Source organism: Nomascus leucogenys, chromosome 15 (assembly GCF_006542625.1).
Source record: "Nomascus leucogenys isolate Asia chromosome 15, Asia_NLE_v1, whole genome shotgun sequence".
Taxonomy (NCBI): domain Eukaryota; kingdom Metazoa; phylum Chordata; class Mammalia; order Primates; family Hylobatidae; genus Nomascus; species Nomascus leucogenys.
The window spans coordinates 16671555-16742198 of NC_044395.1; the positions used below are offsets into that span (position 1 = coordinate 16671555).

The following is a 70644-nucleotide window of genomic DNA, read 5'->3' on the forward strand; positions in this document are numbered from 1 at the left end:
AACTGTTGATGGGAATGTAAAATGGTGCAGTCTCTATGGAAAGCAATATATTAATTCCTCAAAAGTTTCAAAGTAGAATTACCATATGATCCAGCAATTCCACTTCTGGGAATATACTCAAGAGAATTGAAAGCAGGGCCTCAAAGAGATACTTGTACACCCATGTTCATAGCAGCATTATTCACAACAGCCAAAAGATAGAAGTAACCCGAGTGTATAGACAAAATGTGGTATAAACAATAGGATATTATTTAGTCTAAAAAGGGAGGAAATTCTGACACATGCTACAACATGGGTGAAACTTGAAGACACAATGCGAAGTGAAATAAAACAAGTACAAAAAGACCAATACTGCATGACTTAACTTAAATGAGGTACCCAGAGTAATCCAGTTCACAGAGACTGAAAGCACAATGGGGGTTGACAGAGATTGGGAGGAGAGGGAAATGGAGAGTTGTTTGATGGGTACTGAGTTTCTGTTCTGGAGATGGATGGTGGTGATGACTGCACAACAGTGTGAATGTACGTAACACCACTGAACTATACACTTAAAAATGGTTAAGATAGCAACTTGTGTTATGTGCATTTGACCACAGTTAAACATGATTTTAAAATGTGGAACTAGTATTCATTTTTTATTTAAATATTTTATAAATTATCATATTGGAGGCCCTATAGTGTGGTAGTTTACAGCATGAACTCTGTATTCCAAGTGCTCATGTTCAACTTCCAGTCTATAACCTCAGGCAAGGAGCTTAACCCCTTTGTGCCTTAGTTATTTTAATCCATAGAGTGAAGATGAGAATAATACCTATCTCATAGATTTCTGTGAGTATTAAATGATTCAGTACATGATGAAGCACTTACAATAGTGTCTGGCACATACTAATACTCTGTAAATATTGCTTATTATTATAAGTCTCTAATATTCTGACATCTGAAGCCTTTGGGGTTCTAAATTAGCTGTTTTTTTATGCTGCCCACTTAAGGTGTTTTTTATTTTTCAACATCTCTGATCTTTGATTGTGAGCTCATATTTGGAGGATCTTTGGGAATCCCGAGGCTCTAAATTTGGCATATTTTCCTCCAGACCGTCTGCAGTTTGAGACCACCTTTACTGCCATCGTTTATCTCTGCTTCATGTAGGAGCCCTGGTTCAGCTCCTTTGTCTGCAGCGTGGCCAGGTTTAGCTCTGCTGCCAGCCTTCATATAGGTTTCGACCCAAGATTTTAGTGTATTGCTCCCAGATCATCACCTTAGTTTCCTCTCACAGTTCTGATGGTTTTGTTTTATTTTGTTTTGTTTTCTGCATTTCTATTTTCTTGGTTTTTGGCATTTGAGGAATTCTGTTGTTTCCTAAGAACCTAGTACAGTATGAATAAGTATATTTCATCTAGGATCTGACTTAACTATAGCAAGAGAGTCCTCAGAAAACCCAAGCTTTCATACAGCTACCAAAAACGTCCATGGGGCTTAATTCTTTGACCATTTTGAGTGCAGGGACTTATTCATGCTTACATCTTCACAACCCAGCTTGGGGACTGCCTCATACCTGGCAGCTGATCCTTTTTGTTTTTTAAATGTAAGAAGCCACACTGAGGGTTCTCCAGGTGGAAAAAGTTAGGACACAGGACCAGCATTTCTTTCCAGCCACTTGGGGATCCCTGATCGAATGTCACCCTTGACTGCCTAACTCATCTCCTTCCCAAGTCATAGGTTATCCCTGGCCCCTGGCTGATTATCACAGGCAGGGAGGGAGGGAAAGAAGCAAAGGGAGAAGGCCCTGTGTGGGAACCAAACTTGTTCACCCTGGCTTCTCTAATCTGCAGCTCACTCTTGCTGCCACTCAGCAGATCTAGTCTCCCTAACTCTTTTTTCCCCTGCCTCTACTTTGAGACTCAATTGCTTCCCCAGGACTTTTTTTTCTCCCCAAGCCAAAGAATGGAAGTTCAATGGTCCCAGCTCAGTTCTTACCAAGCATTCCAGCTAGCCTATGCCCGAGATGTTACACAGCTCTTTAATAATAGTGGCCATAGCTATAATAACAATAACAACAGGAGGTAACAGTAGTCATACCAACAGTAGGACAGTGCATTTTGTATTACAACTGGTTTCTTGCTCCAGTAGGCTTGGGGATGAGTGAAGACGGACAGGGCTGGCACAGACCCTTTCCTCCTCCTCTCTAGCCCACAGTGATCTGGGCTTTCACAAGACAGCCTGCTTCCATTCAGTAGCATGGGAAAGTTCCTTCTTGGCTTAGCAATACTCCTGAGACCTTGGCCTGCAGGCTGGGCTTGTTCAGTGGGCTGCGTCTCTCCCTGGGATGCTGGGAGCACCAAGCGTGGCTGAGCCAGGGCTGCTGACTTCCTCTGGGCGCCTCTGGGCTACGAGGGTCTCTTACAGGAATTGAGGCCCTTTGCTGCTCCAAGAAATGCTGAGGCTGTGGGCAGAGGGGTGTACCCAAGGGGGCTCTTGCTCTGTGTCTGAATTTGGGGGATCCCCAGGTGGGCAGGGCAGGAAGGAAGCGAGTCCCAGCACTGCAAAGGGGCAGCAGCATTACAGCTCAGCCTAGAATAAGAGAGACCAATGAAGAGAAAGCCAGATTATCTGAAACTGGACAAAGTGGTGACATGTGTAACATGAGTCTTCCTTTTCTGAAGCACTTTGCTTCTCTCCCTACCCTGCAGAGGGCCAGGAGGTCTCGTGAGCCTTTCCACTCTCTTCCTTATCAGAATCTTCTCTCTAGAAAGGATATGATAGTCTCATTCTGTCAGAAATGGTGTGTTCTATTCCCTAAGGTATTTGCATTTATCAGAAATCTCTGGCCTAAGGGATTTCAGCCTTAATAGTGCAATCTCAGGCTGTCCCTTGCTTGGAGGGAAAGTTATTTGGGATGTAAAGAGTTGTCAGAGCCATTTAAATCAAACCTAAGGATGGATTGGCACCTCCCAGGTAGAGGACTGGAGGGAAGGCACAGTGGGTAGGGCAAAGGTGCCTTACCTTCCAGACATTGTAGATCCAGTTGAGATAGGCTGAGACCTTGGTGTACACTCCTGGGGTGCTCGGGCCCCCGCAGCCATAGCCCCAGCTAACGATGCCCACCACCTGCCACTGGTCAGATTGGTACATCAGGGGCCCACCACTGTCACCCTGTGAGAGACCAGAACAGAGACTGCTGGGGAGGGCAGGTGAGGTGGGGGGCTTCTCCTTCTCTGCTCCCTGAACTGGCCTATCTGTTCCCCTGCACTCCCTGCTGCTCTCCGATGTTCCACCCTCACCCTCTTTGCTCATTAGCACCCTGGAATGCTCTTCTCTTCTGGGGCAGAAGGGCTTGTCTGTGGGCAAGTAACTTGCAAGCGTGCTGTTATCCTTCTCTCAGAGATTCACAACTCACATTAGCAAATTAAAGGCTCTGAGTGATGCCGTAAAAAAGCCTGGTTATTGGCCAGGAGCAGTGGCTCACACCTGTAATCCCAGCACCTTGGGAGGCTGAGGCGGGTGAATCACTTGAGGTCAGGAGTTCGAGACCAGCCTGGCCAACATGGTGAAACCCCGTCTCTACTAAAAATACAAAAATTAGCTGGGCATAATGGCAGGCACCTGTAATCCCAGCTACTCAGGATGCTGAGGTGGAGAATCACTCAAACCCAGAGGCGGAGGCTGCAGTGAGCCGAGATCAAACCACTGCACTCCAGCCTGGGCAACAGAGTGAAACTCAGTCTCAAAAAACAAAACAAAAAAAAGCCTGGTTATCATTGTTTAACCTAGTCGTTCCAAAATTTATGTAATCACTTATAGAGTGCCTATTTTGTGCCAGGTAGTGTTCTAAGCAATTGGGATCCAACTGATGAAAAAAACAAAGATCCCTGCCCTCAGAAAGCTTAGGATCAAATAGGGTGAGAGACGGTGAACAAGCAAATAGCAAAACAAGAAAATGCCAGACAGTGAAAAGTGCACTTATCTGGGAGTCCTTATCAGCTATTTTAGCCCCTGGGACTTCCTCCCTCTGAACCCAAAACTATAGCCTAAATGCCTATTTAATGCCCCCCTTTCCTCCAACCACTGTGAGCTCCCTGAGGGATCTCCAAAGACTACCATGTTCATGGCACAAAAGCGATGACTAAGAGATGCCTCTTAAATGAAGGAATTTAATGACTGGAAATGGAGGTGAGAGTAGGGTAGGGGTTTTAATGAAAATGGTTCAGGCCAAGCCTGATGGCTCATGCCTATAATCCCAGCATTTTGGAAGGCTGAGGTGGGAGAATCCCTTGAACCCAGGAGTTTGAGACCAGACTGGGCAACATAGTGACCCTGTCTCTATTAAAAAACATAAAAGAAAAAAGAAAAAAAGAAAATGGTTCAGAAGATCCTTTGGAAGTATGGGGGAGGAAGAAGGTCTACAGGGATTGCTAAACAGTCCTGATGGCCAATGAGGCTGGGGTGAGGGGCACACACAGGTGCGCTTCTGGCATCCTGCAGGTGGTAGTTCCTTCCTAGTGTAGTTCAGCAGCTTGGGGACAGTCACAGAGAAAATAGACCTGGGATTCCTGACCTCAAGGGGCTAATCATTCTGTAGCTAGTGAGAAGGGTGGGTGGGGAGGATGAGTAATGTCATCTTTGTTGTTGTTGTTTTTAGATGGAGTCTCGCTGGGTCACCCAGGCTGGATGCAATCTCTGCTCACTGCAACCTCTGCCTCCTGGGTTCAAACAATTCTTCTGCCTCAGCCTCCCAAGTAGCTGGGATTACAGGTGCGCCACGATACCCGTCTAATTTTTGTATTCTTTTTAGCAGAGATGTGGTTTCACCATGTTGGCCAGGCTGGTCTTCAATTCCTGACCTCAAACCACCTGCCCGCCTCAGCCTCCCAAAGTGCTGGGATTACAAGCGTGAGCCACCACGCCCAGCCAGTAACATCATCTTTGAATGTAAAAGAGACATTTGAAATCTCTCTGCTTGTCTGCATCCATCCATCCACCCACTCATCTATTGGTACACTTTTATCTGACTGTATCCTTTCTTTCCCTCCTTCTCTTCCTCCCATCATCACACATTGAGTGCCCATGATATGCAAGGCTTCCTGTGGGGCATGCAGCCTCTGGGTTTTCTCATCTCTCTAGGACCTAAACCCTATTCTTAGAACTCCCCGTGATTCTTGGAGGCCCCACCTGGCAGGTGTCCACACCCCCTTCCGGGATGCCTGCACACATCATCTTCTCGGTGACTTCCCCCTGGTACGCATCGTCTGCATTGCACCGTGTGCTGTCAATGACCTGGACTGACGCCTGCAGCAGTATGTCAGACATCTTCCCTGGGAGGGCAAAAACACTCACATTCCCATCCTTGCCTTCTATCCCCCAGTCCCGGATTGCCAAACCACTTTGCTTTCTGCCTGGTGCCTTGGTGCTTGTTCCTCCAGGATGGGTTTCTCTGAAGGGTGGTCCTCCTTCCCATTACTTCTGGAAGGTGCTCCCTCATACAAGGGCATCTCCTGCCCTGTGGTCCTGCACCCAGGACTTACCTCCACTCTGCTTCGTAAAGCCCCATCCAATGATCCAGAGTGGGGTGGCTGGAGTGAGCTCCTCATCAAAGAAGGGCAGACAGATGGGCCTGACTGTGCCTGCCAGGAGCACAGAGGGAGAAGGAGATCTTTTATTCATCATAAGTGTTAATTTTCTGTAAATTATGATGCTTTATGATTATGGGGATCTTGCTGGTCTGGGAGATACTGGGTTAGCTAATTCCTGCAGATAGTAAACAACTTGGCTCTGGGCATGCCTTTAATAGGCAAACCAGCCAACCCAAAGCCCATATCCCCAACCACTTTCTTTATCTTACTCTCAGACACCAAGCCAATATTATTCCTGCCCTAAATCACTCCAGGGACAGATACTAGACAACCAGAGGCTGACATCTATAGCCTAGAGAATTGTCCACACTATCCAATCCCAAGCATGCTCAATCTTGCCTACCCTACCTTGGCCAGACCTGCCCATGGAAGCCACAGGTGGCTCTGGGCCATGCCTTCCCCTCACTCCTGCCTCCTGGTGGACCCAGCTGCTTCCCCAGGCGTCCCTGTGTTGGGGGGTGGGGTATGTCCCTTTCTCTCAGGAATTATAAATAATAAACTCTTCTTTCAAAGATAGTTGTGTCTGTATCTGTCACCTTACCATACCTGATTAAAACAATTCCCAGGCACAAATCTTGAAACACACACCAGGGTTCACGAGAGCCTGGCAGTTAAGATCTCTGAAAGGGGTCACACTGGGGCCTCTAGAACACTTGTTCTATGGGATGCTAGTAGAAGTGGCATGAAAAAAGGATTCTGCAGTCAAATAAATTTAGAAAAGGTAGGTTAAACGCAATAAAACAGATTATTTTAAAAACTTCTCCTACCTTTAATAAACTAACATGTTCCAAGAAGGGAGCTGTAGTATGAAAATGTTTCCCAAACTTATTTGACAATGGGATCCTCTCTTCTCCAAGGGGCCAGTGTCCTGTGGACCCCACAGTTGGGAATGCTGAACCAAATATATTTCAATATAAGCACAAGGCATTCAACAGAGCTGTTCAAAGACTCTGTGGGCTGCCTCACAGGTAATGGGTTCCCTGCCCCTGGAGGAGAGCAAACAGGGGCACAGTGACTCCTTGGCAGGGATACTGAGCAGGCTCTTGGGTATTGGTCAGTGGTGGGGAATGAGCTCGATAATCTTTTTAAAAGATCTCCCAAAACTCCAACATTGGATGAAACTCCAGTGTTCACTTGAGGGACTCCACATAGAGAAGACAGGCCTTGGAAGAATCTCCGGTAGGGAATGGAGTGGAGGTGTTAGCTGACAGCCTGAGGAGGCCTCATGGCATCAGTGATGTTAGGCTGATGTATTAGTTAGAGACAAATGGGCAAGCTGAGGTCTTGAGAGGAGACATTATGTGCCAAGGGCAGTCAGTGAGCTAATAGCAGAGCGGGCATGAAAACTGATGTAAGAGGCTTGAGTGGCCTTGGGCCCTGCTTCTCACCTGAGAAAGTGAGTGGGAACTGCAGCTTCATGAGGGCAATGTCATTGTCTTTGGGGTACATGGGGTTGAATTCAATGATGATGATCTTGGCCACAGCCAGGGATGGGAAGCTGCCCAGTTTGTCTGAGCCGGCCCGCACCTTCCAGTTGAACACATCAGTATGTTTCCTGGGGGCAGAGACAGCTGGGTTCAGGCCTGATCCAAGCCTGAGGAGGCTTTGCCAAAGGCTGTGTCCCCAGGGCCCTGGGGATCAGGGTGCTGGATGTGACTGCCTTGGGAGGAAAGATGATGGTGAGGCAGGGATGGTGGAGAAGGGTCAGTCTTTTGGCACTTACAAGAAGCCAAATTCAAAAGGGGGATTTGACCCTTTTTCCTCAGTGAAACCTGCCCAACGAAACCTCAAGGAGGTCTGGGGAAGGGGCTCCTCTAATGCCTGAGTTCTGGGGTCCTGGTGCTCTCTCCTCCAACCTTTCTCATTGTGTTACTCATGCTGTCAGTTACATTATGTGCTTTCTTTTTCCCAGTGCCAGGCACAGCTTAGTGTACAGGGATGTTTTTCCAGGAAAGAATTTATAGCTCTCACCAGAATCTCAAAAAAAAAAAAAAAAAAAAAAAAAAAGTGGTTAAAAAACGCTGGCCTAGATCGTGAGTGCCTTGAAGGCAGCGGTGGGGTCTAATGCACTTGGGCGCATCATCTGGTGCTTGGTACCTGGTGCTCACTAGATATTGAATGCATGAATAAATAAAAGCAAAGGGGGCGCCAGACGCGGTAGCTCATGCCTGTAATGCCAGCAGTTTGGGAGGCTCAGGCGGGCAGATCACTTGAGGTGAGGAGTTCGAGATCAGCCTGGCCAACATGGTGAAACCCTGTCTCTACTAAAAATACAAAAATTAGCCGGGCACGGTGGCACATGCTTATAGTCCCAGCTACTTGGGAAACTGAGGCAGGAGACTTGCTTGAACCCGGGAGGCGGAGGTTGCAGTGAGCCAAGATCATGCCACTGCACTCCAGCCTGGGTGACAGAGCAAGACTCTGTCTCAAAAAAAAAAAAAAAGTGAAGGGGGCCTGGGAGTAGCCCTTCCCTGATGTAAGGCCAGGCCTCTCTGTGGACTGAAAAGGAATCTATGCTCTTTAATTTTTTTAAAGTTTCCAGACATAATGAGGACGTGGCTGTGACTCTAGACTCTGGAACAGCTTCCTGGAAACAAGCAAAAAGAGAGTGAGTTCTTGGAAGTTGAGGCAGGTGGGAAGAGCTTTTGTGGCTTGAACGATATGGGGGTGGGGTGAGGACTCTGGGTATCTGCTAGTGTCCCACTGGGAAGAGGCCATGCTTGGTGACCAGCACCCTCTGCTCAGACACCCAAAATACTAACAAAGAGCATCACGGCCATTGTCTCATTGGGGCCGCCACACCCTGGCAAACGTCTCTAGTGGGAGAGTGAAGAGAAGGAGGGTGTCAGGAGACAGGACCCCAAGCTCTCTGGCCCCTGACTGGCCTTGGTCCCCAGAGACCTCCTTACAGCTGGGGCCTTACCTGAAACAGTGGGCTGCCGTGAGGACCCAATGGGGGTCCAGGATGCTCCCTCCACAGACGTGCTGTTTGTCGTACTGGATGCTGACCTGCCAAGGCCAAGAATCCACAGAGGCCTCCTCCCCGCCCACCACACGGGGGGTCTTCAGGCTCTCCCCACAGGCTGGACGCAGGCAGAGGCAGGGAGGAGGCAGGAAGTCAGGCTCTTGGGGATGAGGCTGCCTTCCCTTAGTACCCAATATCTGCTCTAAGCAGGGCCCTTATGGCTGGGGCCAGAGTGGGGAGAGGACCAGGCCAATCTGAGCTATTCATGGGAGGTATTGAATGTCCCAGACCATAGGCTTTCCCCAAACCTCCCACTCCTTTTTCTTTCTTTCTTTTTGTTTGTTTGTTTTTTTTTTGGTTTAAGATGTATTTAGGAGTTTAGACTATGAACACGGGTGTGTCCGTTGTGCTGGGAATCTGTGACCTTCACAAGTGATGCAGAATTACGAAAGCCCTGCCCCGGTGGCGTGTCCCCAACCATTCCCACTGAGTAACAGTAAACAGACACCCACAAGCTGTTTTGTGACTCGGAAGTGGACTGTCCCATCCAAAACTCCCCCTTCTCCAAGTCTGTTACCCCTGCCAGGGGAGTCTCTGAATCTGATATCCTGTCTTCCTACTGACTGACCACCACCCCTGGAACTCCTTTGTAAAGCCCTCAGGTCCCACCTCTCCACCCATGTTCTGCCTTTCCAATTCTTCTGGCAGCCACCACCACGGTTGTGGAGCCATGCAGATGGTAGAAGGGCCATTCTAAGGGGAAGGGCTGGGCTTTTCAAACACCACCTGATTTCAAACACTGCTTTCTTCATGCCACCTTGCCCGCTCCTGCAAAGCCCTTTGGGATCTCCCTTGAAGGCAAAGTAGAGTTTCCACTCCTCCTGGAAGCCTCCTGCTGTTTCATAAAAAGTCTCTGTCTAGCCAAATTGATCTGCTTGTAGTTCTCTAAAAAGTCATTCTGTTTTTGATCCAAAAAGATGTCCTTCCCATTGAAATGCTGTCTCATCTCCTAGTTCTCTAAATCAGGGATCCCCAAACCCTAACCCCTGGACCTCAAACCAGTACTGGTCCGTGGCCTATTAGGAACCTGGCTGCACATTAGGAAGTGAGTGGCAGCGGCAAGCGAGCATGACCACCTGAGCTTCACCTCCTGTCAGATCAGAGGTGGCATTAGATTCTTGTAGGAGCACAAACCTTATTGTGAACTGCACATGTGAGGGATCTATGCTGTATGTTCCTTATGAGAATCTAGGCTGGTTGCAGCGGCTCATGCCTGTAATCCCAGCACTTTGGGAGGCTCAGGCGGGCAGATCACCTGAGGTCAGGAGTTCGAGACCAGCCTGGCCAACATGGTGAAATGCCGTCTCTACTAAAAATACAAAAATTAGCCGGGCATGGTGGCACATGCCTATAGTCCCAGCTGGGCTGGTGACGGGTGCCTGTAATCCCAGCTATTTAGGAGGCTGAGGCAGGAGAATCACTTGAATCCAGGAGGCGGAGGTTGCAGTGAGCCGAGGTCACAACGCTGCACTCCAGGCTGAGTGACAAGAGTGAGACGTGGTCTCAAAAAAAAAAAAAAAAAAAAAAAAAAGAGAATCTAATGCTCTCTATCCCCCTCTTGGTTTGCAGAAAAATTGTCTTCCATGCAACCTGGTGCCAAAAAGGTTGGGGACCACTGAACTCTAAATCATTCATTAACCAATTTGTGTCAAGTGCCCTCTGTCTTGGGGCAGTGCTGGGTGCTGGGAGAGAGTGGCAGGCAAGACAGACAGACATAGGCCTTTCCTCCTTGAGCCTACAGATGCATTTTTCAGTGTTTAGCCCGGGCCCCCAGTCCCTGGGAATTTTCCTTTTTCTGGAATTCCCACAGGCTGTCCTGGGTGTTGGCTCCACTTTCAGTGTTGTTGAGCTTAGGTCTTGGCTTCTTGTTAAACAGAGGCCCCCTCAAGGGAGGACCTGTCACTTATGCTGCTTCATGCCTTCAGGGCTACTCAGTGCAGAACCTCAGATGGTGTGACCATTCATTCATTCATTCATTGACCAGCCCCCACGTGTCAGATCCCACACACTAGGTATTGTGGGGTCGGGGTGGGGGGCACACGATAATGAATGAAACTCTCAACATCCTGCAGGGAAGCATATACACTCCTAAACTGCAGAGGCAGCATTGTGACCTTCTTCCCTTAAGCGTTCTGATTTCTGGCTATCCTTCCAGGCCAGTCTCAGTTCTCTATGAAACTGGTAGGATGAGCTGAGCCACATTGCTTGTTTTCTTTTCTGATCTCCTCTGCTAGAGCTAGAAGGGTCCCTAGAGATCCTTGATGGGCAGTGGGACTAAATGACTTCTTGGGAAAACGAACTTCAGGGAGGTCAGGTGAATGACTCGAGGCCACACCGGAAGTGAACGGGACTGGTGCCCAGGTCTTCTGACCCCCGGCCACCTCTCTCTGCAGCATGTCAACTGTGACTGTTACTCAGTTTGGCATTTTCCACATGTTGTCTTGCATCTCTCTCTTATTTAGTCATAAGCTACCGAGGATAGTGGCCAATTATTTCACTCATCTGGTACTTTCTACTTCTAGCCAGCAACTGACAGAGTGAGACATATTCTAACTGTTCAATGAATATTTGCTCAAATAGTGAATGTGGGTAATCTGATCTTGGATACCTGAGCTGATTGTGACAAAGAAGGCTATGTGGGCCCTGACCAGGGGTGGGAGGCAGTGGAGGCCCCGTCCTGCCGTTTTCAGTCTTCCTAATGCTCTCTCCCAGGTCTCCACTTAGGTTGTGGAGCCATGCACAGATGGTGGAAGGGGGAAACTGAGGCTTGGAAAGACCCAGAAGAAGAATGTGACCTGCCCAAGGCCACCAACAACTCGAGGGGGCATTGACCTACAAACCCAAGGGCTGTAGACCAAGGCAGAATGAAACTTGGAGTCCCGGAAATTTAGGAGTGAAGATGAAGGTCTTCCTCTTTGCTGATTGCTGGCCCAGGCCCCAAACCCTCAGAGATCGGGGGTACTCACCAAGACAGTGCAGGGAGACCAGGGAGCCTGAGAGACAGGGCCTGGAAGACAGACACAGTGCCCTGTGGTTTAAGCTTCTTCCTCAGCTGGGAGGCAGGGACTCAGGCCTCCTGATGCTGTTAATTCAAGTCCCCTCCCAATACCTCGGAAATATGGAAGCTGCACAGTGGGGAACATCTGGAGACTGCATTGACATCCATTGCATTTCCTGCATTGACACTTCCGTTTGGTTGGATTCAACACCCCCACTGCTGAGTACCTGCTGTGCGCTGGGCCCTGCCTGCTTCAAAGCCCAGCCTGGGCTCCTGGGACCCAAGAGGGAAGAGGGCAGAGCTCAGAACACAGTCTGTGGCACTGCGGGCTTTCCAAATGGAAGAATGGGATTTTGATAGAATTTTAGGTAAAGGATCATTCTGCTACCAACCCTGTCCTTTTCAAGATTTATTTTCTGTGAATAAGCGGCCCTCAGCAACATCCCTGAATGCTAAGAAGCCAGCCTCCTCTCTGAGCCACTTTGCCGCAGTGTGACAGATTTCATCTGGATGCTCCGCTCTAACGCAGGGTGGCGAGGCTCAGGAACAGGCCACCCACAAGGGCCGTGGAGCCTCTTCCCTGGAGCATCAAGAAGGTGGGGAGCCCTGGCTGGGTAAGTGGTAGGGAAGGACAAAGTGACAAAGGAATCTTGCCTATTGGGCAATTTATTAGAAAACCTACAGCAGTAGCAAAAACTATTTACTATCCAGATTGATGGAAAGGTCACATTATCCATCCCTCTGGCTTTGAGTAGGACAACACACTTTGTCCAGCTGTCCATTGTATTAAAAACAAGTCAACACAGAAAATCTCTCCAAAATGTGAGTCTATAGCTCTTGGCATTGAATGATCTGTCTGGCTAGGAGTTCTTCCTGATGTCTGCTTACATTGGGGTTCCAGGTGAGCTGGTGGCAACCCGAAGAGCAGTGTCCATGTGGGGGCCTTCTGTAGGCCAGAAGGTGTCCCCTCACTTACCCACTTGAGTTCCACACGTGAAGCTCCTGGCTGTTTTCTGTGATTTCAACAACATCCAGATCCTGGTCTGGGCCAATCTCCACAGCTCTGAAAGTGGGTTTGCTGCTCACGTCAAGAGGGAGAGAGAGTTGTGAGCTGGGGCAGGGAGTTAGAACAAGATGGTAGAGTTGGCCCCCACTCTCAGGAGACAGGGTGGCAGAGAATGCTTGGTGGGGAGTGGCCAGGGAGTGGAGGTGGTCTTAGTCAGTGAAGATGGGGCCTGCTTCGCTATACAATAAAGAACACACCCTTGACATCCCAGGACTCAACCCTTGGTGCATTGCTGATGGAACTTGCTTTCTTGGGCGGGGACTCCAAATCCAGAACCCAGAGCCCTGGAGAAATGTTAGGGGTCTCCTTTCCGAATTCCCAGCTCTGTCTCTATTTCAAATATCCCAGCAATGTCTTCTGGTTCACAGCAGGGAAACAAAGAGGCATAGGGGCTCAGGTTAGCTCCCTTCTCACCTGGGAGGGAGTTGGAATGTGGATACTTGGTTCTCCAAACAAGGCATCTGGTCTGACTTTGATAGTGGGGGTATGTTTTTGGCCCCCTTAGAGATATTTAATAGAACAGGACTGGATCTGTCTTCATATGAATCCAGACAAATGTTTCTCTCAACTGAACCACCCTCCCTCATTCTCCTTGCTAATCCATGCTTGCTGCTTTCAAACCTTGGGTTGCAGTTTTTCCTCCTCCAGGAAGCCTTCCGTGATTAATTCCATCTCTCTGATTGTTCCTTTACTGAATCTGACTCTTCTAAATCTTTTCCTTCCATCCCGAACTATGCTAGTAATGTTAGTAGAAGCTCTCCATGGAGGGCTGGGTAAATCCATGATACTGGTGGATTGGCACATTCTCAGGCAGGAACGCTGGCACTTCCTGGAAGGACCCAAGTGTTGGACCTGGGAGGACTAGAGTCCATTTTAAGAGTCCTCATGATGTAGGTTCTGTCCCTGGCTCTGGCACTAGTTTGATGTGTGGCCTTGGGCAGGTCACATTCTTTTTCTGGGTCTCTCCAAGCCTAAGTTTCCCCCTCTATAAAAAGATGCATGGGGCTGGGTGCAGTGGCTCACGCCTGTAATCCCAGCACTTTGGGAGGCCGAGGTGGGCGGATCGCCTGAGGTGAGGAGTTCAAGACCAACCTGGCCAATATGGTGAAACTCTGTCTCTACAAAAATACAAAAATTAGCCGGGCATGATGGTGGGTGCCTGTAATCCCAGCTACTCGGCAGGCTGAGGCGAAAGAATCGCTTGAACCTGGGAGGTGGAGGTTGCAGTAAGCAGAGATGGTGCCATTGCACTACAGCCTGGGTGACAGAGTGAGACTCTGTCAAAAAAAAAAAAAAAAAAGATGCGTGGACTAGATGATCCCTAGGGTCTCCCACATCTTGAAATGCCTGTGGTTCTAGGACAAGAAGGGCCTCCGATCTAGAGAGAGGAAAGAAAGTAGGGAAGTCTGAGACCTAGAAGGACGGAATATGGTGGAAATGGACATTCCTAGGAAAGTTAACTTCTGTTCACCAATTCCATCCCAATGAATGATTCTGATGAACTTCGATTTTGTGAAGCACAAGGCTCAGGTGGTTTGGTGCCTTACTGAGCTCCAAAAGGACAGAAATTCCAGAAGCCTATCACCTTAAGAACCCCTGGAGACACCCAGGTTTCATAATCAAGCCTCAGCCTGCTGTGCCAGGTATGGCTGATGCAGCAGTTGACTGGACTACAGTGGGGAGGCAGGGCTGCCTGCAGCGAGGCTGGGCTCCGTGGCTGCAGGAAGAGGGGAGAATAGCAGGTGCTGGGCATGACTTCCTCACTCTCCTTGAAGTGAAGGTGCTGGGGTGTGCTTTCTAGAGGGTACTGGAAGTTGCCCCCTATGGAGAGTAGAGAGCAGCAGAAGCCTGTTGAGCAGAGAAGAGAGAGGCAAATAATTCTGATTGATTTGTAATGGCTGCCTGGAGCATTTACTGAAAAAGGACTTTGAGGCTGCATTAGGGATCCATGGGAGAGAGTTCTGTGATTGGTTGGTGATGTCTGCCTGGTAGAGTTTTTTTTTGTTTGTTTGTTTGGTTTTTTTTGGCCTAGTCTCTGGGTCCAGTCTCTTAGAATCCTGAAGAAGTTTGAGCCCTGCCAGAGATAGGTTATCTCAATCTGCAACTGAATGTATGGGTTCTTTTCCATCCTCTCCAGCTAAACTCTCTGAGTGATCAACCATCTCATCAGCCCCTTCCCTTATAGATGATGTCCTACATGAGAATAAAGAATTACTCAGTCTAGAAACAGAAACAATATGGGAACTCCTAATGCACAAGAATTAGGGGTCTTGGGCTCAAATTCTAGCCCTCTACCTCCCAGCTACTACCCTAGCAAGTTACTTGCTTTCTTTGGGCCTATTTATGAAATAGATATAATAACTATCTTTTTGGTTTTCTGCCAAAATCAAATGAATATAAATATATAAAATGCAAATTACTTTTATTATAATCTTGCACCTTTTCATCCACTCCAGATTTGGAACTGCTTTTGAAATTTGCAGAGAGAGCTGGGATTGCTGAAGATGGGGCCCCACTGAAACTAGGCTCACTTAAGCTAAATCTTAACCAATGAAACTTTGAATAAGTTAACTTGGCTTTTGTATTATTGGGCAGGAACAGTTTCTTGCAAAGTCAGGACAAAGGAGTGAAGGTTGACGAGTAAAGGAAAGGCGAGGACTGCATAGATGCCAGAAGTGTGTGTGTGAGTGTGTGTGTGTGTGTGTGTGTGTGTGTGTGTGTGTGTGTTGGAGGGCAGCACACATTCTCTCACTGGCATTCCAAAACTATCGTATGAGGTTGGCATTAGTTCCCCCAATTAACTCCTGAGGAATCTGAGGCTTAGGAAATTTAACTTCATATTGCTTATAAGTGAAATGCTGGGATTCAAAAGCTATTCTGGCTGGCTCCAATGCCCGTATTTTTTAGGAAAGAGAAATGAAGGGAGGAAGGAAAGGAGGAAGAGGAGGAAAGAGGAAGGAGGGAAAAAGGAGAGAGGCACAGGTTGGTTACCTGCTGTAGCCCATCTGCCTACAGGCTGTCTCAGCCAGAGCTTCTGTGAAGTTGTCGAAACAGGCAGAGAACCAGTTCCCTGTGGCCGGGTCCAGCACCTGCAGCGTGGATCTGTCCTTGGAGAGGCGGACTGGGAGGAAAGGAACCTGGGTTAGATGGAAGGGGGGGCCCATCTGGCCCATCCCCCTCAGAACTCATCATGAGACCAGCCCAAGCTCCCCCAACCTAGAACTGGGGGTGCCACAGAGCCCCAACGCTTTCAATGTCAAGGGAATTTCTTCCATTTGGCTTTGTCTATTTGGGCCCCATTTTGACAGTAGCTAGTGTGACCAGACGTCCCAGGGTCAGTCTCCATTTTGACCTGTTGCCCTGGCCCAATGGTTAATAGTGCCCCCTTTTGCTCTTACAGGTATCAGTTTTGATGGTCAATTATGTGGTCACTCTACCCAGTGACCATATACAACTTGTTTAAATTGTATGGACCACATACCCATCCATGGTCCACACAACTTGCCCAGCCTGGGGAAATAAATGTCTGAGAGAGGGACCTAGGTCCTTCTCCAAGTAAGGTCAGAGGGGAAGGTTGAGTGAGAAGTCCTATTGGCAGTAGGATGACAGGTGCCTGTGGGCATTTGACTTCTGATAAAGAAAGCAAATACACAGAAAGTCACTCAGCCCTGCCCTCAGAAGCCCCATCACTCATCTCCTATCTATCTTTTTTTCTTCAGAGCCCAAGCACCAGGGGGAGGAAGGTAGAAGAGCCCAGCTCAAAAGAGAATGTGGATTTTATGCTCAAAACATCTCCTATCCATTGAAAGGACCTGGCTCAGTCCTGTCACATAGCCCATCTCAGCAAACACTAATGAATAGAAGGACCAATAGCTGGCGAAGTGGCTGAGAAGTCTCTTTTCTATTCTCCTTGAAATAACAAATTTCATAGAAGGGAGGAATGCCTCAAGGTCACCCACTCTAACCCTCTGCCTGAAATCCAACCAGGAGCAACACACATGGGGCAGGCTCAGTTACAATTTCCTGTCCTTTCTGGCTCACATTTGTTCATCAAATAGTTACTGTTTGCTGTGTGTTAAGTACTAGGATTTAAAGGTAGACAAGACACGGTCCTGCTCTCAAGAAACTTATACAGCTGGGCATGGTGGCTCACACCTGTAATCCCAGCACTTTGGGAGGCTGAGGCGGGCGGATCACCTGAGGTCAGGAGTTCAAGACCAGCCTGACCAATGTGGCAAAACCCCGTCTCTACTAAAAATATAAAAATTAGCCAGGCGTGGTGGCTGGCACCTGTAATCCCAGCTACTCATGAGGCTGAGGCAGGAGAATCACTTGAACCCGGGAGGCAGAGGTTGCAGTGAGCCAAGACCAAGACACCGCACTCCATCTTGGGCCACAGAGCACTCTACCTCAAAACCACAACAAACAAACAAACAAACAAACAAACAAAGAACCTTATACAACAAGGATGAAAAGTGACAAGTAGGGGGCAGATACTATGCAGTGGGCCGTGGGGGCCTGAGCAGACCTCCTGCTGGGCCCACTTCTCTTGTCCCTCAGACCCTGCACTCACCTGCCACTGCAGGCCCTTCGGGGAAGCTCTTGACACAGTGCTCCTCGTCCTCCCCCAAGGGACAGTCCAGCTCCCCGTCACACAGCTGCTTCCTCGGGATGAAGTGGAGAGGCTGCCCACAGAGGAAGTAGTATTTATCCAGAATCACCTTGACTGGAAGGCAAGCGCAGGGAGGGGCAGAGAAGGCTGAGGGTCAGGCTTGAGCAGGGAGAGGCTGGGTTTTCCTGGCGATAGTGCTGGGCTCTCAGACACGCATGTGTGAGTTCCAGGCTCAGTTCTGCTACCTGGTAGCACATAGACTTGGGCCTGAGTCTCAGCTTCCTTGTCTGTGAAGTGGAGATGGTAACACCGGCCCCATCCCCACAAGATGTCTGAGGAGTCAAGAGAGGTCATGTGTGTGGGAGAAATTGAGAAACAGGCTGCTACCTGCCTCTTACCCCCCAGTGCTGGCTCAGTATGTTCTGGTAAAAGAGGAGGAACCTGGAGTCTGAAGACCCAGTTTTGAGTCCTAGCTCTGCCACCTACTGTGGAACTTAACTTTTTTTTTTTTTTTTTGAGACCGAGTCTCACTCTGTCATCCAGGCTGGAGTGCAGTGGCGGGATCTTGGCTCACTGTAGCCTCCACCTCCCAAGTTTAAGTGATTCTCCTGCCTCAGCCTCCCGAGTAGCTGGGATTACAGGCACGTGCCACCACACTCTGCTAAGTTTTTGTGTTTTTAGTAGAGACCGGGTTTCACCATGTTGGCCGGGCTGCTCTCGAACTCTCGACCTCAGGTGATCCACCCGTCTCGGCCTCCCAAAGTGCTGGGATTACAGGCGTGAGCCACCCACCGCACTCGGCCTTACTGTGCAACTTTATACGGATCACTTTCCCTTCTTAGTTCTCAGTTTCCTCATCTGTACAACGGGATGATGATATCTATAATATCTGCCTCACAGGGCTGTTGAGAGCATGTGGTATGATGGTAGTTGTGAAAATGTCTTGTAACTGTCAAGTATAGTTCTAGAGGTGGGTGCTTTTATCTGGGTGAAAGAAACACGTGGACACATGCAGGGGGATCAACACAAACTGGAGTGTGTTTTGGGGAGGCAGGGGGAGGGAGAGCATCAGGAAATATAGCTAATGGTTGCCGGGCTTTATACCTCAGTTAAGGGTTGATCAGTGCAGCAAACCACCATGGCACACGCTTACCTACGTAACAAACCTGCACATCCTGCACATGTACTCCAGAACTTAGAATAAAAGTTGAAGAAAAAAATAATTAAAATATATAAATAAAAATAACTAAAATTAAGAAAAAAAGAGAAAGATCTGTGAAGCGGTTGGTCCTTGATTTTGTTTTGTTCCTGCTTGCCGTCTTTAGATTCTGCCAGCTGCTTTCAAATTCTGTTGCTCTTTTGCCATCTTGGGATGATGGAAAGATGTTGAGTGTGTTTAATCCTTCAGGGAACTGATATGTTAACACTTTTTCTGGCCGTGCATGGTAGTTCACACCTGTAATCCCAGCACTTTGGGATGCCAAGGCAGGAGGATCGTTTGAGCCCAGGAATTCAAGATCACTCTGGGCAACATAGTGAGACACTCGTCTCTACAAAAAGTTAAAAAAATATTAGCCAGGCATTGTGGTGTGCCCTTGTGGTCCCAGCTACTTGGGAAGCTGAGGCAGGAGGATTGCTTGAGCCTAGAAGTTTGAGGCTGCAGTGAGCCGTGATCACATGATTACACTCTAGCCTGGGAGAGAGAGCAAGACCTTGTCTGAAACAAACAAACAAAGAAACAAACAAACTTTTCCTTAGTGAAGACCCACAGCCAACACCCTGGCAGGAGGGAACTCCTCCTTCCTAACTGAATTCTCTCTTGGCCTGATGGGACCCTCTCCAGTCCAGTATCACCCTGTGCTGGTCTTAAGAGTAGTGGCATTAAATCTAATAATGGTCCCTGCTTGTCACCGTGTCAGGAGCTTTCCATACATTTCCTCATGTAATCCTGATAACAGTCTTGGGAGGGAGGTGTTATTACTAACTCACATTACAAACAGGGACATGGAGAATTGAAGGTCAGGCTTTATTTTCCCAGGGCACACAGTGCTTCCGGTGTAGAGCCAGGGTCCATCTAACTCTCTGGGGAAGCTTGAGATGTGATCTGCTGGCCCTGATGCTCCTGGCTTGAGTGAAGCAAGGGAGAAGGAGGAGCTAGATATTACTTAGCTCTTTGGAGTTTGGTTTATGATCAGGAGCCAGATTAAGGCAGAGTCACCCCAGCCTCCTGGGACAAATCCAGGAGACAGCATTGCCAGTTGAGACTCCAGAAGCCATAAGGTTGAGGGAGCCCGGCCCAGGATGGGGGACTGGGTAACAATCTCTGATTGCAGAATCTGGGGGCCCAGGATGTGGAAGCCACATAGGACCTTCTGGGACAGGGAGCGTCCAGCTCTAAATTATGCTCTAGTGCCTGCCTGGCTTTCCCTGGATAACTTTGGCCCCCTTTATCTCCACTGTGGCAGGGTGTATGCTTACGGAAAGCAAACTCACTTTAACATTAGCCTGAATAGAACAGGATGGCAAGTCTGCCGATGTCACTGCAAACCTCCATCATGTGGGCAACCAAGGTCAAGGAGAAAGGGTTTGGGGTCATCTGCATCTCACACCATCCAGGGCTCCCAGGGCTTTTAGTGGGGTTTATGCTGTGGCTCTGCATTTCCACCGCCATGAGATGGAAATGGACCTGTTCAATCAGGGGACCAGGGTTCTGTCCCAACTTTGTCCCTGACTGCCACTCCTCCTCTCTGAGCCTCCGTGCTCATGTAGAATGAGGACCAGAGTCTCTCTCAGTGTCCTCCAAACAGGCAGTTGGCTGCTACTGCTGGAAATGTCACCACAGTTACAAGTACAGATTCCTGAAAGGCCAGATATTCCCTGGCTGCACAGGCAGTCCTGCCCCAATTAGCAAATGCATGTCCTGGGTCACATTTTGTCTGCTGCTGTGTGATGACACACTCTTTTGCAAAACTTGGTTTTTAGCTTGGTCCTTTACATGTGTTATCTCACTGGTGCTCATGATATCGCTCCGAGGGAGGAAGGACATTTTATAGGTGAGGAGACTGAGGGTATGAGGCAGTGAAGGACTTACTCAAGGTCACGCAGCAGCAAGTGGCAGAGCCAGAATCCCTGTCTCGGGTGTCCTGATTCCTAGTCTGGTCCCCAGTGCCCTGCTTCTTGCTGTGAAAAGTTGTGGTCAGCAACCTGCTGTGCTCATGTGGATAACAAAGGCAATGACTCCATCATAGGATGTGGGAGCCAAAAAGGACCCACATCCCTGCTCCTTCAGTTGAATCTTCTTTATCACAGATAAGGGCCTGAGGCAGAGAGGCCTGCTCAAGACCACATTGGGCCTCAGGCACTGGCCATGGTGAAGGCCAAGCTGAAGGGGGCCAGGTGCCAGCTGCCTGGGGGGTCTTCCCTGCTGCCTCCTCTTTTTCCCCTCCTCACAAGCAGAAACTCTCCCTGTTCTTCCAGCCACTGCTCAGAGCCACTCAGCTTGCAATCTGCAGAAGATGGGAAGGAGGGGGCAGGGGGCGTGGCAACCCTGCAAATTGCCTGCGTGGGTTAGGAACATATGCCACTGTGCTCTCCCTCTAGAAGAAGTCACCTGGGATAGAAGCCATCTGGAACAGATGGGGGCCGAGTTCATCTCCCCTTTCACTTTTAGAAGAAGGCTCTCTTCAAAGCAGGGAGTGGATACATTTTCTTTCTTTCTTTCTTTCTTTCTTTCTTTCTTTCTTTCTTTCTTTCTCTCTTCCTTTCCTCTTCTTTCTTTTTCTCTCTCTGTTTTTTTCTCCTCAAATTCCTTTTACTATAACAACGATTTTTTTCTGCAAAGCTTTATGCAGATCACCTGCCCCTGACTGTGGGGGTGGGGGCTGCCACTTACTGAGGGGGTGAAGGACAAGTAGGGGCTGCCACTTACTGAGGTGATAATGGGAGGGGCGGGGCTGCCACTTACTGAGTGGGTGAAGGCAGGGGTGGGACTGCCTCTTACTGAGGGGGTGAGGGCAGCGGTGGGGGACTGTCACTTATTCAGGGGTGAGTGCGGGGGTGGGGGTTGGGCCCTGTCGTTTACTTAGAGGGTGAAAGTCGGGTAGGGGCTGTCACTTACTGAGGACAACCACAATGATGATACTCGCCAGGCTCAGTAGTGCTACGATGATGGGGATCCCCACCTTTCTGAAGGTCTCCATGGGGGTACGGGGTTTGCGCAGGGGTTTGACATCTGCAAGAAAATGGGAGGCAGAGGGGAGGAGCATGCAGTCAGCACTTAGTGATCCCCAAGCCAAACTCCACAGTCTCCTGCCCTCTGGCCAGTGACAGGAATGCCTTGAGAACAGTTTTGGTTAATGCTGTGGGGTTATTCCTGCAGACTAGGCTTAGCTTCATCAGCACATGGTTACCCTGCCTCTTCTCACTTATCCAGGCTCACCTATCTTTCATGAGTGCTGCTCAAAGGAGCCCCCAGGCCAGGCCACCTCCCCCGTGTCTTGACTGAGCCTGTCCTAGGACATTTCTGGGTTTTGTCTGACCCTCACCTGCCCGAGAGAGGCCTGAGGCCCTGGGGCACGTACCCATTCATTGTGCCACCATTTATCCTTTTCCTGACCTCTTGACTTAGCTTTTGATTAAACATTAAGCTTCAGGGAGGCAGGGGCCTCCAGCACAGTGTGCTTAGTAGAGGCTTAATAAATACTTGTGAATCAATGCATCCTCAGTCCCACAAACAGCAAGTCCCCAGCCTGATCCTTGTCTTTAAAGAGATTACCATCTGGGGGAAGAGGCAGACACAGATGCCAGTCCAGCCAGGTGGAAGATAATATATGTTATAATAGAGACATCTTCAAAGGTAGGCTGGTGAAAGCCTCCTCAGCAGGTGGCACTTAAATGCAGGTCGGGAGGGAGGCACTGGCTCAGCTCAGTCGGAGACATGGAGGGGGCCTGTAAGCTGCCTGGTGCACCTGGGGTACCATGGGAATAAAGGCAAGTTGGAAGGCAGGATGGGTGAAGGCAGCGGTGGAGACTCTTGAACATTATGCTAAGGAGTCTGGGTTTTATCCTGAAGGCAGTGAGGAGCCATTGAAAGTTTTTGAACAGTGGAGAGACAGGATCGAAATAATTTTAGAAAGACGGATCTGGTCGGGTATGGTGGCTCACACCTGTAATCCCAGCACTTTGGGAGGCCGAGGTGGGTGGATCACCTGAGGTCAGGAGTTCAAGACCAGCCTGGCCAACATGGTGAAACCCTGTCTCTACTAAACATACAAAAATTAGCCAGGCATGGTGGTGCATGCCTGTAATCCCAGCTACTTGGAAGGCTGAGGCAGGAGAATCGCTTGAACCCACGAGGCGGAGGTTGCAGTGAGCTGAGATCGTGCCATTGTACTACAGTCTGGGCGACAAGAGCAAGACTCAGCCTCAAAAAACAAAAAGAAAGATGGATCTTTCATCAGGGAGGAGGTGGATTGGAACAAAAGAGTCTGAGATTAGGGAGACCAGGTAGGAGCTTATCACTGCCTAGAACAGAGGTGATAATAACTACATTGTCAATTGCACATGGTTATCCAAGGAGAAGGAACTTGGGAAAGGGAAAACATAGGCAAAGTTAATATCAGTAAGTATCAGAGATACATTCTTTTAAGTCTCCCCCTCCTTGTGGGAAATAAGCTGGGGAGGTGCCACGGGGACTTCTGCCCTGGGGGAGCTGCAGCAAGAATTCTGGAAACCCTGGAAAGCAACGGACCGGCTCTCCTACCCTCACCTCCACATGGCTGGCTCCCTCTCCTCCTCCCAGTCTTTCTTCACTGTCACCTTCACGGTGAGGCCTTCCTGGATCTCCCTATTTAAAATGCAGCCTTCCAACCTTTCCTATCCTCCTTTCTTGCTTTTTTTTCTTCCAAAGCACGCATCACCTCTAACATATGCTATATTCGACATATTTTGTATATTTTCTGTCTCCTCCCGCCCCTCCATGAAATGAAGACTTGTTGAAGACAGAACTTGTCTGTTTTGTTCACTGCTGAATCCCTGGTGCCTAGAACAGTGCTTGGTCCATAGCAATTGCTCAACAAATATTTCTCACATGAATAGATGAATTGTTCTTGGCTCTGTTCTCTTAAGTACATCTCTTCTACTACCCCCTTTCCTTTCCTTTCCTTTCCTTTCCTTTCCTTTCCTTTCCTTTCCTTTCCTTTCCTTTCCTTTCCTTTCCTTCCTTCTCTCCTCTCCTCTCCTCTCCTCTCCTCTCCCCTCCCCTCCTCTCCCTCCTTTCCTTTTCCCTTCCTTCCTTCCTTCCTTCCTTCCTTTCTTTCTTTCTTTCTTTCTTTCTTTGTTTCTTTCTTTCTTTCTTTCTTTCTTTCTTTTTTCTTTCTTTTTTTTTTTTTTTCTTTCTTTCTTTCTTTCTTTCTTTCTTTCTTTCTTTCTTTCTTTCTTTCTTTCTCTTTCATTCATGGAATCTGCTGCCCAGGCTGGAGTGCTGTGACAGTGGCATGATCTTGGCTCACTGCAACCTTAGCCTCCCGAGTAGCTCGGACTACAGGCATGTGCCACAACACCCAGTTAACATTCGTATTTTTTGTAGAGATGGGGTTTTGCCATGTTACCCAGACAGGTCTCAAACTCCTGGGCTCAAGTGATCCACCCCCCTTGGCCTCCCAAAATGCTAGGATTACTGGCATGAGCCACCATGCTCGGCCCCTTCTACCGTTCTTATAGGTCACATTTTATTCTGCCTTGAATGATGACTAATCACATGTCTGGCTCTATTTCTTTCCTCAGCTCTTTAAAAGCAGAGAATGGCATCCTGCCAGAGATTGGCGCCCAATGAATGCTAGTATTAATGAATCTGTTAACAAAGGAAAGCTTAGGACACTTTGTGTTTCCCCAAAAGGAAGTTTTAACTTCACACACAGAGGCCAGTCAGTGGGAATGTGGACTGGAATGGTATTGCGTGTAAACTATGACCTGGCACAAAGTAGCTTATCAGTAATGTTTGCCGATACTGTTTTTAAAGTTCCAGCAGCCAGTCTTCAGAATTGTCCTCTTTCCTGTGGCCGTGGCCATGATGACATTTTGTTCATGAATTCATGCATGATTTATTTATTGAGCATCTACCTCTGGGAACACGAGATTTGTTTGTTTTCTCCAAGAGTGAGTGACCCATGGGGAGCCATGGGTTCCTGTGTCCAAGGCCAGACATTCTCAGGGAGCATCTGCTTCCCCCATCAGGAAGGAAAGACCTTCCTACCTAGTTTAAGTTAACGAACCCAGTGAGCTATGAACAGCCTCCTTGCCAGCTGTTGTTCCTCCCTCCAGCCTGTCCTGCCCACTGCAGCTAGACAGAGCTTCCTAAAAGCTGGCTTTCATCCTGTCACTTCTTACTTGAGGGCCTACAAGAGACTTCCACATCTGGATTATATCTTTCAAAGCCAGTGTAATTTGGCCTCTTTCTCTGAGCCAAATGGACTTCCACTGCTAGTCTTCACCAACCCCTAGTTCTGCATAGTCACGTTCACTTCCTAGTCCTTGAGCAAATTCAGCTTGTTTTCTGGTTTGGGAGTTCTCAGGCTTGCTCAGGTTGTGGAGCGGTTGGCGCCCTGGTGTTCCTTGGGGACACCGTGGCCTACTCTTATATTAAATTCTGAAGTATAAACTAGGCACCATTTTACTTGCTAAAGATTACTTCATTTGTGGTCATTATTAACTCATGTCCCAGAACTGAGAAATAAATAACCCGTGAAGCAGGATTCGCCATTTTCTTACTGATCTGTTCATATTAACGTGTTCCTTGCTCATTTGTTTTGCTGATCCAGCAGGCTATCAGGAGTAGATATTAATGGTTTAAGAAAATGTAATCGAAGAAAAATACCTCCTTAAATTTGGGATCATTCTATTTATTAACTTAGTTTTCTTCCCTTGGAAATCAGGCAAGCACTGACATTTTTTATGAAAATGCCTTTGGCCACTGTGAACTCCATGTGACCAGGGACTTCGGCTGTCTTAATTAGTGTTATAGCCCAGCATCCAGCCTAGGGCCTGGCACATGGCAGGTACTTACAGTTTTACTGAAAGGATAAGAGTGACTGAATGAATGAATTGGAGAATCATTGCTTTGGGGATTTTAGGTTTGTTGGTCCTGTTTCCCCAGAGTCCAGGCCTCCTACTTCTAGAATGAATCCTGGAATGTTTGCTGAGTGATGGATGGACAGGTGACTGGATGTCACCCATGGCACTTAGCACTTTGGTGGTGGTGGTGAGGGCCAGGCGCAAGTGGCTTAGGATCTACTTGGTAGCTGAAACTCAGAGGTTAAGGTGGACAAATGAAAGCCGGACCTGAACTTACCGAGGCTGTTCAGAGGTTGATCACTGTCAGGATCCTGTAATTGAAGGAAAAACAGTCAGTGAGTTGAGGCAGGGAGTCTCTCAGGCTGGGGCCAGGAGCCTACGCGAGGTTCTTGGGTCTTGTCTACATTCCCTTCTCCCTGAGTCTACGTTGGGGGTCTCTGTGTTATCCAAACACCTGGTTCAACAGGAAACATTCAGTCATGCACCTGTTTGATCTGTTTCAATTAGTTTACTTATTAGTTTACTTAACTAGTAGCAACTGGTTAGCAATTGTAGAAGCAACTGGTTGCTAGTTTTTGTGTAAATTGCTGAATTCCTCAAGATGATTCTGCTCTACTATCTGTTTTTGTCAATAATTTGTCTATGTTTACAGATACTATATTTCTGTAAAAACTCTGAATAGACATTTTACAAAAGGGAATACTCAACTGGCCAATAAGTACCAAACGATGCTTATTGTTATCATTACTTATCAGGCAAATGCAAATTCAAACCACAATAAAACATCTCTACATAAATACCAAATGGCTAAAATTTAAAAGACTGACAATACTGTGTTGATGAGGATGTTGGGCAACAACAGCTCTCAGACCTTGTTGGTGGGAGTGTAAATTGGTACAAATACTTTGGAAAATGGTTTGGCTGAATCCACTAATGCTAAACATACAACTATTTTATGATTCTATGGTCCAGCAATTGTGCTCCAGGATATAGCCAAGAGAAACGAGTTCAAATGTCTAGCAAAAAAACCTGTCTGTGAAAGTTTGTAGTCGCTCCATTCGTAATAGCTAAACATTGGAAAAACCCAGACGTCAGTCACTGGTAGAGTAGATAAACTGGTATTTTCATATAATAGAATATAATTCAGCAATAGACAAGAATAAACTAATTCTAAGTGCAGTGACATGGATGAATTCCATAGACATAATGATGAAGGGAAGAAAATAGTCACAAAAAGTACGATTTCACTTATATAAAGTTTAAAAGGCAAGGTTAATTTATAGTGATAGAAGTCAGAATAGTGGTTACCATGGGGGGGGCAGTTAGTTATTGGAAGGAATACAGTGGAATCTTCTGGAATGTTGGAAAACTTCTGGATCTTGTTTTCGACATTGGTTACATGAGTGTTTATATGTGCAAAACTTCACTGGGTGGTAGACTTTAGACTTGAGTGCTTTACTACATAAATGCTACCAACACTATGATATTTCTGAGAGAGTAGTCTTAGGCCACCATCGACGCATGTACACAAATACACGCAAAGGCATTTCTACTTACACCACTTCACATGTGCACTCAGCACGCACACAGCCACATAGAGTCACATGGAGGAGCCACTGACACAAGGGCTCACATACAAAATACATGCACATACTTTCTGCCAGGCAAACATTAAAGGGAGGATGCTGTCCGGGTTTACGCCCTCTGAACCCTGTGGTCTAGGTCTCCACCCAGGGACTTGCCTGCCCTATTGTGCTGAGGTCATGACCCGCCTTGGTGGTGGTTGGAGGAGTCGCAGGACCTTGTACATTTCTGGCTGGAGATTTTTTCTGTTCCTCTTGGGAGTGAGAGGGCCTCTTTTAATCTTTGAGTGGGTGACCCAGATTAGATATGGAGGGAGGGTCCCTGGGTGTTGCCTGCTCCAGGGCTAAGCATGGTGGACACAGCAATAGGAAGGAGCTCTTTCTTTCCCTCCCAGATGAGCCTGTAGTCTGATGGAGGGACATGCCCATGGGTGGCCTTGTGGTGTAGCACACAGCCTGGTCCTGCAGTCTGCAGGGGTCGAGTCAGAATACAAGTCCGGCCTCCTGTTAACTGTGTGCTTTCAGGAAAGATCCTTCACCTCTCTGAGCTCCAGGCTTACCCTCTGTAGAGTGGGGACAATAAAACCTGCTTCAAAAGACTACTGTGAGGATTACATCAGTTGTCTTGTGGGAAATGCTGGGCTCTCACATGGGAACTGTCTTTCCTCTGCCCTCCCATTGAAACTGCCTTTGCAAAATGATGACTGAGACAGTGAAACAGATCTAACTTAGCCGACACCATCTTGCTTCTAACCTCCAAGCTGTCCTTGTTCATTCCTGGGTGTAGGCTGAACTAACTTTGGGAGAAACTTAGTTTATAGTTTAAACAAAGTTGGTAACAGCTCTTTCCCAAGCAGACCTCCTTCTTGTCTGGGAACTAGACTAACATTAGCCCCAAGATTAGAAATTATGGTTTAGCAGTCATGCAGCTGGAGGTTACAAGATTCTGACCCTCCCCAAACTGCTTCTAAGATCAGTGCTTGAGATATTTTGCAGACCCTGCACTTGATGGATCAGCTGGCACCACCCAGATCAATAAGCTGGCTCATCTGATCTAGTGACCCCCACCTAGGAGCTGACTCAGCTCAAGAAGACAGCTCCAACTCCCTATCATTTCACCCCTGACCAATCAGCATTCCTGGCTCACTGTCTTCCCCCTACCCACCAAGTTATCCTTAAAAACTCTGCTCGCTGAATGCTCAGGGAGACTGATCTGAGTAATAATAAAACTGCAGTCTCCCACACAGCTGGCTCTGCATGAATTACTCTTTCTCTATTGCAGTTCCCCTGTCTTGATGAATCGGTTTTGTCTAGGCAGCGGGCAAGGTGAACCCCTGGGGCGGTTACACCATCCTCTGCAGTTCTGTAGCATTTGGTACAGGTGTTCATCACAGGACTTCTCTCGTAGGGTGGTCAGCGTTTCCTTTCCTTTTTTCTTTCTTTTTGATTGCTTCTTTAAATTTAACATTTTATTTTTTAATTGGCCACTCTTTCTCATTGCCTTTGTACCCTTGGTGTTTAGCACCAGGCTAGTACCTAGTAAAGGTTTAATAAGTGACTGTGAACTTGACTGAACTTTGAGCTCTGCATTGTAGTTCATTCCCAGCCATCTCTCCTCCACCATCACCAGGGCTGGATAGAACAGACTGTCTCCAGGCTGAAGATGAGACCCAATCAGGCAACTCTGCATTGTTGTGGCTAGAGTCAAGTTAGGATAATATCGACAGTAATTCACACCCAACTGGCATGTAACAGTTTACAAAGTCCTTTCATCTAACTCTTGTCTAGTCAAGTTGATATCAATTGTCTGCCAACCAGGATGGGCAGCATTAAAGAATTAATTATTAAACTAAACAAATGCTTGTAAAGCATCTACATTGTACCAGGCAGTACTCCAGGAGGATTCAGAGACAGATCAAGAAATCATCCCAGCAAGATGGGGAAAATAGTGCCCAAACAAGACAGCTGAGGGTCTGTCCCTGAGAAGCTTGTTTCTTGGTGGAGAGGAGGGCTAGGGGAAGGGGGAGGACAGGCCATAAACAGATAAACCAGAAAAGATCAGAGAGGGGTAGGGGCTATGCAGAGCGTAATCCAGGGTGAGAGGAGACAGCGCCTGGATGGAGACTGAGAATGGGAGCTCCAGGGAGGGACTCAGGATGGTTACGGAGGATCTTGCTGGTCTCCCTAGAAGAGGTGACAAGAAGGAGCCAAGTGGGAAGGAACAAGCTTGGGGGGCTAGAGGAACTGAATAGAGATGGGCATGGCTGGAGCAAGGCAAGGGCATAAGGAGAGAGGAGGTTGGTGGTAAAAGGACGCCATATGTGTTTGGAAGATACAGACAATAGGCCTCACCGATGGATTGGGTGTGCTTGGGTTTTAGTTACATGGGTGAGAGGGTGCTTGCTGAGCTGTGGGAGGCTAGAGGAGTGGCTGGTGGAGCAGGGAAGTGGGCCCTTTCCTGTCAATTCATTCTTTTCCACTGAGTCTACCTGTGCATGCATGCCTGCATTCATTGAGGTAGGTAGGGCAAGTTTCTTTTGTTTCTTGTTAATTTAACAAATATTGACTATACTCGTTTGATGGACCTGGAATTGTGCTAGAAGCTGAGGCACAAAGGAGGCTTATATTCTGCACTTTCTGGGGCCTTGGATTCCTCATCACTGAACTGAACAATGGCTAATTTTGTGTGTGTGTGTGTGTGTGTGTGTGTGTGAGACAGAGTGTGACAGAGAGAGAGACAGAGTCACATTCTGTTACCCAGGCTGGAGTGCAATGTTGTGATTTCAGTTCACTGCAACCTCCACCTCCTGGGCTCAAGTGCTCCTCCCACCTCAGCCTCCCAAGTAGCTGGGACTACAGGCATGCACCACCACGCCCAGCTATTTTTTATTTTTTTGTAGAAATGAGGTCTCACCGCATTGCCCAGGCTGGTCTCAAACTCCTGGACTCAAATGATCTGCCCACCTCAGCCTCCCAAAGTTCTGGGATTACAGGTGTGAGCCACCATGCCTGGCCCTTAATATGTTTTCAATTGCTATTCACTGACTAGTAGTTGTGGGAAAAAATTCTACACCTGTTTGAAACCAAAAGCAAGAAAGAAAAAAAAAACTAAAGCAAAACCATAAGCTAGAATGACAGGGACTGTGACTATCTTGTTAACCGCGGCATCCCTGATGTCTCCTACGATGCCCAGTACATAATAAGTGTTGAAAAAATATTTGTTGAATGAAAGAATTAATGAAAATATCTCAGTTTGAGGACTCAGTCTCAGGTCAGTCTTTACGAAGCTGACTGTGGTATATTCACACAATGACATAGTAGGCTGCAGTCAAAACAAATGAACTATAGTGACACAAAATAATATGGATGGGGCCAGGTGCAGTGGCTCACACCTGTAATCCCAGAACTTTGGGAGGCCGAAGCGGGTGGATCATGAGGTCAGGAGTTCAAGACCAGCCTGGCCAACATGGTGAATCCTTGTCTCTACTAATAATACAAAAATTAGCCAGGCGTGGTGATGGGCGCCTGTAATCCCAGCTACTCAGAAGGCTGAGGCAGGAGAATCCCTTCAACCCGGGAGGGGAGGTTGCAGTGAGCGAGATGGTGCCACTGCACTCCAGCCTGGGGGACAGAGCGAGACTCCATCTCAAAATAATAATAAGGATGATATTAGAATGTAATATTAAGGGAAAAAGTAAGTCCCAAAAGATTACATATAGCACAGAATCTTTTCCATAGAGAAGCAAGGGAATGATGAATATAGGGTTTGGGAAGAACTTACTTGGGCAGGGAGCTTGAAGCACAGCCCCTGGCCTATCAAATATGTACAGCCAATATTTGTTGAATTAATAAACGAAAGACACTTGCCCTACCCACCTCAGGAGAGGGATGGATATGTGTGTGCAGGAGTGGGAACCTCATGGTTAAATGTAGGTTACTATTAAGTCTAGCTTTTGTTGGGGATGGTGGGTTTATGGAGGCTTATTACATTGTTAAAACCAACTAACTAGCAAGTTACAAGTGGGCCCTGCATGGACAGATAGTGAAAAAAGTCATGAAGCAAGGATTCTAGCTCCCCCAATGCTATGCACCCAAGGCTCAAGGAAAACATAAAAAAAGCCATCACTTGGCTATGCTGAGTGGCTTGAGGAGGTCAAACTCATGTCCTCACCATGCTCTGCCCTTACTGTTGTGCTGCCTGAGTTTCCCCATGAGTAGCTCATTCTTTGGCTTTTCTTGAAGCTCTTTGGCAAACATCTGTGACACAGAAAGATCAGAGATGATGGATAGATACACTTCTGGAAGAGGAGCTGCAGAAGGTCACGAGTACTGGGGCTCATGGGCAGGGAGGTAGGTGCATTTTAAGCCTGTGAGTGTCAACTGGAGGCCATCAATGTTGATGACATCCCTGAGCAGGATAGAAATAGGGACTTATGGCCAGCTGCATCTCTTCTGAGCCCAGAAGCAACAATCTTGAGCTAAGGAAAGGAGAGAATGGGGCTGAGAGATGTGGGTACCAGGTAAAATTCAGAGATCCAGCCAGACCCCATCACCATGGTGGGTTCCTGCCATGATCAGAAGATGCAAAGCTGAAATAAGGCAACTTCCTTATTTTCAGATGAGAAAACAGAGGTCGGATAGAATTGTCTTAACCTGTAGTTAATAGAGGGAAGGAGGAAGTTGAGAGGTCAACAAACAACACATGTGCTTCCTTCTGCTTTGCTGGAGATGTATTTATTTACCCCCAGCTTGAACTCAGCTTCTGGCTACAACTGTTGCAGCCCCAGCCCAGCCCAGACCAAGCAAAGGCATTGGCCTTTCCCTTTCTGTTTGGGCCACTGGCTGGCCCAGGCCTGTCTGCTGTGTTGATTCAGTCTGCTGCAGAGCCCTGACTCATGGGTCCAGCCCAGCCAGTGTCTGACCTGGGGCTCATCTGGGAATGAAGCTCCTGCTGTCTGCAGTACAGTGGAAGGGCAAGAATGCCCAGGCCCCCAGGGCCCAGGTAGGGGGTAAGGTGGGGAGGCAGAAGTGGGTGGGTGTTCGATCGCTGGAAAACCTGCCATTGCCTGATCAACTCAGAGAATCTTCTTTTCCTGCTTCTCGGTTTGTCACTGGCAGCAGGAAGACATTAATCCAAGACCCAAATATGGAGGCAGAACCATTAGTTATTGCAGTTGAGTAGTATTATATAATTTACGATGTCTTTCTTTCATAAGTGCTGTCCTATATAATCCATGGAACAACCCTGAGAAACTGTCCCCATTTTACAGAAGAGGCAGCTGCTATGGCTTTGGAGCAAGTAAGGAACAGATCTAGCCCTTCGGGCCGGGTTTCTGGACTTGGTGGACTGTTGATTTCATTTCCCGGTGGTTTCAGGAACTCATTTGGATAACAGTCATTAGCTGGTGCTGGGTCCTTTTGAATCTCTCCTCCCTTGCAATGCAGCCTTGTTGGATATAATCAGCATGCAGTCATCATGCAGAGATCGCCCCCAGCATCTCCCCAGCTCTCCCTTGGTGTGAAGGCAGAGTGACTTTGCTCAGTTCTGGGTTCTGCCATGTCATCCATGAATGGGGTCAAGAGACCTCCCTCAAAGAGCATGTTGGGAAAGGGGCCTATTGCAGAGCTTGGTTCCTAGGAGGGGCTTTATTGATATTAGCATTCGTTCTTCCCTTTCTTCCATTAAGTTCCCACCTTTCTCACCTGCCTCTTCTTCTTTTATTCCTATTCCCCATCCCTACCACTGTTTTAGATCATGGGGAACCTCCTGGTTGGGCTTAGCTCAGCTCCAAAAAGCAAACGGACATCTTAAGGTCAGCTTCCTTTCCAGCTCAGAGAGGATGAACCCAGATACAAGGCAGCTCTTGTTTTTAAATGGAGTGAAGATTAAGTGGCTGCAGAGAAGCCACCAGCCTGGAGAGTATGAGTTCTCATCTTGCCTCGTCTTCTGACTTGCTGTGTGGCTTTGGGCACACTCCTCAATGTCTCTGAACCTCAAGATCCCTTTGGGTAATTGGGAACTGCCCTTCAGAGATGGGTTGAAAGAGTTAATACCCTCACAATGAAACAGGCAAGTCCACCAGGCTAGTAAGGAGGGGAAGAAGAGGAGGCAGCTCAAGGAGGCCAAAGGAACAGAAAGCTTGGCCAGCTCCTGTCTGCTTCCCTTGCCAAGCAGCCTGTCCCTGGGGCCTGATTTCTCTGTTCCTCTCTGCAATGCTGACTTGGCATTGCCTTGCTCTGGAAAGAAGTCAGTAAGGGCAGAGCTGGAATGACTGGAGTGTGGACAAAGAGAGAAAAGCAGGGGCACATAAAAGGGGCCTCCTGGCCCTGTTCCTGTCTACGGCAGCTTCAGTCTTCCCTGGAGTCCGAGGTCCCATGGTCTCATAGGAAAACCTAGAGCCAGAGATGCTGCTGTTGCTAGGTGATGGGATAAACAGGTCCTTTGAGGCTTGGGAAGGTGGCAGCTAGGTTGCTGAGGCCAGTAACAAGCAGTGGGGAAAACCCAAGGGAGGGGGTGGGGAAAGTTCTTTGGGTAAGCCAAGAGACCCAGAGGTGCTCACCGTCAGCTTGCAGAGTGGGGCCCGGCCACAGTGCTCCTCTGAGGGAGCCTCACTCTGCTGTCTGATCCTGGAACCTGCATCCCTCCCCCAAACCAATGGCAAGCAGCTGTGTCCTCTCCACTTGCAGCTGGAATAGGCAGTTTTATGCCTTTGCTGCGCTGGAAACAGGGCTCTCTCTCTTGGATGTCTCAGCCATGACAGGTAAGGGGAGGAGAGGGTCACTGAGGGCTGGAAGATCATGGGGCAGGAGAGGAGGCAGTGAGTTTCCTGAGATGAGCCTGGTGGTGATGCAGCAGCCTAGAGTGCATGGGAGGTCCTCAGAGATGACTGTCATGCCTGCTTCCAAGCATCCTGGGATCACACCTATTACTCCGTCTCCAGGCAGGTCGGCCACTAGCCCAGGCCATATGCAGCTGGGCATCTAAGCTCTCGCGCGGAAATTCAGGGAGCATCCTCGCAAACACTGCCTTGCATTGAGGCATTCTTAGAGCAGCACATTTTCCTTTGGGTCTAAGCTCAGCCTCGGCTGCTACATTAGAAACCATTTTGCCTTGTTCTAAGCCACATAGGTGCTGACCTATTGGCAATTTGAGCCGAGCACCTCAGCCCCCATCTCAGCACATAATGGCTCCAGGGCAGGGCCTGGGGCAGAAGGGAGGGGTCAGGCAGCCTGCCATTATCCCCTGCCAGCCTGCTGTTCAGCTCCCATCATTTAAGAATCAGCTTTTGTGTTCGGGCGTAGCTCTTAGGTTCAGGTAGGGCTAGGGAGGCAGGGAAGATGTAACTATCCCTATTTCACAAGTGGAGAAACTGAGGCACGGCACTTATGCTCTTTCCCCAGAGACAATGTGAAGGGCAGGAGTGAGGTATTTGTACATGCCCATTGGGCTAAATTAAACTGAAGACAGACCTGGTTCCCTCTGGAGGGCCCTTGCTTCCAGGCGATGCTGCTGTTTACTGCAATGCTCAGGAATCCCTCTGCAATCCTTCTCTTTGTCCTAGGGGAAGCAGCCCATTCTCTCCCAACTTTCTGAACTCTCAACAATTCTACTTTGCTCAGCTTTCCCTCTGTTCCAGAGTGGTGGGTCCATCCGAGCCCACCTTCCCCTCCTGGAAGTGTCTGATAGGAAGGAAGGTGCCACCATCTTTGCACACCTCAGGACAATGCCTGGACAATGGCTGGAGTGGACTCGAGAGGGCCAGCAGGGGTCCCATCACACAGTTCAGCCTTTCAGCCTGACAGGGACCCTCATGGGTTTGCCATTGGGAAGGGCTGATGGATATTAAAGCTTAGAGGGGTTCTCTCAACTTTGCGATTTACCTGAACTGAGGAGCTGCCATCCGTGGAGCAGTCTGATGTTAATTTTAAAAAATTCAAAGACAGAGTTTATACCGTCTTTCAAGAATCGTACTCACTTTTGCTTGTCCTGAATTGTCCTTTAAACTTTGATGGGGAGGGAAATGGCAGGGAGGGAAAAGGAACTGACTGGGGCTGACTCCAGCCAGGAGTTTGAGACCAGCCTGGCCAACAGAGTGAAACCCCATCTCTACTAAAAATACAAAAAATCAGCTGGGTGTGGTGGCGGGCACCTGTAATCCCAGCTACTTGGGAGGCTGAGGCAGGAGAATCGCTTGAACCCAGGAGGCGGAGGTTGCAGTGAGCCGAGATCGTGCCACTGCACTCCAGCCAGGGCAACAGTGTTAGACTCTGTCTCAAAAAAAAAAAAAAAAAAAAAAAAGAAGAAGAAGAAGATCTGACTCCTCCATCTGTAGAACAACTTTGAGCAAGTCACTCAACAGCTCCTGGACCCAGTTTCCTGCTTTGGAATGTGGGTACAATAAAAGCGACTTCACAAGATGATGGGGAGAAAGGTTCTGTAAGATGCGCCACCCGCCCAGCACCGTGCACCTTTTCAGCACCTTTGCAAGCCCCCGGGAGCCCCATCTGGTCCTTGCATGATTTTACAGACTTGCTCATAGTCCCCTAGGTTGGTCTTTGCAGTTTGAGGGGTCTCAGCTGCCTTGATCAGAAGGGGGTTGTCCCTTGATCCTGTGCCTCCTGAATTCTGAGGCAGGAACACTGGCCTGAATCCAGCTCTGCCTCTTCCCAACCATGAAGTCTTGAGCAAGTTAATAAATTGTTCTGAGTCTCAGTTTTCTCATCTGTAAAATGGGGAGAATATGATGTAATTCACAGGGTTGTTGGTGAGAATTATTGACACATGTGATGTGCCTGGCTTGGTGCTTGAAACATAGAGGAGTTTAGTAAGTGAAAATGAGTGCCTTCCGCCCCAATTACCCTACAGGCATGGAGAGCAGAACTCCACACATGTTCAAGGAGGGTCTGCACTATGGTTCCGTACAGGGGCAGGGTTGAGGATTCTCATTTGTTCTGGAGGCCCCAGTGGTAACCAGCCTTGGTGGGCTGGTGTGGCTGCTGCAGCCAATCTCCTGGCACAGGTTTCAGTGACTCCTAGATCTGTTTCCTGTGAACTCTGAGCTCAGGATCCTATAAATAGTGCTTTAATAGTGCTTCAGTGTCTTCTCTGCATCTCTGACATTGCAGTTGCATAACCTGAAGTTCCTTTCTTGCTTTGCTGCCCACTCACATAACTCGTTGGGTGCTTCATGAAGTTCTTCCTTGTTGAAATTTCATTTGCTAGGAGAGGCTGTGTTTTACAGTGCACAGAGCACAGGCCATGGAATCCTGCAGCCTGGGTCTGAATCCTATTTGCTCATCGGCCTGAGGCTTTAGGCAAGTTTTTGAACCACCAAGAACCTCAGTTTCATGTGTGTGTGAAAAAGAGGGAGAGAGAGAGAAAGAGAGATGCAGTAAGTCTCCCTTCTAAGGAGCCCCAGTTATGCATAGCATATAGTACATCACCTGGTGCACAGTAAGAGTACGATAATTGTTTTTTTTTTTTTTTTTTTTTTTGAGACGGAGTCTCGCTGTGTTGCCCAGGCTGGAGTGCAGTGGCGCTGTCTCGGCTCACTGCAACGGCCACCTCCCAGGTTCAAGCTATTCTCCTGCCTCAGCCTCCCGAGTAGCTGGGATTACAGGTGCCTGCCACCATGCCCAGCTAATTTTTTGTACTTTTAGTAGCGATGGGGTTTCACCATGTTGGCCAGGCTGGTCTTGAACTCCTGACCTCAGGTGATCCGCCCGCTTCAGCCTCCCAAAGTGGGATTATAGGTGTGAGCCACCACACCCAGCCAAGAGTACAATAATTGTTAACTGTAATAATAATAACAACAATAATAGTTTACTCATTTAGTAAGGCACCTTTCTGGGCCCTGGAGACCTAGCAGTGAACCAGAGGTAAAGCTCTTTTGCCCATGGAGTATATTCTATTATTTTTATTAATTATTGATAACAATATTAAAATAGAACCTGGGAAGTTCATGACATAGTAGATACTCATAGTCAAAAATTATTTATTGTTAATGGGAAGGAGCTTCATAGAGGGCCTGTCATGTATGTAATAGGAACTGAACAAAGAGCGACTTTTATGATTTCATGGGCCCCAGGGCTTGGCTTCAGCAGGGGACTCTGTGGACTAAGTGCATCTGGGGAGAGTGACCAGGGCAGTTGGGACCGGAGGTGATGTCGTGTGACCTGTGTGAACTCTCTTGGAAGAGAGGGTGGAACACGCAGTTCAGAGAAGCAAGGACCAGTGGAAGCATGAAAGCTTCAAGTGTGTGTGGCCGTCTGAGAAAGGCAAAACACAATTCGAGGAGGAACGGGGGAAGTTAGAGAAAGTCTTTTCTCCTGGCAAAGGAAAGATTGTTTTCAGCAACAGTAGCTTCTAGAAACAGATGTGTGAGCAAAAGCTGGATTGTGAAGGTTTCTGTGGCAGATGAGGGCCAGGGTCAGATAAGGGCTCTGAGCACCCCTGGGGGATTCGATCAAGACCCCCAGCGGTGCAGCAGAGGAGAGGGAGGCAGGGCAGAAGTGGCGGGGGTGGGGGACAGTCCTTTCAAACACTGCAGCTCTGTTTTTCTCTCTGTGTCCCATATGGGGGTTCTGCATTTGATTTCAGTGGAGCAAAAGGCTCCGAGGTCAAAGTACGCTTGGGGAACCCCCTCGCCGAGAAGACCTCTAAGGTTTTTCCTTAGGGTCTGTGATTCTGAAGAGCTCACTCTCAGCCTGAAATTTCTCGTCTCCTCCCACAGATAGGATTAGTCCTAGGCCTGATCTACTTATAATATTCTCTCTTTAAATCAATTTTCTATCCTTAATGGTCTCCTGGTAATTTGGGTTTTTTTCCCTGAGCAGGATTGGGTATGAAACTTTAGTTTAGTCTTCTTGAAAGTCCAAGTTAATTATAGCTACTGGTTTTCCCTTTGCCCTTGGCCGAATGACCCTTTTCAAGTAATGAACCTCTTTGAGCCTCAATTTCTTTCTTTCTTTCTTTTTTTTGAGACCGGGTCTCACTCTATTGCCCAGGCTGGAGTGCAGTGGTGTGATCTTGGCTTACTGCAACCTCTGCCTCCTGGGTTCAAGCAATTCTCGTGCCTCAGCTTCCCGAGTCGCTGGGATTACAGGAGTGAGCCACTGTGCTCGGCAAATATTTATATCTTTAGTAGAGATGGGGTTTCACCATGTTGGCCAGGCTGGTCTTGAACTTCTGACCTCAGGTGATCCGCCCACCTAGGCCTCCCAAAGTGCTGGGATTAGAGGCATGAGCCACCACACCTGGCTGAGCCTCAATTTCTTCATCTGTAGAATGAGGATTACAATGTCTCAGGGAGTTGTATTAGACTGAAGGGAGATTTTGGATGTGAAAGTGCTTCTTGAAGCCCAACATGGTACCCTTGTTGCATTTGGATAGAGATGCAATGCTGCCACTGTAGCTATTATTCTCTTTAAGACCACCAGTGACTCCTACGTGTCCAGATAGGTTCTCCCAGCAGCCTGGCAGGACCCTCCTGTCCGGGGACTGGAGATGTGATCGTGAGTGATGTCAGGGTAGAGATGGGATGAAGGTGAGGGGGCTGACCTTGGCTCTATAGTTACCTCCTTCTTGTGGACATCAGTGAGTGAGTGAGTGTCAGGCTCTGCCTGGGGTGTGGGAAAGCAGTTTCCCCTGCTCCTGTTCCATCTGTGGAGTGCACAAAATTGAAGGCCTAGATTTTGCATGTTCTCTGAATCTTCCATGGTATCTTGCCAGTACCTAGCACGTAGTAGATGCTCAGGGAACACATGCTGAATGAATGAATGAATGAATGAATGCATACAGATTTAGAGGAAGAAACTGAGACAGCAGGATATGCTGAAAGCATTGGTTGGCTCAACTGCACCAGCGGGCGAAGCCCAGCCAGACTGATGTGCAGGACATTTTGTGACAGGAGACGCCACTGCCACCCCTGGACAGGTGCCCACTCCTGGACAGGGGCCATCGTGTCTCTCACCCTCTTCCTCAAGTGTTCCTTTCATCTGCTACCCTTCGAGAGTTTCTGGTTGCATGTGGATTACGTGAGGAAGCTGGAGGGTGCTCTGGGGGCCACGGGCTGGGGAGAACTGTTGCGGTTTTCCGTCTTGTTTACACATTTCTCTGCTGCCGACGTGCCAGTTAGTCAGAGTGGCAGGCTGGGAGGTGGCGTTAGACGTGTCACAGGGGAATTGCCACATTGGCTCTGCCCCACTCTTCCCCTTCCCTATCACCAGGGTTTCCGGGCAGGCTCAGACCTGTGCCTCCCTCACGTCCATCCCCCTCTGGGATAAAAACACCTTGGTAACCCCTCAGATAGAATCTGGCATGTTTTCCAATTGGACTTGGGGTGGGCCTTGTTCTCAGTGTCAGATAAATCAGAAATTGGTTATAGGGGATTCCGTCTTTGATTATTTATCTGTCATGCATCAGTCCACTCATTCATTCATTCACATTTACTAAGTGCCTAGTCCATGCCATGGATGGCATGCCCTGTGCTAGATTTGCGGCTAAAAACAGAAAAGACACAGACCCTGTCCTCAAGAAGCTCCCATTCTGGCACAGGTTTATAAGAAAATGTGGCAGAGGATTGCACTTGAGGTTTGGAGGAGTTCACTGTCCTGGGGAATCCTTGCTTGGGAACTTGAAGAGTTTTATTGAGGCTGATGTTTTCACCTGAGCAGGAAGGAAGGCTGAGGGCAGAATAGGCATCTGGGAAGGCTGAGGCCATGGAGATTTTCAGGCCTGAGAGCATTTGTCTCCTGCTGCCCTGGGGCAGTTCTGGGGCTTTGGGAAGCTTGTCGGCAGTTCCCCAGCCCTGTTTTGTGTCTGTTTTTCTCATCTCTCCCCCTACCCACGACCCCCTGAGCTGGTCTCTCCTCATTTCTTACATTCAGCTCCTCAGATCTCTTGGCCTTTGGCATGGGTCTGGGCTAGGGAGGTGGTTGCTGGGTTCTCAGCTGCACTGAGGGAAGACTGAGAGGAGGAGAGAGGCCTGGGGGCATGCAGGAGCCCTGACATCTAAACCTCTTCTCCAGGGAAGCACCCAGGCACAGAGCTTGACCCCCAGGGTCAGGCGGGAAGCGCCGTGAGAGATGGACAGGGCCTGGGGATGCAGCTTCCACCTCAGCAGGTGCAGCTCCCATGGCCTGGAGTGCCAGAGCCTTTGCGCCAGCCACAGCACGAGAGCCTCTTGTCCCTATACTACCATTCTTTCTTGCTGTTCACACATGCAGTCCCCTGCGTCTGGAGCTCCTTAATGCCTGGAGAGAGCCTGCTCATCCTTCAAAGTCCGCTGCAAAGTTTCTCCTCCAGGACAATTTCCCGACTTCCCTAGAGAGAATCTATTGCCTTTTCAGCTCCAGGGGTACCTTGTAACCATTGCTGGTGTTATACTTGTCACACTCTGTGTTGAGCACCTGCAGGCTGAAACCTAGGTATTGTGTCCTCCCAACCCCCAGCCCCATTTAGAGGCTGGCCAATGAAAGGAGCTGATTAAATGGTGTCTGGCTGGAGCTTCTTTTGGGGGGGAGGTGGTTACAGTGACACTAGGCCCCATCACCCAGGTGTCGAGGGTGCCAGGAGAGCAGGCAAAGCAAGCAGACCCTCCTTGCCTGTCTTGCCCTTTAGGACCTTCCCACTGCCCAGCTCAGTTTACCACCTCAGAGCCTAGGATGGCACTGCCGGGGCCGAGTGGGCTTCTGGATTCTGTGCCCCAGTCAGGGTGGACTCTGCAGTGCTCCCAGCAGCCCACTGCCCGCAGGCTGGCTCCTGACTGCCACATTTCTGAGCCCAGCCAAGCCCTTTGAGTCTGTACCAGGCTGGCATGGAAAAGAGGAGGTGGGAGGGAGGACCAGCTTCCTCCAGAGCAGCTGGAAGCGCCAGGGGGTTGACCTTAGGTGTTAACACCCACGTCTGGTGGCTCAGGGTGCGTTTGGGTCTCCAGAACAGTAATGAGTCAAGGCCAGGATAGCCAGTCCCAGGGTCCCTGACTTCCCTCCAGGCCTCAGCTATGGAGTAGTTAGCATGGGACTCATTTCCTTCAGGGACAGGGCTTGGGCTCTGACCTCTGCCTGAGCCTGAGTCCCTGCTCCAGCTCTCCCTAGGAATACCTGGCTTAATGGGTTCTGGGGAGAGCCCTCGTTAAGACGCAGCAGCTCAAAGGACCCTGACTGTCACAGAGAGGAGCCTGTGGGGATGGAAGGAGGTAGGAAATGGAAGGGAAGGGAGGGCTGAGCCTGGGCGTGGAGATCCCATCCTCCCCTCAGGGCTGGGAGCTATGGCTGTCTAGGGTTATTAAGCACAGGCTTAATGACAGGGTTATTAAGCACAGGCAGTATAATGGCTAGCTCTGGGGCTAGAAACTTCTTGACCATACCATGGAGATTGGCCATGCTGCTGCCTTGCCTTTGGGGCCCCAGGCCTGACCTAACCCCTCCACCAGTGTGCCCACCTGCCATCCCCTGCTCCTCCAGCAATGCCCAGCTCCAACCCTGGTGGCAAAGGGTCTGTGTTGGGTGTACTACCAGCTGTCATTTCCTAACACAGACTCCTCTTTAGTCCTAAGTCCTTATATTTGTGTGGGGCTTCATGGTTTCCAGAACCTACTCACATGTATTAGCCGTGTAATCTCTGCGACCCCTGTGCGTGTGCTTGGGGCTGCTGTGGGTCATATCATTTCCATGGGCAGGGGAGAAGGTGAGTCTCAGGAAGATGCATGCCTCAAGACAGCAGAGCTAATCAGGGAGCTGGCCTCAGCCTTCTGATTCTGCAGTTAGTGACCTGCCCTAGAAATGATTCCCTTCTCTGTTACTCCCCAAGAGACACCCCAGGTCTCATCAGTGCCTGCCACCCAGAAGCAGCTCACAGCTAGGTAGCCTCCACAGCTGCTCTCCTCTCCTGGGAGCCCCAGGGGATACAGCATCTCTGCACACAGGCCAAACTTTGGGGCACCTCCTTGGATGGGAAAGCAGGAAGCTTGTGCTTTGATCCTGGCTCAAAGGGAAGCCCCTTCCCCTTTCTGATCATCAGCTACAACCGCATAAGGAATTGTTCTTGCCAGAATTTTCAGAAGAGTGTTGTGGGAAGTGCTCAGGTTGGGAATAGAAGACAATCACTCGAGGGGCCCCTGCAGGTCACATCCTTCCCCCTTGGACAGTGGCTTCTCCTTTCCTCTCTTCCCTTCCCTTTCACTTTGGTGGCTGGGCAATTGCTGCCTCTTGGCCAAGGATTGGAGAAGGAAGACCCCTGGGTTCCTCCTCAGACCCAGTTATTATCTCTTCCCCTCCCTGGCCCTCAGCTGTCCTCCTTGAAAGATGGGGTTGATTCTCTTTGCCCCAAGACAGCGAAGATGCTCCAGGTATTCAGAGGAGAAGGAGGAGAGAGGGTGAGGGCATGAAAAGAGACCAAGTAAAAGATCTCCACAAACACCCTAGATTATTTGGAGGCATCTCTGCACTGTTTTCTTTTCTTTCTTTCTTTTTTTTTTTTTTGAGATGGAGTTTCACTGTTGTTGCCCAGGTTGGAGTGCAATGGCACAATCTTGGCTCACCGCAACCTCCGCCTCCCAAGTTCAAGCGATTCTCCTGCCTCAGACTCCCAAGTAGCTGGGATTACAGGCGCCTGCCACCACGCCTGGCTAATTTTTTGTATTTTTAGTACAGACGAGGTTTCACCATACTGGCCAGGCTGGTCTTGAGCTCCTGACCTCAAATGATCTGCCCGCCTCGGCCTCCCAAAGTGCTGGGATTACAGGCGTGAGCCACCGTAACTGGTCTCCACTTTTCTTTAAAAAGAAAAGGAATCAGTTTCCCCAGGGAGTGGCAGAAGGCCACCGTGGCATCAAAACAGCCCCCTGCCTTGGAAAAATAGTGCCAACCTCTAACCAACAGACCTGGAGACATTGGGCAAAAGAACATGCAGGATTCAGGAAAGAATAGTCAGGAAGGACAGCCCTGGCTCTGTGCTCAGCTTCTTAGGTGAGCTGGTCCAAGGACCATGGCAATGGAGGAAGAGAGGAAGGCAGGTGGGTATGAGACGTGTACCAGGCTGGGGTATGGGGGGATTTGGGTGTGGCCTCTTTTTTTAACCTAGAAGGTGTCACAGAATTCTCAGCTGATGAATGCTCAGGCTGCTTGAAGGGCCTTATATGGGGAGACCCACCCTCCCCGTGTCTTGGGAGCAGAGGGCCCCCACACTCACCATGCTGGCTCTGTGATCCTCCCGGTCTCCCTGTAGCCTGGAGCTGAGATTGTCACCCCAAGGCAGCAGGAGGGCCTCCCCACACAGGTCCTGGCTGACCAGCAGGTCAGAAGTCCCTGGTCAGCACTGGCTGGAGGAGGCCTGAGTGCAGGGCGGGCCTTGGTCCCTCACGCCCAGCATCCTTGTCCGCTTAGCAAGCTGCTACCTCTCTCTGCCGTATTCCAGGAGTGATTGGGGGACTGTGGGCAGCTTGATTAAAACAGCCCTACATGTGAAGTTGCCAAACTGGAATGATTATGTGTCTTGTAACCTGACACCTATCTTAGGGGCTGGAACAACACCTGAAGTCATTCATGGGCGCTTCGGCCTCAGAACAGGTGACACACCTAAGATGTCACAAAAGCCTTCCCGCCTGAATGACTTCCACCCAACTGGGTGTTGGCTGAGGGTGATGCCAGAAGTTTCCACCCCCCCCCCACCTTCTAGGTGCATGACTTCTCACTGTGTGGGTGCTTTGGTTTGGGGCTGTGGGAAGTTGGAGTGGTCCGGGGGTTGAGCGATAGAGTTTGCAGCTCAGTACAAAGGGATCATTGCCAGGTGTGGAGCAACAGGATTGGAAAGTGCACAGAGAAGGAGGGAGTTTCTTCTCTTAGGGAGGTAAGATGTACCCCCTTTCCCTGGATGCCAGAAGTGAAGCTGTCCTGCGCAGAGCCAACGTACTAGTGCTTCCTGCCCCTGCCTCGGCGGCCGTTCAATATTCTGAAAATCACTATTGGTGCTCTGGCTACAGCCCACGTCTCCTTGTCCACAGGGTCTTTTCTTTCTTCCTTTTTTCTTTCTTTCTTTCTTTTTTTTTTTTTTTTTTTTTTTTTTTTTTCTTTCTTCCTTTTTTCTTTCTTTTCTTTCTTTCTTTCTTTCTTTCTTTCTTTCTTTCTTTCTTTCTTTCTTTTCTTTCTTTCTTTTCTTTCCTTTCTTCTTTTTTTCAGACAGGGTCTCTCTCTGTCCCCCAGGCTGGAGTGCAGGGGCGCAATCTCAGCTCACTGCGACCTCCGCCTCCCAGGTTCAAGCAATTCTCGTGCTCCAGCCTCTCGAGTAGCTGGGACTACAGCCACCTCCCACCACACCCAGCTAAGTTTTGTGTTTTTGAATTTTATTTTATTTTGAGACAGAGTCTCACTCTGTTGCCCAGGCTGGAGTGCAGTGGCGCGATCTTGGCTCACTGCAACCTCCACCTCCCAGGTTCAAGTGATTCTCCTGCCTCAGCCTCCCAAGTAGCTGCTGGGATTACAGGTGTTGTGTGCCACCATGCCTGGCTAATTTGTATTTTTAGTAGAGATGGGGTTTTGCCATGTTGGCCAGGCTGTTCTCAAACACCTGGCTTCAACTGATCCACCTGTCTTGGCCTCCCAAAGTGCTGTGATTATGGCGTGAGCCACTGCACCCGGCCCCACAGGATCATTTCTGATTCACGTTCTGCCACATCCTGATAGCTGGAGTTGCCCCCCTGGCCAGGGGATGTGCAAGGTGAAACCTTACAGCCACAGACATTTTGCTGGGAGGGACTTGGATAATTGTCCACGTTATTCCCCCATTCTGTGGGTGACAAAACTAAATTCCAGAGAGGCAAAGTCAATGACCCAAAGTCACATAATGAATTAGTGTCTGGTTCCATATGAATCCGGATCTCCTTCCATTTCTCAGACCTGACCCTCCCAGGAGACCAGCCTGGGTTAGACGCATGTATTAGTCCTCCTGTTGATAACGTGCTTCTGTGTATCAGCCCTTTAATTCTCCAACAACAACAACCCCAATATTTTGTTCCCATTTGTCAGCTGAGGAAACTATAGCTCATGGACATGAAGTAGTTTCAAGCAGAGTTGGGGCTGGAACCTGGTTCTCTTACTGGTTCACACTGCCAGCCTTGTGAACAGGCTGAGTGGAACACAAGTGTCTGAAAGCCCCAGGTTCATGGTTTGGGATAATATCACCCATGGAGGACCCCAGTGATGTCTGAGCAGGAGGAATACCAGGTCAGTGTAAGGGATTATTGGCCAAATCTCAGCTGATGAATGCAGTGTGGCCTTGGACTTGTCTCTGAGCAGCAGAGATCTGAAGCTGGCCTGCAGGGCTCTGGAGCCAGCACAGCCCCAGCCCTTCCTTACTGATGGCTGGTGGCCTTTAGAGTTGGAAGTCTTGGGCAGAGGCAAGAGCCTGTGATCTCAGGTGACCTCAGGGTCAGGGCTGTGGTGATCCAGGCAGGCACCTCCCCAGCAGGAGGGCAGTGAGAAGCCAGTGGGCCACTAGGAGCCATGTTTTCAGTTGTCTTGGTTCCTGTATGTGCCAGGCTAAACATCTGGCCCACAGGTTTGCATTGCTTCACCTGGTGCTCAGGTGATGAACCAGGAAAGAGGCAGCTGTCTGGGCATGAAGGCTGCTGGGCGTGGCTGGTTGGAGGGATGATGACTCAGCCCTCCTGGCTTCTGCTCCCATTTGGGTCTGGGAGTTTGTGGAGAGGTCCGGGAAGAAGGCACATAAGCAGGACTGGGCAGGGTGGCTGTGATGCCTGCAGGTGGGGGTGAAGGTTTACAGAGGGAGGCACAGTGGCCTGGAGACAGCAGAAGCCCACCTCTCCCAGGTGCCAGGGAAAACCAGCTGGACCAGAACCCACGTTCTTTTTTTTCTGAGACAGGGTCCCCCTCTGTTGCCCAGGCTGGAGTGCAGTGGTGCAATCTCAGCTCACTGTAACCTCCACCTCCTGAGCTCAAGGGATTCTCCCACCTCAGTCCCCCAAGCAGCTGGGATTACAGGTGCGAGCCACTATGCCTGGCTTATTTTTGTATTTTTTGTAGAGACAGGGTTTCACCATGTTGGCCAGGCTAGTCTCAAAGCCCTGAGCTCAAGCAATCCACTCGCTTCGGTTTCCCAAAGTGCTAGGATTACAGGTGTGAGCCACTGCACCCGGCCCAGAACCCCCATTCTCCCAGAGGACGCCTCAGCTCTCCCTCAGCCCCATCCTGCCTGCTTCTTTCTCTTGCCCACCCATCTCTTTAGATTCTCCTCCCATTTTTCCTCCCTTCTTTCCCTCCCATTACTACTCTTTTATCTCTTCCTCTTTATTTTTGACATTTTTTTCTCTTCCTTCTTCCCTTTCCTTATCTGTTTCCAGCATGTGTGTCAAGATCAGAGGCAGAGTTATCATGAAACTCCCGAAGCTGAGGCTTCAGAGCCCCTCACTTGCACGGTTCCTTCCAGGGCCCTGGGAAAGGGCCCGGCAATATGTTCACACAATCATACGTTTTTGTAAATTTTGCCGAATATTTCTTTGATATGCTTTTTCTTCAAGAAAGCCCCTCAAGAGGTGGCCTATCCCTGTGAGTGAAGGCCAGAGCCTTCCTTACCCAGGCTGGTCTCATACAGGTGACCTCAGTTTTAGGACCAAGAGGTCTTGTCCAGCTGAGAGCTCCATGCACACCAGATTCTGAGAGGTATCAGCAGCCCTTTGAGAAACTTTGTTGTTTGCTTTCTATGAGGTTTCTGGACCATGGACTGAGCTCAGACACGTTCTGCAGGAGAATATTATTTCTGTAAAGATGGTTATTTAACCCTCCTCCACCCCATCATGGCGGCGCTGCTGAGGGCTGACCCAGAGGCCAGGGGAACTCGCTGGTGTCCATGGGGGAGGTCCAAGTCCTGTTGCCACAGCCCTCCTGCCTTGCACAGCACAGAGGCGGTCACACCAGGGACAGGCAGGCACCCGGCTGCTCCTCTCGCCCTTCCTGGAGGAGGGGGCTGCCTCCTGTCCTTCCAAATGCTTTCCTTATGGGCCAGCCTGACGCTCAGACTTGTTTGAAGCTGCACCAGCAGCATTTTTGTCTCTTTTCGGCATTCACAACAGCCAGGGACTTGATCTGGATATATTTAAAACCACGTTAAATAGTCTGTTGCTTTTTGAAAAAACCAAGCCCCTCAAAATGCATTAGCTTCAGGCCTCTCAAAACCTGAATCCTCCCTGGTCAAGATCATGAGCTCTAGTGGCCTGGGGTCCTGCCTCCTAATCTCAGCCACTAACGATTTGTGTAACCATGGGCATCTTATTTAATCCTCTTGCACGCCACCTTCTTCATCCGTAAAGTGGGGATAATAATAGTACTGACTTCATAGGGTTGTTATGAAGATTAAGAGATAATCCTGGCTGGGCGCAGTGGCTCATGCCTGTATTCCCAGCACTTTGGGAGGTCAAGGCGGGTGGATCACGAGGTCAAGAGTTTGAGACCAGCCTGGCCAACATGGCAAAACCCTTATTAAAAATATCAAACTACTTTACTAAAAATACCAAAAACATTAGCCAGGTGTGGTGGAGGGTGCCTGTAATCCCAGCTACTCAGGAGGTTGAGGCAGGAGAATCGCTTGAACTCAGGAGGTGGAGGTTGCAGTGACCCAAGATTGTGCCACTGCACTCCAGCCTGGGTGACAGAGTGAGACTCCGTCTCAAAAAACAAAACGAAACAAAAACAAGCAAACAAACAAACAAAAAACACAAAACCTTCACTTCCATGTGAAGTGTTTGGTGCCTAAGGCAGACGTTGTAAATGGCACTGTTATCCCCATACATTTCACAAAACGTGTGTTTATGGAGCTCATGCTAGGACTACCTCTTGTGTGAGGCGCTGTGGATTAGGAGATAAAACACAGGCTCTGAATACATACACCCTACAGTCTACTGAAGGAGACAGGAGACATCCATATATCACAGTAAGCTTAAAAAAACATTCTAGTAGAGATAAAAAGAGAACACTTGGGGGTTTGGAAATCTTTTTTCATTTTTACAGTTCTCTCTGCTCCCTTCCTGCTTCCTTTCCTCCTTGACTGATTTCCTTCTTTCTTCTTGCCTTCATTTTTCCCCTAGATATTTTTACTTAGCTACAGTAATTTGTAGGATGGTCATATCAATTGCCAGTTGTTTCTTTTTGAAGAACGGAGTCTAGCTCTGTCGCCCAGGCTGGAATGCAATGGCACGATCTTGGCTCACTGCAACCTCTGCCTCCCAGGCTCAAGCAATTCTCCTGCCTCAGCCTCCCAAGTAGCTGGGATTACAGGTCTCTGCCACCACACCGAGCTAATTTTTTTTACTTTAGTAGAGATGGGGTTTTGCCGTGTTGGCCAGGCTGATCTTGAACTGCTGACCTCAGGTGATCCACTCACTTTGGCCTCCCAAAGTGCTGGGATTACAGGTGTGAGCCATGGTGCCCGGCTGCCAGTTGTTTCTGATTGTGCATTTGATCTCAGTATCAGCAGTCACCTACTCATCTGTCTATATGTGCCTGGCCATCCATCCACCCATCCATCCAGCCAGCCAGCAAGTATTTTCTATGATGATATCAGACAATGTGGTTAGACACTGTGGTTGGGGAAAATAAAATATCTCCTGCCTTGAAGAGCTCAGTCTGCCCAAATACTGCACTTCCCTTCTAGGAGCTTCTGAGGGCAGCAAGCCCTGTAGATCCTTCCTGCTCAAGGTATGTGTGCCCATGGACCCAGCAATGCCACCAGTGCTGGAAGCTGGTTAGAAGCACAGAATCTCAGCACGCCCCGCTCTTATTCAGTCAGAGTCTGCATTCCAAGATCCCCAGGTGATTTTCACCTTAAAGTTTGAGCAATGCTGTTCTAGGTCTCTTCCCACGCTCAGGAGTGGGTAGAGGCTGTTATTTCTGAAAGGAGCTGAATTCAGAGACTGGAGCTTGACATAGATGAACCCCTGAGGTTCCTTCCAGCCAGCAGAGCCTATGGTTCTTCCCTTTGAACCCAAGTAAATTGAGATCAGTTTCAGTGACTGGCTCGTTTGTTCACATCTCTTCCAAGAAATTAGGTAGAGAAGGGCGCAGTGGGTGGGCATGAGCTGGCGACAGCCCAGGCTCACTCATACCAAGCAGCTCTGGAATGCAGCGTGGAGGGAACCCAGTGTCTCTTTTACAGAGGCCAACAGGGGGCACCTTGGCTCACTGTTAGGGGATGCAAAGCAGGCTCCCTGTTGATTCACTAGCTTTCTAGAAAGGATTTCTACTGCTTAGCAATCCTTCTCCTAAGACATCGTTTAGGCTCAGAGGCGGATGAATTGAGCCTCAATTATCTGTACCAAAGAACCGAGGCAATTGAGAATCCCAAACCTGGATCCCAACCCTGAGCCCTAGTAACCTCTGTTCGGTGGGAGCTGACCTTCCTCTGGCCCCTGCCAGGATGAATAGGTGTTCCCTTCCACATGCCTGACTTAAGGCTGAGGGTGGGGGTGAGGGGAAGACAGGCATGAGTCTGACAGAATGGCAGGACACATTTGCTTCAAATAAGCCACACACGGTAAGGAAATAGCTACTATATAATGTGCGCTCCCATGTGCCAGGCTCTTATGCCTGTGGAAAGAAGTCTCATTGTCTCATTTTGTCTTTGCAGCCGCCCTATAATGTGGGTGCTGCTATTACCTCTGTTTCACAAGGGAGTAAACTGAGGCTCAGGCAGGGTTGAGATCCAGGTCGGTGTAACCCAGGATGCCTAGGCCTTTTGCCCTAGACCATGCACACGGTGGGCCCTGCGTAGATCCTGGAGGGAGCCTACACTGGCTTCTGCAGCCCACCAGGGGCCTCTGCAGAGCATTCAGGTTCCTGTAGCACCAGAGTCCTGCCTGGGTTTGCCTCAGTTCCGGGGGGCGGTTTCCATATTGCCGGTGTAATTTGCTGGCAGTCTCAGTGAACATCCTGTTCACTCAGTCCTCTCCCCTTTAATTAGGCAAGGAACCAATTTCAGATTACTTGTGAGTCCATCCTGTTTCTTTTCATCTGTCTCTCCAGGATACTCTTAATTTCATCCTGGGGCAGCACAAGGGTTAGAAGACACAGGAAGGACAGTGGAGCTGGGACATATTGCTTTCCATCCTACATGCACTATAAACTCCAGACCATGAACATACAGTGCTTTGACAGTGTTTTTAATAAGAATCTGGCTAGAGGCTGGGCACGGTGGCTCACGGCTGTAATCCCGGCACTTTGGGAGGCCGAGGCAGATGGATCTCCTGAGGTCAGGAGTTCGAGACCAGCCTGGCCAACAGGGTGAAACCCCATCTCTACTAAAAATACAAAAATTAGCTGGGCTTGGTGGCGGGAGCCTGTAATCCCAGTTACTGGGGAGCCCGAGGCAGGAGAATCACTTGAACCCAGGAGGCGGAGGCTGCAGTGAGCCGAGGTCACACCATTGCACTCCAGCCTGGGCAATAAGAATGAAACTCTATCTCAAAAAAAAAAAAAAAAAAAAAAAAGAAAAGAAAAGAAAAAAAAAGAATCTGGCTAGAAAGTAAATGGTATAGATTTACTTTATCCCATTTATTTTTCTCAGTATCCGGATAATGAACAACATATACTTGGAATGACCTCCGTGCATAGCTTTAAATCTTAGCTCTGTTGCCTCCCAGCTGTATTGCCTTGGTGAATGGCATGATCTCGACTCACTGCAACCTCCGCCTTCCCAGTTTGTGTGATTCTCCTGCCTCAACCTACCAAGTGGCTGGGATTACAGGTGCCTGCCACCACCCCTGGCTAATTTTGTATTTTTAGTAGAGACGGGGCTTTGCCATGTTGACCAGGCTAGTCTCGAACTCCTGACCCCAGGTGATCCACCCGCCGCAGCTTCCCAAAGTGTTGGGATTACAGGCATGAGCCACCGTGCCTGGCCTTGTATGAACTTCTTTCTATCCTTTTATAGGGAACCAGCTCCCAAGATAACAGAATAATCCATTCACTGTGCCCTCATGGCCTAATACCCTCTCCTTAGGCCCTACCCCCCAACATTGTTGCATTGGAGATTAAGTTTCCAACACATGCTTTTGGGGACACACACTGAAACCATGGCAGTATTCTAACTAAAACAGTCTCTAAAGCGTATATGAAGCCCCTGTACTGAGCTCCCTGGGAAATCTCTCCTTTATTTATATCTGTGGCACCAGCACAGTGTCTGGCAAACGAAAGGTGTGTAAATGTTGGTAGAGTGAATTTGGTTTAAAACATAACTCCTGCCACAGAGGAAGATAATTCTGGCAGTAGTGCGGGGGCGAGGCAGGGAGAGGGGGTTAGAGACAGTGCCAATAGTTCAGGCGAGAGATGGAGAAGATCTTAATTAAGGCCTGGTCCGCCGGCACGAAGATGGAGAAAAGGAAGATGAATATTATTTACTGACATTCTACTCTGTGTTGTGCATATATAAGATATCTAATAACCTTGCAAACAAAGTCTTAACGTTCCCATCTTACAGATGAGGGAACTGAGGGGGTGGCCCGATACCTCACAGCCTGTACTTGGCAGGCAGACCCAGAGCACAGGTGCGGTGTGGGATGCTGGGGTGCTGGCATTCACAGATGCTGCTGATGCAGAATCAAGAGGACTAGCGGGGGGAAGACCTGGGGATGATTCAGTTTTCCATGAGGGTGATGAGTCAATGGTGGTCCATTAACAAATGAGTTCTTTGGGTTGACCCTGTTGGAAGAGAGAATGCTTTTAGATTGTCGTGGTTAGGCCTTGCCAAATCCCACGGATGATAATGTATTGATAATGCTGGTGCCTCTGGCTTAACTGAGTGCTTTTGGCCACGGAGTGATGCGTGGGGAGAGACCATGGCTCCTGAATGCCGCTGGGCCTCTGTGGGGTGGCCGAGAATGCAGACACAGCGCCGCCAGGTGGTGGAAGGTCACTCCGCTACCCCGGTTTCTCGCTTTTCCCAATAGACTTCATCTGCAGCCTGAAAGGCCAGCAGGCAACGGCGCGGTGAGGTTCCACATGCGGGTACCATCCTGGCTCACCCTCCCTCGGCCTCCCTCCTTCATCCCCCCCCCCCCCCCCCGGGCTCATTCCCCAGGCTGCCTGCAGAGGGGTGGGTTCAGGCTGAGAATGAAAGTTCTTGAAACTGAAATCCTTGGGCCCAGACTGTCCCTTGGCCTCACCCTCGTCTCTGTAAAAGCCTCTCGTTCATCCAACGTTTATGAGCACCTCTAGTGTGCTGGACACTGAGGACACAAAGGTGAATAAGGCGCTGTCCGCAGCTCTTTCACAGGCCGGGAGGGAGACTCGACACAGAGATCATGCTGTCATCCTGTTGGCAAACTCTAAGAGGAAAGAGCACACAGAGTCCGAGGGCTCCCTCCCCAAGGAGGGAGCATTTGGATTGAGCTTACAGGGAGGAGCAGGACTTTGTCAGGTGGAAAACCAGGGGTGCAATGGGAGGAAGAGCATCCAGTCCAGAGAGGAGGCTGTGTGCACCGGGGAAATGGTGATTGATCCACAGACACTGAGCATCCTTTCTGTGGCAGCTTGGTGCTGGGGCCGGGGAGATGAATCATACATGGCTCCAATTATGAGAAACTTGCAACAGACATTTTCTTTTGAAGGATCTGTTCACAAGTAAGGAATTTGGACACAGACCTTATGTACTGGAAGTCCCTAAACTAGAATTCTTGGACCCAGAAATTATGCAAGACAAACCACTGGGATAGGAGAAAAAGTAGAGAAACTTCTATTTCTGTGTATTTCTTAACTAAAAACAAAGCAACTAAACTTTTCATATATATATATATATATGTTTGTTTTTGCTGTTGTTGTTTTTTGAGATGGAGTTTCACTCTTGTTGCCCAAGCTGGAGTGCAATGGCGTGATCTCACTGCAACCTCCATCTCCCGGGTTCAAGCGATTCTCCCACCTCAGCCTCCTGAGAAGTTGAACTACAGGTGCGCCACCACACCTGGATAATTTTTTGTATTTTTAGTAGAGATGGGGTTTCACTATCTTGGCCACGCTGGTCTTGAACTCCTGACCTCAGGTGATCCGCCTGCCTTGGCCTCCCAAAGTGCTGGGATTACAGGTATGAGTCACTGCGCCCAGCCAATTTTTTTTAAGAGACAGAGTCTCGCTGTGTTGCTCAGGCTGGAGTGCAGTGGCTATTCACAGGCATGATCCTACTACTGATCAGCACGGGAGTTTTGAGCTGCTCCATTTCCCACCTGGGCCAGTTCACCCTACCTTAGGCAACCAGGTGGCCCCCTGCTCCTAAGAGGTCACCATATTGATGCTGAACTTAGTGTGGACATCTGATGAGCATAGCAAACCGAGGCCCAGAACTCAAGTGAGGACTCAAGTGATCCTCCTGCCTCAGCCTCCCGAGTAGCTGTGACTACAGGCATGTGCCACCGCACCTGGTGTATTTCTAATGTTTAATGTACGGGTTGGCCTCGTGTCTGCACTTGGTCCCTGTGTCCGTGGCCCACATGTTGTGCGCATCTGCGAGGGTCTGAGGGGGTTAGCATATTGTGACATGTTTACACGTGGTCTGTGAAGTGATTTCTTGGTGATCTCATCTGGTTTTAACTAAATTAATCCTCACACAATGGACAAGGTATTTAGCAAATTTCCTGAAAAGATATCGGGGATTAAGAGAAGGCCAGTAATGCAGGCAGGCACAAGTAAATGGCCTGGCTCTTGCTCCGCTCCTTGGAGTGGGCTCCCATTATCTTTCTATCTTGAGTGTAAAATTGTAACAATCTCATTTTACTTGATAGAAGCTGGCAAAAAAAAAAAAAAATCCAGAATTATCAAGATAATGTTTTGATTTTTTTTTTTAAGTCAAGGTTGCACTCTGTCACCCAGGCTGGAGTGCAGAGGCAGGATCACGACTCACTGCAGTCTTGATCTCCTGGGTTCAAGTGATCCTTTTGCCTCCTGAGTAGCTGGTTCTCAGGCACACCACCATGCCCGGCTAAGATAATTGAAGATACAGTCTCAAGTCTCTTGATGTTAGTACTACTCTGTCTCTCAGGGCGTATTATGCCTTCAGATATTGGTTAGTTATGGTAATGTATGTAAATATAATTTATACATAAATAAACAGACATATATTAGAGATGTGTGCTAAAATTCTTTTGTTATTGACAGAGATCAAAGAACTTTGGAGACCACAGCTCTAGGCAATAAGGAGCCATAGGAGTTGTTTAAGCAGGAGGATGATTTGTTTGTTTTTGTTTTATTTTGAAAGATCACTCTGGTAGCTGTGTGGATGGAGAGGCTGGGGTACAGAGAATAGTAGGGAACTCATGCAGAGGTCCAGGTGAGAGATGAGATCCCAAACCCAGGGTAGGGCAGCCAGGAGGGCAGAGCAATTTCACATGCACGTTGGACTCAGTGACTGACTAGATTTGGAAAACAAGGGCGAAGAGATCCAATCCCGGGGTGTTTCCAGGTGTCTGGGGGATTAGGCAAATAATAGTACCACTTACCAAGGTGGCAAACAGAGGTGGGTTTGGGGAGAAAGATGAAGAGTCTGGGACTGAACAGGTTGAGTCAGAGGTGCCAGGGAGAGCCCTGGCAGGTGGATGTCATACTTCCGGGCGTCCTGTGGCTGGTTTGGGGCTGCAGCCACATCTTCCCCAGCAGGGCCCAGGTGAGTGGGCTGGATCATGGTCATGATGAGTAAATCAGGCAGTAATGGTGTCCTCTGTCCAGATCTCCTGACTCTAGCCTGGTCGCTGGGTGCTGCAACAATCAGACCCTGATTGTTACCAGTGGATGGTGTCCAGATTCTTGGTGCTTCGAACAAAGAATTGGACAAAATGCACAAACAAAGCAAGAAAATAATGAATCGACAAAAGCAGAGATTTAATGAAAACGAAAGCACACTCTACTGGGTGGGAGTGGGCCGAACAAGTGGCTCAAGAGACTGGGTACAGAATTTTCTGGGGTTTAAATACCCTCTAGATGTTTCCCATTGATTACTTAGTGTACACCCCTATGTAAACGAAGTAGAGGGCAACAATCAGTCTGACTGGTTGTGGAGAGGGACCAATCAGAGGTTGAAGTGAAGTTACGAAGTCACACCTTATGCAAATGTCTGATTGGTCGTGGAAAGTGACCAGAGGCTAAAGTGAAGTTACAAAGTTATACTCCTATGCAAATGAAAACTTGGCCAGCGACCAGCCTGATTGGTTGCAGGAAGGGACCAACTAGAGGTACTTTCAGTTTTTCATCTGCCACAGAAAAGGTAGGGTCGGGAGTGGTTGCAAAGGGAGTAGCCTCTGGTCCTTTTGTTATCTGGATGTGAAAGTTGGGGTTTTCCTTTTGATTTAGTTCTAGGAAGTCAGCATGAATTGGCCTTAGGTTCCCTGCCTTCAGGCCCTATTCTCCTGCCTCATGATCACTCTGTGTATTTCACTTTTGCAAAACTGCTCAAAATGCAGGTATTGTCTTCCTCCTCTGCTGAGCCATCATGGACGTGACAAGGCTACTTCTTCATGGTGCTCTAGGCCAAAGCATTGGGAAAGCCGGATTAGGCTGGGAGTGTCCTTGCTGTAATTGAATACTGACATAAGCAAAGTGAAATGCAGTGGAGAAGTGGGTGGGGCAGGGCGGGTTTGGGTGCTGTGCAGCTGTCTAGGCTGGGGAGGGATGAGTGGTTGACCACGGATAAGGGTTCTACAGGGCCACGCTTTAGGACAGGAATATGCATTCTGGCCTTATCTGGTCATTTCTGAGTTGGGATATCTGGACCACCCCAGGGCAGGGTGTGCTTGACTAAGAGCTCACTTGGGGCTTGACCCAGAGAAGGCTAGCATTTAATATTAGTGATGAAGGCTGGGCATGGTGGCTCACACCTGTAATCCCAGCACAATTCCGCCAGGTGGGCATATCGCTTGAGTCTAGGAATTTGAGACTAGCTTGGGTGATATAGTGAAACCCTGTCTCTACTAAAAATTACAAAAATTAGCCACGCGTGGTGGCACATGCCTGTAGTCCCAGCTACTTGGGAGGCTGAGGTAGGAGGATGGCTCGAACCAGGGAAGTAGAGGTTGCAGTGAGCCAAGATCTTGCCACTGCATTCCAGCCTAGGCGACAGAGTGAGACCCTGTCTCAATAATAATAATAATAATAGTGATGGAAAAAAACAACAAAAAATCTCCACCCCTGAAAAAGCAGACAAATAACAATAATAAAAGCCGGGCACGATGGCACATGCCTGTAGTCCCAGCTACTCAGGTGGCTGAGGCAAGAGGATCTCCTGAGCCCAAGAATTTGAAGCCAGCCTGGGCAACATAGGGAGATTTCTTCTCTTAAAAAGAAAACAAACAAAACCCATTAGTATTAGTGATGACTCTGAGGATGACACCCAGGACCACCAACCTGAACCTCTGGTGGGACCTTGGGGTCTATGTGGATGGGGAACAAGGTGTATGAAATCAATGGCAGGTTGGTGCCTATCTGATCTCCCATTTAAAATTTTTTCTTTGCAAGAGAAAAGAAAATTGATATAGATTGGTGTGTTAGGAAAAAACTCAAACTCAATTTTCCCCTTGGTTCTCACGCCACAATCATCAACGCAATAGACTTCTGTGACCAAATGCCTGGGGGTTCTCCCCACACACCAGTAAGCAATCATTTCTGCAGCAGACCCTGGCTGACACTTCGAGTCGATTCAATTCCAACACTATCTGCCAGATAGCAACAGATCCTATGGTTGATGAGGGCTCATTGCCACAAGACCGCAACTCCCTTCCCACCAGTTACAAATCTAGGCCTCTGGACCTTCTACCCAATTGTTCTTCATTTGGGGTTCCCACAACTCCCTCATTTGCTGGAGTGACTCAGAGAACTTAGGAGAACACTTACCTTTACAGGTTTACTATAAAGGATATTACAAATGATACAGACGAAGAGATACGTAGGGTGAGATAGGGGGTAAAGGACACGGGGCTTTCATGCCCTCCCTGGTCGAGTCCCCTTCTGGAAACCTCCACCTGTTCAGCTATCTGTCCTTTTTTAGGCTTTTATGGAGGCTTCATTACGTAAGAATGATTGATTAAGCCACTGGCCATTGGTGATCAACTTACCCTCCAGCCCCTCTCCCCTTCCCTAAGGTTAGGGGTGGGGCTTAAAACCCAACCCTCTAATCCTGCCTTGGGCTTTCTGGTGATCAGCCCCTGATCTACCTGAAGCCACCTAGGCGCTTACAGGCCTCAGTCAGCTCATTAGCACACAAAAAAACAACCTTTGGAGTTTCTAAGGACTTAGGAGTTGTATGCCAGGAAATGGGGCCGAGGACGAAATATATTTATCACAATAGGCAAAAAGATTCAACATTAAGAGGGTAAAGAAGATTTAGAAATAAAGACAGAAAAATGGAGATGAGAGAGACAGTAAACAGAAAGAGTAGAAATGTAAGCAGAAAATCATCAACTGAAAGAAACAGAAAGAAGAGTAGAACTGTTACAGGAAAGGGGTCCCCATCCAGACCCCAAGAGGGGGTTCTTGGATCTCACCCAAGAAAGAATTCAGGGCAAGTCTGCGGTGCAAAGGGAAAGCAAGTTTATTAAGAAACTAAAGGAATAAAAGAATGGCTACTCCATAGACAGAGCAGCCCCGAGGGCTGCTGGTTGCCCACTTTTATGGTTTTTTCTTGATGATATGCTAAACACGGGGTGGATTATTCATGCCTCCTCTTTTTAGACCAAATAGGATACCTTCCTGATTTTGCCATGGCATTTGTAAACTGTCTTGGCGCTAGTGGGAGTGCAGCAGTGAGGACGACCCAGAGGTCACTCTTGTCGCCATCTTGGTCTTGGTGGGTTTTGGCCAGCTCCTTTACTGCAGCCTGTTTTATTAGCAAGGTCTTTATGACCTGTACCATGTGTTGACCTCCTATCTCATCCTGTGACTTAGAATACCTTAATCGTCTGGGAATGCAGCCCAGTAGGTTTCAGCCTTATTTTACCCAGCTCCTATTCAAGCTGGAATTGCAGTGATTCACACGCCTCTGACAGAATTAAGAGAGAGAGAAAATAAAAAAGACAACAGAAAAACAGATGGAAGTCAATGAAGAGGCAGAAACTCAGAGACACAAAGAAGCCAAGGGTGCAGGGGTGTGGAGGGAGGGTAGGGAGAGGGTTGGGAGGGATGAAGCCCTTGTCCTGGGTTCCTTCTTTCCCCATCCAAATGCCCTGTTCTCCGTCGCAAATGGAAGAAGCCAGAGCCCAAGTGAACCACCTGTCTCCATTGCTGACACCCAGCTGGGCTTTGGGTAGCATCAGAGGCAGCTGTCACCTTTGCTTTGGCTGGGAAGGAGCCTTCCAGCAGGGTCTGGAGAGGAGCTGGGCTGGCCTGTGGTCTTGGTCCCTGCAAACTGAAGGGAAGCCTGACTTGATGTATTAGCTCGGGGGTGCCTCTCTTGACCCACTTTTGTTTGTTTGTTTGTTTTTGAGATGGAGTCTCGCTCTGTTGCCCAGGCTGGATTGCAATGGCGCAATCTCAGCTCACTGTAACTTCCACCGCCCAGGTTCAAGTGATTCTCCTGCCTTAGCCTCCCAAGTAGCTGGGATTACAGGCACCCACCACCACGCCCAGCTAATTTTTGTATTTTTGGTAGAGACGGGATTTCACCATGTTGGCCAAGTTGGTCTTGAACTCCTGACCTCAGGTGATCCACCTGCCTCGGCCTCCTAAAGGGCTGGGATTACAGGGATGAGCCACTGCACCTGGCCCCACTTTCATTTTTGATTAAACAAAATTGGAAGCTTAGATGGTGGGAGGTCAAGACCTTCCAATTCCAAGGGGAGACTGAGTTGTAATAAACTTGGACCGAGGCAGTTGGTGGGGTTCTGCCCCATGTGGTGAGTGGCATTGTTACTTACATGCCAATGCTTTTGCTGTGGGCTGCAAAAGTGGGAATCCCTTGAGCAGGGAGGGTTGGTTTTGTGAAGTCAACTCATAATGGGGACAGAGGCTTGATGCTGGCTTAGTCAGTGACACCCACATATCTAGCGAAAGAGTCACCAAAGAGGGGTCCTGGGTGCAGAGGAAATGGGCCGCGTAGATCCAAGCTAATCAGTGTCCAGCAGCCCAGGTCACAGGAAAGGCTGTGGGGAACATGAACAGGTTCTGCTTAACAGAGGTTGCCTCCGTGGAGGCCAGCGGGATCTGTGAGGTTTTCCCAGGGCTCAGGTGAAGTATCCCCCACCCCTCCCACTTCCTTTGATCCGACTGTGTTCATCCGGTAACCTAGTTACTTATTCTGCTTCCCTGGAGCACTAATGCCAAGAAAAAGGTAGCTCCAGCTGGGGACCTGCCACTCTAGTCCCTGAAGTAATTTACTACTTAAAAAATGTAATACATTGGCATAAAAGTAGCTAGAAATGCCATTTATTGAGGGAGCACTTGCTAAATGCCTTCTGTGGATCGAGCATCCAATCTTTTCAATCTTGTGAGGTGGGCATTATTTTCTCCGTTTCACCTACAGGGAAACATGCTCAGATCTGGGGTTTGAAGCTAGGTCTCTCTGCAGCTGAAGCTTGGGGTCTTAACCACCTCCCTTCTTGGAGGAGGCAGGGTTGAAAATGATGCCTTGGCCTGTCTATAGCCTCTCAGTCACTCCCATGTGTCTGTCACGAGTGGCAGTGCAAGGTGTCCCATCTCGGAACAAGCAGGGCCATGACCATGATCACACACTCTGGCTCCTGAAGACCCTAATGTTGGGGTAGGTGCCCGCAGGGCCTGGTGACTCACACTGAGGCTGTGTGCAGATGCCAGCCTGGGACAAACCCAAGTGTGGAGGAACTGGGAAGGCCCCTGTCTCTGGACAAGACCCTGGCCTGGTGGGAGGCCTCCCCCAGCTCTGCCACCGTGCTCTGGGGACGTTTCTGACGCATTTGTTACTTGTCTCTCTTGCCCTTTTTGACCTCTCTCCTGCTCCTCTGTAGTTACCAGCAAAGCCTTAGAAGCACTTGCTGCTTTAGGGATAGGAAGGTGGGGAGAGGCTCTAAAGCTGCGGCTTCCTCTTCTGCAGAAGGACGGCTCCCACCCCATTTCTTCCCCAGGCCCCCCGGGCTGGGCTCTTGGTCACCTCCCAGAGCAGTTTGGCCTGGAGGCAGGACGTGCTCTGCACTGCAGCCCTTGGGTCCTGGGTGGACCCAGAGGGGTGCCCTGGGTTTTTGGTTCCCAGTCTGCACCGCCCCTGCTTTGATAGAGAGGCACCTTCCCTGAGTTCCCTGAGGTTCTGATTTTTCTCTTGTGCTTACAACCGGATTTCTGGTTTCGCTTCTACTCCAAGCCTGGTCCCTGGCACATGCCTCTCACCCTGTGGTTTCGCACCCCATTCCTCTCCCCATCATTTCGTCTTGTGCCCAGGCTGCAGCTGCTTGCTGGTCCCTCGTCCAAAGCTGCCCACCTGCCCAGGCCTGCGCCCCTCCTGCCTTGGGTCCATGTGCAGCTCTAGCCCCTTCCCCACGCTCCTGGCCCTGGGGTGAATACTGAACCTGAGACTGGGATAGGAGGAGAGAAAGCTCAGTGCAAGGAGGGGTGAGCCCAGGAAGAGGAGACAGCCAATCACCATGGGGGCTGCAGGGAAGTCCTGAGAGGTGCGTGGCAGCGAATGCATGCTCCGCTTCAGGGACCCTGCTCTCCTGGTCCAGCAGAATAGTCCCTCAACAGGGTGACCAGCCCCCAGGCCACGGGGGCCTGAGACAAATTTTTAAAACAGTTTCAAAACTTGCTCTAATTAGGCAGGACAACTAATTAGCTGTCAGTATGACCCTATGTCAACTAGGTCACAGGGCCAACAGAGTTTAATCCCCTGCCTGCGGTTACCCTACCCTGCAGCCAGGTATCAAATTATAGGCTTGGATGAACTGGAGATGAATGTCATCGTTTATTTTGAACAACAATGTCTGTTTGTGTTTCATTCCACAAAAATTGCCTCTTGGCATCATGAAGCTCAGTCTCCGGTCAGTCATCCTCCAGTCCTGCACTGCCATCCTTCCAGGCTTCCCACCCTCATGCCTGCATTCTGCTTGCTGTCTGCCTCATAAAGAATCCCAGCTCCCGACCCCTCCGATTTCTCTCACTTCATCAGCTCCTTCCTGGCTTTGCTTTCAGCCCCTGAGGCTAATCCCCTCAACATACCACTCACTTGCAAATATAATACCTTCATCCTTGTTCTTCTCCCACACCTGGCCAGCAACACTGCAGCCCTGGGGCAGGCCAGCCATCCACCCACACCACCCCTGCACCTGGATGCTGAAAAGTCCTTTGGCCACAGAGCGGTGACCACAGCAATGGCACTGCCTCCAGCGCCCAGCAGAGTCTCCCACCCCCAGCAGTGTGTCACCTAGATGCCCACGGTCAGTTTTATCCCCACAGTGGCTCTGTTTGTGTTTCAGAGTCCTCTTCAAGGTCCCCATCATGCCTCCCCTCCCCCAATGCTCTCATCAGATGCTCTGACCTCCTACTGCACAGAGGAAGCAGAGGTCCTCAGACAGGAATGCCAAATGTCTTTTCTCTCCTTATCCTTCCCATTCCCATACACATAGCTACATCCAAACCCTTCCTGAGTGCACTTCAGTTTCCAGGAAGGTTTGTCTCCATTCCTTCAAAGCCTTCTGAACTCTATTCCTCCTTCTTAAGAGAGAGCACCAGTTGGCAGTTCCTTCTGCGCCTTCAGTGCCGCCCTTTCTCCAGCAGGTAGCTATGCCCACATCTCCCTTCTTCCAACGCACCGCTCTCCCTTGAGGCTCCCAGCTGCTCTAGCTCTGTGGTCAGACCTCCTTCCTTCTCCTCGCCATTCAGTTTGGGGAGTGAGCGGACAAATTTTGTCATCTCCAGTTCTCATGGAAATGTGTGGCCTGGCTATTTTTCTCCTTTCTTCACCACCTCCTTTCACCTCAGTCCACTCTATACCCCTCGGTGGTCTGGCCTCTGCTCCCTTCATTTCACTGGAACTGTGTTTGCCGAGGCCACTGATGACCTCCGTTGTTACTTCTGCACATGGTGTTCAATGACATTACTTGCCTTCTCTGCAGAATTGGCCTGTCTTCCTGGAGCCTTTCTCGCACCGTGACTGTCTTCTCTGTCTGGATCTTCTCCGTCTTCTCCACTCTGTATGTCGGTGTTGCTGAGGGTTCATCTGTGGCCCTCTCTTTTTCTTGCTTTTATTCTCCTCCTGGGGATTTCATCCCCTTCTGCGGTTGCACCTATCACCTGGGTGCTGATATCTCCCAAATTCAGCTTTCTGGCCCAGAAGACCCTCCTGAGCTCTAAACCTAGATCTCCATTGCCCCGTGGACATCTCCTCGTGGGCTCTGGCAGGTACCTTTTGCTCAACAGGATGATGGAACTGCCTTCCTGCATGTCCCCATTTTGATCAGTGGTATTGCCATCCACCCTGTTGCCTAATCAACACCCAGGAGTCACCAGGCCTCCCCTCTCTCCCTAACTTACTACGTCCAATTGATCCCCAGTTCTGCTGACCCTCCCTTTGCAATGTCCTATCCACCTCTCCCCTGTCCCTTGCCCTGGGTCAGGCTCCCACCATCTCTCCAGGATGACCCTTCTGGCTGCCTGGAGGGCCACCTTAGCCTGGGCTCACTACTCCCAGCACGTCCCAACCCTGGCCGAAGTGAGCCTCTCAGAGGCCAATAGAATCCTGCCTCTCCTTGAGGAGCGGCAAGACCTCCATGACCTGCCCTGTCCACCACTTGATCGTCAGCCACTACCTGGCCACATGGAACCTTCAGGGAACCATGATCTCTCCTGCCTCTCCACCTTCAGCCTAGAGCCTCTTCTTCCTTCACCATGTCCTCTGCTTGGCAACTGACTACTGACCATCCTTCACAATTCATCGCAGACCTCACATAGTCCAGGGATGCTTCCTTGACATCACTCTCAAATCTGGGTTTTGGGCTGTCCCCAGTGCTCTCCAAGCCCCCACGTTTATCTCTTATAGCACAGATTACCTGTCACTCTGTGCTATCTCAGCCCCTCTTTCTCTCCACCAGAGGTCTGCAGCTCTTTCTCCCATTTCCAGATGCCTGGCCTATGTAGGAAAACAATAGTATATGATTATTGAATCAATAATCTTCCTAGAAGAAGCAGCTATTAGGTGGTGTTTTGTAGGCAGACACGAGCTGGTGTGAAGAGGAGGATGAGAATGAATTGCATAGAGTAGAGTCTCTGACTCAGAGTCCTTCAAGAGCCAGGGGAAACTGAGGGAAATGACTAGATATATTTAACAAGGAGTGGGGGACCCCAGCAGAAGACATGCCCCACCAAAAGACATCACTTTCAGGTACGAATTCAGCAGTGCAGAGGCCAAAAAGGCACAAATAAAGCGTGTCTTGGTTGGAGGTGGCAGGGCCGGGGTGGTGGTGGCAGGTGTGGCATAGAGTGAGTAAGGCTGTTGAAATGGAACGGCTGGTGGGGTCCTTAGGAAACCAGGAATAGCTCATGACTTCCTGCAAGATGGGGTCTCTATAGTTCATCCTGGCCCTGGCAGAAAATCCGGGTATCTTGGAGGCCCTGGAATTTGAGGGATCCACTCAGAGGCTGCCAAACTGGCCTTGGCAGCCACAAACAGGAATGTCATACCAGAGACATAGGAGGCAGGGATGGCCTTCCCTTTTTGGAGCTGATCATAATTCCAAAAGACACAATCCTGAATGTTGAAATCCTGAAAGTTCAAAATCCCAAAAAACAGGCCAGGCACAGTGGCTCATGCCTGTCATCCCAGCACCTTGGAAGGCTGAGGCAGGTGTATCACTTGAGGTCAGGAATTTGAGTCCAGCCCGATTAACTTGGTGAAATCCTGCCTGTACCAAAAAATACAAAAATTAGCCAGGCATGGTGGCGCACACCTGTAATCCCAGCTTCTTAGGAAGCTGAGGTAGGAGAATCGCTTGAATCCGGGAGGTGGAGATTGCAGTGAGCCAAGATCATGCCACTGCACTCCATCCTGGGCAACAAAGCAAGACCCTGTCTCAAAAAAAAAAATCCTGAAAATATAATTCTGGAAAAAATAATAAAAACATTCATTAAAACATATTTATTTACATTTAAAAGGGGATTTATATTGGAAACATATAAAAACACAACAGAACACTTTATAGTGTACATTACACAATAACATAGGCAGTGATAACATACTATTTTTGCAAGCATAAACAGGTAATGACGGTTGCGTGGGTATAAGAGTTATGAGCAGATGAACCATGTTCATAAAGAAATAGGTCAAAAAAGGGCAAGACGTAAATGCATGTCACCATGGTTGGTACTTGTGTGCACCCAGCTTTATAACCGGTCTTCTGAAACAACAGGATGAGGAACCAAAGTCTTTGGATGAGTTTGATCAAAAACTTCGATGGATCATCACCAAAAATGCAGCTGTCTATGCATGGAGCTGCATTCCAAGCTGCACGGAGCTGAGATTCCAAGAAAATTTAACTTCACAAAGGCAGATGTACAGAAAGGACATCTCTTTATCTAACGAGAAAATGTCAGTGTTTTTCTGTACATGCACAATGCGTCCACACAAAGTTGACATTGTGATAATGCACTTTCAGGGAGCCAAATTTGAAAACAAATGAGCAAACAAACAAAAAAACAAGAACAAACAAAAAACCAAAAAACAAAAAACCCCCCAAAACCCCCAAAACCCTGCATAAAACAAATTAGAACTCTCTAAAAGTCTATACAACTTATACCTCCAGTCTTGCAAATGACGCAAAGATGAAATACCTAGCATAGGGAATTGTAAAAAATAATGCTGAAAATTTAAAATAGTGAAAAAGGAAGGAAAAAAACAACAAAAAACTATCCTGTGATTGTGATTTTTGGGATTTTAGATGTTAGGGGTTTAGACTTTAGAGATTATAATCTTTCAGGATTTTAACATTTGAGGTTACAGTGTTTGCGACTGTGTCTTGGTCCAACTCCTCTTTTTCCTGTCTGAGACCTTGTAGGCAGATGTGGAGACCACATCACTGTCAGAGGAACAGGGGCTGGGGTGGGGGGTCTTTGGAACCTTGAATGAGATGAGTTCTCAAAGCTCCTTCCAGGCTAAAGAATAACAGAAATTGTAGGACTTGAGTCTCCAAGTGAATAAAAGCCTTGTAAACACATTGCTTTAGGGAGTTAAGGAGCTATGCTGGATGTCCAAGGAAGGCCCCACCTGTGGCCTCTAGTTCTTGGGGGAAAGGCACCATTTCAGCCACCAGAGGGCGCTCAGGTTGCAGGAATGGTTTCTCAGGACTGCTGCGTGGAGGAGTTGAGTAAGGAATCTAAGGAAGGGTGGCCGGAGCATGGGAGCCATGCAGGTGGGACTCCAGGACTGAAGTCCAACCTTTTCAATCACTCTGCCATTATCCCTGGCTGAGGCCATCAATTAATTCATTTATTCAAGGAACATTTGCCCTGTACCTGGGAGCCCTGAGCTAGTAAGCTTTGTGTGTGTGTGTGTGTGTGTGTGTGTGTGTATGTATTTAGAGAGTCTTGCTCTGTCACCCAGGCTGGAGTGCAATGGCATGATCTCGGCTCACTGCAACCTCTGCCTCCTGGGTTCAAGCGATTCTCTGGCCTCAGCCTCCCGAGTATCTGGGATTACCGGCGCCCTGCTAACATGCCTGGGTAAATTTTGTATTTTTAGTCGAGATGGGAGTTTCGCCATGTTGGCCAGGCTGGTCTTGAACTCCTGACCTCAGGTAATCCACCCGTCTTGGCCTCCCTAAGTGCTGGGATTCCTGGTGTGAGCCACTGCACCCGGCTGTGAGCTAGTAGGCTTTGGAGACGCAGAATCAGATAAGCCTGTCTGGACCCTGGAGGAACCACAGCCTGGGCTGGGAGGTGGACCTTCAACACTGCAGTCCCCTGCAGGGTAGTTGTGCTATGACAGAGGGACATGCTGAGTGTGGTGGCAGCACCCAGGATGAAGTGTTGATTGTGTCTGGGACGTGGGGGAAGGCTTCCTATTGTTGGAAGTATTTGCTGTGGGTCTCGGAGGGTGAGCAGGAGTGCCCCAGGCTGAGAGGTTCCGGCACAGGCAGGCAGGGGCACGTTATAAGCCAATGCCTAAGTTTGGCTGGACAGGGAAATGCCCAGGTGGGGGTCGTGGGATGTGGCTGGAAGGTAGGGGGCGTAGGCGATCACGTTAGGGAAGAGCTAGGGGCTTATCTCAGAGGAGAGAAGCATTCTATGTGGGAGCCAGGGCAGACTCAGGTTCTGTGGGGGCCTGAAGCTTACATAGCTTTGAGGCTTTCTCAGATGAAGAATACAAAATTATAAATACAAACTTAGGAAGAGGGGCTTGGAAGGGTCCGTACAAGTGAGCAGCTTGAGGCTTGGCTTATTGGCCTCCTGGCGAATCCTCCTCTGTATGGGAGACACATCTTCCACAATCTCCCTGCTTCCCTGCAGGGCCCCAGCCCGTCCTCAGCAGCTCCCCGCTCGCAGCAAACCACTTCCCTCTCACCCCTGCCTCTCGCCCTTCTTTGGTCCCCTGGAGTCCTGAGCAGCTGTGGAAGGCCGGACATGGGAAACTGGAGTCAGAGGTTTCCTCTGGGGAAAGGGAGGCAGAGCTGCACAGCCGTTGGGGGACGTGGGTGGGGATGACCTTTTCTATGGCGTTTATGCAAACAGCACCTGCTACCCGCATTGTTCCAAGAGCTGCCTTTGAATCTGGCCAGCAACTCTTATTCGTGCTTTAAACAACGCGCAGTGTGGAAGAGTTCTCGCTCTTTGCCAGGCACTTTCATGCCTCTCATGTCATCTGTGCCATGTTCTAGGGAGGGAGGCAGGCAGTACTGTTCCCTCTGCAGAAGGTTCACAATTCAGACACCTGGCGGGTGGGACCTCACACCTAGCACTCTCCCTGCGTCACCCGTGTCTCTTGTTCACAATCAACCCAAGAGTATTTATTAGTATTAGTATTAGTATTAGTATCAACCTATCCTAAGATTGCCCTGCTGGGGCACCAGTGCAGGAAAATGAGTCACCATAGAGGTGAAACCACAGATGACATGGCTGGCTTTGTTATTCTCCCCTTCCTGTGGTGCGTTTTGATGGTAAGGGTGTGCACAGGTGGGGTGGAGCTGGCAGCCCTTGTTACACTGTCTGCACTGTAGTGAGAGTTCTCACCCTTACCTCCTTCTTAGGCTGTTGGGAGAGCTCTCACCTGGCTTTAACCTCAATTTCAGGCTGTCACCAGTGCAATGGACTGCTGAGACTCAGCACTGATTTGCAAGATCTGCTGGGTGTTCAATTTGAGGGTCTCATCCAGGGCATGGGGAGGAGAGAGGTGGCCGCTAATTTCAGTAGCCTTTAATCAAATAAAGAGAACTGAGCATCCACCTGTGTTAGACTGTGCTAGGATAGTGCTGAATCAGGCATGGCCTTGTCCTTGTGGCTCACTTCAGCATCTGTGAATGGCTCCTGTGTGCCAGGCAGTGAGCTGGCCTGTGGGAGACCCAGGGGTGGGTGAGCAAGCTGTGTGCCTGAGTGTGAGAAGCTCCCATCTGTTTCAGGATGTCAGCCTTTGTTATAAATCCACAGAGAACAGTACAAGGCATAGCATCGTCTGTACAAAACTGAAAGGATAGTTTCTCTGCTTCTTGTGCCACCAGTTAGAACGAAAGACAATGCCTCTGATATCCACTGGTCCTTTCTTGGCTCTGCATACAGGCAAACATGAGCCTGCCTCTACCTCCCTCACACATCTTCACAAAAGCCCAGAGCAATCCCTTCTGTCTCTCCTGCTTCGCTGAAGGATGAGAATCAGAAGTAGGGGAATGGAATGGGTCAAAGCATCTTCCCTGCCCCCAGAGAAGCTCTTTTGCAGATGGGGTGGGGATGGATTGGGGGAGGTCACTGGGGCCATTTTCTACAAAGGATGCTCAAAGGTTTGGGAGTCCTGGGTCTGGGATTCAAGATGCATCCCTGTGGCAGAGGTGACAAAGGAGAGAGGAATCATCCAAGTATTTAGGAGTTTCAATGCTTCGGGCAGATCTACAAAACCCCAAAGCCTCTGAACTTGCAACCAATCAAAGCAACCCTGATTTATCCTATTTTCTGCAACATGCATGCATCAGCCAGCACTTACGGTGAGGAAGCAAGGGTGGTGCTAGAAGAGTGAGTGAAATGGAGGCTTTGAGGCAGGAGGACCGCGGGGGTGCTCAGGATGGGTGACTGCCACTTTGTATGTGTCAGTTGTTTCTGCTCCTCACCTTCTTGCCCAAGGTCTGGTGGGGATAAACGGAGAGCCAAAGCTGCCTTGGGTCTGCAGATGGCAGGGGCAGCTGATGGTTGGTGTCAGTGGCTGGGTGCTAGTGCCCAGCTCACCTGGGCTGTGCATGACTCTGGCCCACTTGAGCAGAGGCCTGGCTTTGTCTGGGCAGGGGCCTTGGCTTAGGATTCCCCCAGGTGGCACCCTGTCTTTGCAGACCTAGGAACCCAGGAGGCCTGGGATGCCGCCTGGGTGAAGGAAGATGTTCTATGATTCCCCAAAGCCCTTTACCTCTTCCATTACTTCATGTGACTCTCACAGCAATAGCACGAGGCATACATCACTCACCTGCCTCTTCATTTGCTGGAAGACAACCTGGAAGGTAGAGTGGCTCACCTGAGACTGTGCGGCTGGTGCGTCCCAGGGCGGGGGCTCCAGCACACGCTCCTCTGAAGGCAAGCCCTGTGCTCATTCCAGTACTGAGAGACTTCAAAGAGCCTCTCTATATCCACTCCCCACAAGGATCCTGGGCCCCTTGGTACCTTCTAGGCCCCAGTGACTCCACTACAGCATGAGGTGGTTTGAACTCAGTGGCACAGGTCTCCACAACACCTCCCTGACTATCCTCCCTCAGCATCTAGTGTGGGAGGCACGGTTTGCATGGCAGACACGTTGACAGCAATCCAAGGCAGGACTAGTTAGTGAGGAATGTGCACTTACCCTTGCCAAGCCCTTTAGATCATGCCTCCCATCAGTAAACAATTTTGTGCATGCACTGTGATATTTATGTATTTATAAAGTATATTTGTATTTATACTCGAACATATATGGCCATTACAAAGCACACATGCAAAAATTAAATTAAAAACATTAAGGATGGGCCGGGCACGGTGGCTCATGCCTGTAATTCCTGCATTTTGGGAGGCCGAGGTGGGTGGATCACCTGAGGTCAGGAGTTTGAGACCAGCCTGGCCAACATGGCAAAACCCCATCGCTACTAAAAATACTAAAATTAGCCGAGCGTGGTGGTGGGCGCCTGTAATCCCAGCTACTCAGGAGGCTGAGGCAGGAGAATTGCTTGAACCCGGGAGGTGGAGGTTGTAGTGAGCAGAGATCACGCCACTGCACTCCAGGCTAGGTGACAGAATAAGGCTCTGTCTAAAAAAAAAAAAAAAAAAATTAAGGGTGGAACAAACATGCGAGAATTGCTGCTTCCCTTCAAATCACTCCCAGACGGTTCTGGTGTCCCCAGCCGGTGTCTCAGATTCAATGTTTGGACCAGCCTCCCGGCTACTCTTGCCAGGGGCCATTGGCCCTCTCTGGCTCTGTGTGGCATTGTCTCCTGTGGCCCCTGGTGCCAGGGCAGTGGCTACCCTGTGGAGGCCTGGAAAAGAGCCCTGACCCCTGCCCACCCCCGACGTTGCTGCTAAAGCTCATGCTGGCAATGTCCCTGGGAAGTTTAGTGAAATAGCACTCTTACTTAAAAAAATATATTTTTGGTTGCAAAAGTAGTATATTATGATTATTGGCAAAATCATCATCGTTTTCACTTGCTCTTTTTTTTTTTTTTTTTTTTTTTTTTTTTGCAGCTCTTTAGCCTGGGCCATAGGCATGAGGCTGCAGGAGGAAGGAAAGCTGAAGGGCAGGTTTTTCCCCTTCCCCATCCTGGCCCAGGACCCGTGACACTTCACTCCTTTAGGTCATGTCCTTTCCAGAAAGCACCTCCGTCTCTTCTGGGATGGCCTGCTGTTTGGCTATTACTCATGTGTTTAATCTAGAGCCGTGTTTTTTGTTTTTTGTTTTCTGTTGTTTTTTTTCCCCATACTTTATGACTTTTGCGTCATTCCTGAGCCAGCTGTACCATTATTTACTTAATTTCTCTTTCCTTCCTTCCTTCCTTTCTTTTTCTTTCTTTCTTTCTCTCTCTTTCTCTCTCTCTTTCTCTCTTTCTTTCTTCAGATGGAGTCTCACTCTGTCATCCAGGCTGGAGTGCAGTGGCACAATCTCGGCTCGCTGCAACTTCCGCTGCCTGGGTTCAAGTGATTCTCGTGTCGCAGCCTCCCGAGTAGCTGGGACTACAGGAGCACGCCAGCAGGCCCAGCTAATTTTTTTTTGTATTTTTAGTAGAGACTGGGTTTCGCCATATTGGCCAGGCTGGACTCAAACTCCTGACCTCAGGTGATCCGCCCGCCTCAGCCTCCCAAAGTGCTAGGATTACAAGTGTGAGCCACTGTGCCCGGCCTAATATTTTTCTTAAATCTGACTCACTTTTTTAAATTAATTACTTCCTTTAACCTTGTTCTAAGAAATAAAATCCACAAAATCAAGATTTGATATGCTAGTTATGTCTCTTCTTAAAAATGTGAAAATAAATGCATAGCTATTAAAACAATAAATGGCTCCTGGGTACCACTATGATCA

At 49.1% G+C, this 70644-nt stretch overlaps 1 protein-coding gene across 4 annotated transcripts; it reads right to left on the bottom strand.

The window, feature by feature from the left end:
- Positions 1-606: 606 nt before the first annotated feature.
- TMPRSS4 (transmembrane serine protease 4) lies at positions 607-43468 on the bottom strand. Of its 4 annotated transcripts, none has more exons than XM_012496002.2 (13): positions 43174-43468; positions 25676-25709; positions 21510-21559; positions 17290-17442; positions 15708-15837; positions 12627-12713; positions 11619-11659; positions 8551-8710; positions 7016-7182; positions 5520-5618; positions 5167-5309; positions 3001-3150; positions 607-2568 (listed from the first exon to the last, which is right to left on the bottom strand). In XM_012496002.2, the coding sequence occupies exons 5-13, from the start codon at positions 15719-15721 to the stop codon at positions 2557-2559; spliced, it is 873 nt and encodes a 290-aa protein (XP_012351456.1). In that variant the 5' UTR covers positions 15722-15837; positions 17290-17442; positions 21510-21559; positions 25676-25709; positions 43174-43468; the 3' UTR covers positions 607-2556. The 4 variants fall into 4 exon arrangements, with proteins under 4 accessions (XP_012351456.1, XP_003253263.1, XP_012351455.1 ...); XM_003253215.2 differs by having other exon boundaries at positions 12627-12728; positions 21446-21559; XM_012496001.2 differs by having other exon boundaries at positions 12627-12728; positions 21446-21559; positions 25666-25709.
- Between the last annotated feature and the right edge of the window lie 27176 nt (positions 43469-70644).

Excerpts from the sequence above, each read along its gene's own strand:
- TMPRSS4 (XM_003253215.2), bottom strand. Across the intron at positions 17,443-21,445 it reads CATCATTGTGGTTGTCCTCA|TCAAGGTGATTCTGGATAAA; the intron begins GTAAGTGACAGC and ends CTTGCCTTCCAG. Across the intron at positions 15,838-17,289 it reads CGAAGGGCCTGCAGTGGCAG|TCCGCCTCTCCAAGGACAGA; the intron begins GTGAGTGCAGGG and ends CTTTCCTCCCAG.